This window comes from Crotalus tigris, unplaced genomic scaffold (genome assembly GCF_016545835.1).
Source record: "Crotalus tigris isolate CLP2741 ecotype Arizona unplaced genomic scaffold, ASM1654583v1 scf7180000020635.523822, whole genome shotgun sequence".
NCBI classification, from domain to species: Eukaryota; Metazoa; Chordata; class Lepidosauria; order Squamata; family Viperidae; genus Crotalus; species Crotalus tigris.
In genome coordinates, this window is record NW_024098114.1 from 374,184 (window position 1) to 446,272 (window position 72,089).

Consider the following 72,089-nt stretch of genomic DNA (forward strand, 5'->3'; position numbering starts at 1 on the left):
ACCTCTAACCATTCACCAAGAGTTAAAAACAGCATCCATAGCACTTCCTCCCCCTAATTTTCCTTATAACAGCAATTCTATGAGGTGGGTTAATCTGAGAGCCTATCGAGTAGATAGACTTAAACAGGGATATAATGAGTGAGTGGTTCAAAATCACTCAATGAGTTCTACAACCAAGTGAAGACTGAAACCTTGCTTTCCCAACTTCAAAATCAGCAACTTAACTATTTTTCTACATTGGTTTTTTTTAAAAAAAAAGATTTATTAAAAGCCCATCTATTTACTTTGATCCTTTCCCTAACATATAGAAGTTTCCTCCCATTCTCATACTTTTCCTCTAGAATTGTTTTTCAAATCTCCCCCACATTTCCTTGATGTCTTTTTTGTTGTTGTTGTTGTTATATACAGTTAACTCCAATTCAAGCTTTTCTAACTTAAAAGGTCATGTGATACGTTCTTTTCAAAGCATCACTTTCCCTTTGGGCATGCAATTTTCAGAAGCATGCATTTCTCCTAAATAAATGGGTTTAATTCTACATATGTTGGACTATATAGAATAAAATGGATGTTGAGGATATTGTTAAATTCAGCTATCCATAATTAACTTTCTGCCTGCTCATCTTCACTGGAGACTTTAGTTAAGCTATTCTTAAGTCTCATGGGCAGAATGTCTCAGTGGGTTTGACTAGAGTAGATTGCCTTAGCTCCTCTGACTTTTGCCTATACAGCAGTGCATTCCTAAGGAAGAATCTGACAGTAACACTTCTCCAACTTTTTGTGAATTCCTTTTTCTTTCTTGTTTGATTTTTGGCATTTGAAAGACTAGTTGCTGCTCCATTGTTTCAATTTTGGAATTCTTGCATGTAAAATTTCAAGCTGCCTGATAATTTTGTTTTTTAAAAAAGGAAGGCAGAGGAGTTTCCTGGGATGAAAGAGCATTGTTGTTCGGAAAGAGATATGCATCTTCACAAAAAGACAGTGATCATTCAGATGTTTGTAAATGTCCAAGCACTGTAGATGTAGGAGGAAAGAAATTGGGGCTGTCATACATCAGACAAAAATCATAATGACTGTATATTAAAGTGGTATGTCTTGACTAGTTCATGTTGCCAAGACAAGCAATCATATACTCACTTAATAACTTAGGAAGGACATTTACACTCAGGAAGCAATGAATGTTGAATATTATAGCAATGAGGCTGCCTAACAAAAAGAGAGAGAAACATCCCAGATCCGGGAGCAAGATGATCATCAAAGAGAAGGACATTTTTGCTGATATGTGACACGTTTCATTTTGTTTAATCACTAGATAATCACAAGATTTCCCAGTTTAGAAACAGATCTGTACTTCTATTAACGACATCTGTGTTCTACAAAAATTTAATTTCCTCTTTTCTTGCTGTGTCCTGTAATCCAATTGCTTTGTGAAGTTGAGCCAATATGCTGAAGGCTGTCCCTAATTTGGGAGGTGGTGGAAAAAACAGATCACAGAGGCCACTAATATAGAGGACGCTAACCATAATCTATAAAAGTATATGAAATAATTAAGATCAGTATATCAGAAATATCAGCAGTCAACAACCATACAAAACATAGACTTTTGATAAATTTTCTACAGGTTATGCAGTTGTGGAATAATTTTGTTTTGGCCCAGTTCCCACAAAATGCTAACCAATAATATGATCCATATGAAAAGCAAATCTACACTTTATGTCTAAGTTATTCAGGATTTAGAACAATGTGTGGAAAGGATTCCTAGTATTGGATTTTCTGTTTAAATTAGACCTAATGAAAGCTCTCCAATAAATTTGATACTGCTACTATTCGTTTCAGAACATGACAAAATCTATTCAATTTTTAAAAAGAGAAATTAGAATAATTTTTACATTCAACATTTTATGCTGCATAATTTCACTGGCAGATTGATGCCATTTTACAAAAGATGAAAGGGATCATTTTTAAAACCTGTTTATTCCTGCTTATTGATCATGTTCCAAAGTATAGCCATTTCCAGGCTGTAAAAATATGGATACGGTTTTCTATATCTCTCTTTCCTCCTAGTGGTTACCTGGATTTTTACAGCCAAAATAGGGCTGGCTACTAAAGACTCCATTGTTATGAAAGACCTTGGAAAATATATCTTTCCCAGCAGCTCAGTAATATTTATTTCCATTTTAAGGTCTAGGAAGCAGTAATGCTTTCTTCTACCCTTCCATAATATCACCCATATTTCAATCCACTTTCTTCTCTGCAGGCATTCCCTTTGAAAAACAAGACAATAAAAAGTACTAACTAGTAATAACTTACAGATACCAAAAAAAATTCCTTCACTTTCAGAAAATACATTTTTGTAAAGAAAATAATGCATCTAACTCATTCTTAATTTCCACACACTATAAGACAAGATATGCAGTGAAATGTCATAGATAGCATCATATTTTTGAAACAATAGACGAATGTAGATTTATTTCCTCAAGAAACTCTCTATCCTGGATCATCCTTAAAGCAGAATTGCTCATATCCTTTGAAATTGTAAAGTTAATATTATTTCTTATCCAGAGCAAAAATTACATCATAACACTCATTACTGTTCTTTGTGCCACAAAGCATATTTATAAAGAATAAACAAGTAGACTTTGAAGCAAAATCTAACCATGGAAATGTTCTTTAATAAACAAAATATTAACAAAATATGATCTGTGTGTAAGGGACATCTTTAAAAAGTGACTTTCTCTGTAATGATCCATCTCCCTTCCCCCCTCTCCATTCTTCAGTCCCATAGACATAGACAAGTCTAGCATTCCATAAACGCTGAGCATGTTTAGCACTTTTTCCTCATGTTTTAATATTTGGTAGTGGTGAGGGTAGGTGGGAGGGAAAAAGTTGTATTTAGGGTTTCTATGGTACCCTGGGAAGGGGATTGCCTTATTTTTGTTTTTGTTTGGTTTTGGTAAAGACTGTTTGTAAAAAAAAAAAAAAATGCAAACTCCGAAATTACCTCAAATCTTCTGATATCCTCCCTTTCTAGGTAGCTATTTTTATACATATGCTGCGGAACTAACCTGGAATAAAAATATAGGATAAATTAGAGAAGAAAATAGTTGGCAAAAATTATCTTAAAACATTTTTTCTATCATGCTTTTCTACTTTTAGTTTTTCATTTTATACAATATCATCTATAACATATAAACCAGATCAGAATAACAGTAACTGCTATTATCTGGGTAATAGCTGCCATGGCAGATCTATATCTTAAATAAAACATAGTATATGAAAAGGAAATCTGACTCCCTTCATCCTATATATTTATATGAGCTAGACTAATGCAGAATATTAAGCAATGTAACTGAGTTGTTGTTTTAAACTGCTATGTTGCAAAACTGTGATATTCCGTAACCTAATTCACACAGCATGTTAAGATACTGTTTCCAATATCATGTGATTCAGGTGATTTTAATTTAATGTGTTACCTGCACCAATTTAAAAATAACAATCATGCTTAGTACTGGACAATCAAAACATTACTTCGTTAAGAATTGTTTTATTTGGCTCAAAAATAGGGAGGTAAAATTTGTTCCTATTACAGTTATGTAATCACTGTGCAAGTACAAACTCTAAAGAATATTTAAAATGATGATTATGCTTGAAATATGAGTCATATCATATAACACCGACCTATGTGTTTCAGTTGTTAACCAGTCTTTTTCTTGTTATTTCCAATTCTATAGTGTATCATATATAATGATCTCTTTCAAGCACTCAAAATTTAAGTCAGTTCAGGAGGTAGGAAGGAGGCTAGCAACAAGTGCTAGTTATTCTGGAGCTTGTAAATCCATGGTTAAAGACAAAGAACTTGACAAAGAATGTCAATGCTAACTAACAGTACCAGTGTGACATCTTACATCTGAGTGTTTTGCTTCCCAAAACAACCATCTTTCAAACTAAAGTGAAGAATATGTGGATTCTTAATATTAGCCCTGGGCTGTAAAATACTCAGTTGTAAGGGCAGGCTTGAAATGTGCATCCAGGAAATTACACACTGATTAGCTTAATGTCTTTTCTCAATAATTGACTAAAGTGGCATTAAAGATAAAAGTTATCAGGCCTAAAAGGACCAAGTAAATATCCTTAGAAAAGATCAGTATGTTTTTTTGTAAGGGCATACTTTCTCTTACTTCTTTAGGTTTTTAAGGATGGGCTTGTACAATACGCACTGATGCCTAAACCTATTTTACCAGAACACAACAGCTGTGTTCTTAAAATATATTATATACAAACAAATCAAATCATAATATTATATACTGGTTCATTCATGTCACTCATAACTATCTTCCCACAGCACAATAAAAAACTCATGGCCAATATTCAAATAACCAGGACCAGATGGATTACACCCCAGGGTTTTCAAGGAACTGGCAGATGTGATCTCAGAACCATTGAACTATATTTTTCAAAGATCCTGGAGCACTGGGGAACTACCAGAGGACTAGAAAAGAGCTGATATAGTTCCTATCTTCAAAAAGGAAAAAGAATGGACCCAGGAAATTACAGCGAACACTTAGAGGCAAACAAAGTCATTACTAAAAGCCAACATGGGTTTGTCAAAAACAGATCATGCCAGACAAATCTTATTGCATTCTTTGACCAAGTGACAAAATTAGTGGATCAGAGGAATGCTGTGGATATAATTTACTTGGACTTCAGTAAGGCATTTGATAAAGTAGATCACAACCTACTACTTGATAAGATAGAAAAATGTGGGTTAGACAGCATCACCACCAGATGGCTCCGTAGCTGGCTGACCGGCCATACTCAGTGTATGGTCCTCAATGGAACCGCATCTACATGGAGGAAAGTGTGTAGTGGGTGCCCCAGGGCTCTGTTCTGGGCCCAGTGCTCTTCAACATCTTCATCAACGATTTGGACGAGGGGATAGATGGGGAAATCATCAAATTTGCAGATGACCACCAAGCTGGCAGGAATAGCCAATATAACAGAAGACAGGCTTAGGATACAGGAGGATCTGGACAGACTTGAACACTGGGCGCTATCTAACAAAATGAAATTCAGTGGTGAAAAAAGTAAGGTTCTACATTTAGGCAAGAAAAACCAAATGTACAGGTATAGTATAGGGGGTACCTTGCTCAATAGTAGAAACTGTGAGAGGGACCTCGGAGTCCTAGTGGACAATCACTTAAATATGAGCCAGCAGTGTACTGCAGCTGCCAAAAAGGCCAACACAGTGCTGGGCTGCATTAACAGAGGGATAAAATCAAGATCACGTGAAGTATTAATACCACTTTACAATGCCTTGGTAAGGCCACACTTGGAATACTGCATACAGTTTTGGTCACCACGATGTAAAAAATATGCTGAGAAAGAGTACAGAGAAGAGCAACAAAGATGATTAGGGGACTGGAGGCTAAAGCATATAAGGTATGGGTATGTCTAATTTAATGAAAAGAAGGACGAGGGGGAACATGATAACAGTATTCCAATATCTCAGGGGCTACCACAAAGAAGAGGGAGTCAAGCTATTTTCCAAAGCGCCTGAAGGCAGGACAAGAAGCAATGGATGGAAACTAATCAAAGAGAGAAGCAACCTAGAACTAAGGAGAAACTTCCTGACAGTTAGAACAATTAACCAGTGGAACAACCTGCCTCCGGAAGTGGTGAATGCTCCAACACTGGAAGTTTTTAAGAAGAGACTGGGCAGCCATTTGTCTGAAATGGTATAGGGTTTCCTGCCTGAGCAGGGGGTTGGACTAGATGACCTCCAAGGTCTCTTCCAACTTTATTATTATTATTATTATTATTATTGCCCAGCTCATGTTACATGAATCTAATTTGACCATCTCAACATTAAAATTTCAAAAGACATTTAACATAGACCCTTACTAAACTTAATAGTCATGGGATAACAGAATAGGCTTCCTTACAAACTTCACAACTGATTAAAGAAGTGGAAAAGAAAGATAGGGGGACACAATATTCTCCAAATAGAAAGATGTTAATAGTGGAAGTCCTTTAAAGTTAATACTGGGAAGAATCTTTTTTTAAGGTAAAAAATAAGGGCAACAAGGGGTGCTAATGATATATTTAAGTTGCCTTTCAGTTCAAAGTGTTTAAAACAAAAAGATATAAGACCTTCAGAAAGGATTTCTTTTCAAACTGGGCTGAACAGACTTGAAAACTGCAACATAGTTTCATGAAAACAGGTATTAAATTGTACATACATCAGCAAACACAACCACACAGTTCCTAGCTATATACAGTATATGTACTCATGACTGACACCATGTGTGTGGCTTGATCAGTCATAGTTACAATATATTTTACTAAGTTGTTCTAGATAGACAGTTCTTAGCATTACTAGTCAAAAAGAGGGTTTTTATGTCTTTCCCTTCTTAAAATATTTTTGTGATAAGAAAATATAGTAGATACACATTGGAAGGTTACCTGGGGAGATGACAATGGCTAGATTCTCTTTAAAATTTTATGAAATAGCAATTGCATCTCAAAAGTCTTGTCTGGAAGCACCCCTAGGCAAAAGAAAAGTGGAGAAATCTTGTTGCATAACAACTAGAAAGGATGAACATGTGAAAGTACAGAGGCACAAACAGACACATTCCAGAGCTGGGTGTTGTGGTGATTAAAGCTTAGTTTCATGTTTCATGGGCACAGCATGAGCACATAAAGCCACGGGACTCATTACTAGTTCATGCTCCCTGGAATACTCTCTCCTAGGAAGTAAGTTATTAGTTCACAATTAAAAATAAATCGATCTAGTTTCACAAGATTGATTGCACAGTTAATCAGCTCCCACTTGCCGTTACAGTATCACTGCAATGTAGAGCTAATAAAGCTATAGTTCTTTTAAGAGAGTGACTGCATTGCAGATCAATTTCTTCAAAATCCTCATGTATGCAGAAATCCTGGGGGATGAATATTTCATAAGAGGAACAATGCTGTTAAAATTAATAAAACTCCAACCAGCCTAGTTATAAACTACAGTCATTACTGAAGAAAATAATCCTGCTCATATTTTGCACCACCAAAGTTGGGCCCTGAAGGCATCCAAGGACAAGGGGGAAAAAAGCTTTTGAAGTGAGGTGTCACCAGGAATAATAAGAGGTTCAGAGACACGGAGTCCAGGGAGAGTAGCTTACAAGAAATGTGGGTTGTGGGAAGCTGTATCTTATTCTTGCCTGGGGAAGATTGAGAAATAGAAGTTAATTAATTGTTATCAATTTCCCTCCTTGTCAAGCCAGACATAAGCTCCATTCGCTGCTGATATGAAAATGGAGAAGCATGAGATAAGGTCATTCCATTTTAATTGCTGATAGATATGTTGAACTACTATGTCAACAAGAACAGAAAAAAACCTATGGGTATTCTGCAAAAATCAGAAAGACTTTTATTGTCTTCAGGAAACTAATATTCCTGAAGCTGAATATTTCTGGGGCTAGAGCCAGTTTGTCTAATAGTTAAGGAACCAGGCTAGAAACATGGACACTGTGAGTTTTAATCCTGCTTTAGCCTGAAAGCCAGCTGGGTGACTCTTGGTCAATCTCTCTGTCTCGGTCCATGTACTTGGCAGGATTGTTGTTGTGGGAAAAATAAGAGGAGGAAGGTGTTTTGATATGTTCGTCGCCTTAAGTTATTTGTAAAAATAATAAAGGCAGGATACAAATAAATAAATAAAATAAATAAATCCATAACCAGTATGTATTTCATCCCTGTTATCCATATTTAATCCAAAGAAAAAAAATTATCTTAAATAGTTGGGCCTAAAGACCTGCAGGGATTTTAAAGCTCAGAAACCCCCCCACCACCACCACCTTTTAAATTGTACCTGAGAAATATTGTAGATATTATAACAATAACAAGTTAGGAATTCTCTTTCTTTTTACATTTGTTGAGGTTTCCAGTCTCTTCAATCCACTATATTTCAGTAGTTTAATTATGGTGAAACCAACACTAAGATAACAGTTACCAAATCTAAAAAGCTCCTTCTTTTGTCTGATTTAATTCCAGCTTTTTAAAGATATATCAGTGGTATATATAGATCCATAGCAAATTCATAATGAGGTAAACAGAAAAGGTGAATTTTGCCAGTGTTGACATGATCCTGCCTTTTACCAGTTTTGTCATTGCTCAAGTGAGAAAGATGTTTTGTCACTGGGGTTCCAAATGTGAGGCAGAGGCTTTACAATTGTCTTTTGACTTTTTACTTTGGTTGCTGATATGTGATGTCTATGTCTGTGTGTCTATGGTATGTGCATTTAATTGTAGCTAACAGCTCAGACTCATGAATTTGAGATGGACAGCCATGTAAAATGAATGAATTAATGAATGAATGAATACATACATACATACATACACATACATACATACATACATACATACATACATACATACATACATCAAATTTGCCTTATACTTACCACAGTGGTATCTCCCTCAATTACTAATTTGACCAACATAAATCCACAGAATTGATTCAATACAGAGGGATCTAAGCAGATTAAAGGAGGTCTGCAATGTCAAGTAGAATTTCTACCACTTGATTAAAATAGCAAGATCCTATATACAGTATGACACTGAATTTGAGATACGGTATATAGGTAGAGACAGATGGATTATATGAAGAATGTAAGAGTTACAGAAAGTGGAATTTGTCATACTGAAACTGTGGGGAAACAAATACAGTACTGGTTATGTATATGCTTATGTATATGTACATGTGTATGTGTATGTACATATATGTGATGAATATGTATTATGGCCTGGACACCACTCGGTTCCAGATTGAACAGTGAGCCAACCACTATCTTCTAGTGCAGTGTTTCCCAAACTTGACAATTTTAAGGCATGTGGATTTGAACTCCCAGAATTCCACAGCCAGCATTGCTGGCTGTGGAATTCTGGGAGTTGAAGTCCTCATGCCTTAAAATTGTCAAGTTTGGGAAACACTGTTCTAGTGGATTCACCCAATGAAGACAGATCAGTCCTCATTATTCTCAAAAGCTTTCATAAAGAATGATGATTTCAAGGCCTTTCGGAAGTTTTATAAGGAGGCACTACTCCATATACTAGTCTTTGAAGAAGCAGAATAAGAGTATAGATGCTTTTGATCTTTGACATTAGAGAAGACTCCTAAGAATATCATGGAGAGTCAAGAAAACAAGTAACTGGATCACTGAACAAATCAACACAGAATTCTTAACGTGAGGCATAAATACTGAGTTTACAGTTCATTTGGGCATACTTAATTTATTATTTTTTTGAACATTAAATCATGTACTGAGAATTGCTTTCAAAGATCACTAATAACTAATATAACATGAATCTTATAAATGAATGTGTTCTTCTGCCCAAATTGTACTGGGGACAAGAATCCTTCACTGTGAGTTTATTTACTTATATATATAAAGTATTTCTTAGGCAAAGCACTTCTAGATGATGTATAACATAAAAATTAAATTAAATACATGATCAAAATATAATAAGATGTATAAAAAAACAAAGCATATAACATAGCCTGTGGCTGAGTGAATACCAATATTAATTTAAGAGATTAAAAAAAATTCAGTATGTGTTTGAATTATAAAAAGTTATACCAAGTTTAGTTAATATATCATACCTAGCTATATCATGGTTGAATTATTTTTTTGCTTAATGTGTGCAAACCCATAGCTTATAAACCATAATTGTTGTGACTTATTTCTTAAAGATAGTTAAATAAATATTGGATTATCATATTTTGTGAACTAACCAAACAGCAGGCCCTATAGTGGAAAATTTCACATTTCTGTTTGATGCCAGACAAATATACAAATAATGTGGTAGAATTGAGAGATTTTCTAATGATCACAACAGTTGAGGAAAGCTACATGGAAGAAACCACTCATATTTCTTGCCTCTGGGTGACTTAAATTTAATGTCAAAACTGTAAACTTAGTCTAATAATGAATTAGCACTCAGAACAGTTTTTTCAGTCATAGTGTAAATTATCAGCAATTGCATCTATTTTTTTCTTTCCTTGCTTTCCCTAAGAAATTAATAATTTGCATATTTTTCTGATCCTCTGCTCAGGAAATAAGCCAGCATATGTTTATTCTGATAAAATGAAAAATCTAAATGAGAAAAAATAGAAATGCTGTCCTTTTCTTGGCATCTTTTTCCTGGGAAACAATTTTACAGTCCACAGCTTACTGACCCATAGTTTGACATTATTCTCCCTATTCAAAATAAATAGCTAGAAGATGGCAGTGGGCTAAAAGGGTTATAGACATGGGATGAACAGGAAAGAAGATAAAATTAGATGTTCTGATTTTTTTTGCCCAAAATATTAACTAGATAATGTATTCAAATTGTCCTTGTTTATGACACATGCAGAATGAGTGCTTATGGCTTCCAGGGAAGAAAAGACAAACTAATGATGATTCATAACCATGACAGAATAAAGAGCCTAGAAAATAGATTGGCCTTTCAGAATTCTTCTCTGGACAAAGAGAGTAATTGAGTTAACTCATAAGTTCTCCATACAATTGCTCCTTGCAAGGAGTCCACAAGACAGCAATGTCCAGCACATTTAGAACTTAGGAAATAAGGGAATGGCTATTTTGGGCAACCCACAGCATTTTGTAGGAATTCTGTGAGAAGAGATATAGAAAAAAATGAAAAGAAATCATATTTCATAACATTATTTAAGGAGACTAAAGTTCAAAATTGTTAAAAGTAAAAGGAAGGAATGTTGGTTTATTTGATCAAGGTTAAAAAGATATGGTAAATAGATATGATAATTCTTGATGAACCAGGAGATGGATGTTGTGGTTTTTAATAATTTATAGATAAGAGATGTGTTATGGGAAGAAAGATAATTTGTTGTATTTTAAGAGAAGGTGATAAGTTATTAAAACTGTGTATACTTGTGATGAAAGGTGAAATCAGTTCTTTATATATTTATATTCTTTTTTCTTTACTGCACTTTTTATTTTTTCCCTTTAGTTTTTGTTCATTTTTTTGCCCTTGTGGTTGTAATTTTTCATAAAATTACTATTAAAAGAAAACAAAATGAATGCTCACCTATTGAACCCTTCATCTGCCAGGCAGAGATAACAGATATCTAACAACATTTTTATGCTTTTTATGCTACATTTTATGAATGAGAGAAAATATACAGAGAGGCAAAATCACATTTTTCTATAAATTTCACACGGTTCAGCAGGCACACCAGTATGCTGGTATTCATTAAATTTAGTTCAAATTATTTAAGCACCATGCTTTTTTTTCCCCATCACACTAGTAACTAGGACACTGTGGATTAGTTATTGATCAGCTACTGTTAATACTCCCTTCTCTTTCCATGCCTCTTGTTGTGTGGAGATGCTGTCTTACAAAGCTGAATCTGTTAAATTTATTAATTAAACAAATTCTCTTCAGTTTCTCTATTTTTGTAGCTGGGAAAAAAAATGAAAAGAAGAAAAAGGATTAATGCATTGCCTCAAAACCTTTATCTGTTATTCCAGCTCAGCAACTTTTATCTGCTTTTTCCAATGCACTGTGCATTTTGCAAGTTTCTAAATAATTCTTTATCCTAAGGCAATTATATACAAAATGCTTAGGAGAAGATCAGATAGGCTGAAAGATTTCTTAGAGTTATTCAAAATTCAATGCTGCTTTACTGCAGAGATGAACATGTGAAGACCAGATTTGCACATTATATAGAATGCTTTTGGTTTAGCATGTGTGCTGAAAATCCAGCTATTATATTTATAAATATGCTTGATGAATTAGGGTGCTGCAAGAATGATGCTATTTGCAGCTTATTGAACCTTAGGCATCCTCAACAATCACAATGATGAAGCAATAATGACTCATACTGAGTGGTATTACCACACCCCCTGCACTCTTACTTCTGGCATGCTAAGGTGCAGGGTCTACCATATGATACCATCATGCACATTTTATTATTTCCTCTTCCCCTCACACACATACATATTGTGTATTGAGTAACACTATTCAATTAACCACTTCTTAGCATAATGTAAATAATCTTCATTATTGGATCAGAAATAGTTCTGAAAATATGAGATAGTAGTAAATGAGGATCAGCTAGCTAAACAGGATAGCATCGTATTCATAGATTAAGACTGAGCCTCAACACAGTATCTGTCTATTTATTTTAAGCTTTTCCATAAGAGAGATATGGCTGAATCACTTATCACTCATTTTTCCTCTTGAACCTTATGACATCATTAATTAAATGTTTTGTGACAGGTCCCACACATAACATTCTTCTGGCCCCTCAATGACTCAGAGACTCAGCAATCTTACATTTGGATATCATAATCATTATTATGGGCATGGAACTTTTTCAAACAATCCCACAATTCACTGTCTCAGTTACAATCAATAAAATATAGAGCACTATCTTGATCAAATTTTTATTTGATTGTAACCTTTCTTAATTTTATTAGTTCTATTTTTGTTACCACATGTAATTTGTGAAAATGGATAAATTAGTGAGTGGGAGCCATTTACACCATACACTTTCTGCTTCCTCTCACTAATCCAACATACCTTTCAGTTGCAACTCTAACCATGTGGTAAACCTCTATTGGAGGTTCAATACTTATTTTTTCTAGCCAAAATAATTGATGTCCATAATGTAACTGTTGTTCCTTAAAGGTCAATAAAATCTGACATACTTGGTTAAACAAAAATGCCTTGCCCTGATTTATCAGAAACAAAGAACCATAATGGTAAACTTTTTAGATTCCCGAAGAGAGCAAACACATAGTAGAAGACAAAGGTTGCCACTTAGTTTCTCATTTTATATGTTTATTTTTAAGAAGCAGTAGGGAAGGAAATGAAGCTCATGAAAGAAATGAAACAATAGGTGTACCTGCTATGAGGTCCAAAAATAACTGTGGCATTCTTCAAGCACTAATTAAATAATTCAATTGCATCTTATTTCATGGCTAAAGAAATAGGTTATAATTCTCCAGTGAGAGCAGGGAATTATGAACAGGATCTCAGGATATAAAATTCAATTTATTGGAGTGCTGAAAATTATTGTAGTAGCATAGTTAACAATGGTTGTATTTGGATGTAAGATCAAGTCTAGCTGTGGCAAGTCATGAATGCAGGTACACAGCATGGTAATATGCAGAAGATTTTAATTTTTTTATTAAACCAATAATAACAACCAATCCAATTTAACTCTAAGCCACAAGCTACAATATTTGGGTTCATATATCACATTTAACTAAAACCAAACAAACATACTGTGTGATCTGGCATTATCATAGCAGCTAAGCAGGCAATCAAAGTTTATTTCTTGTTTATTTTGGGGGGGGAGCAGTAAAATGCTATAACATTTGAGTCTTGTAAAATTTAGGTAACCCAGTTCTCTTTTACAGATTATTGTTGCCTATAAAAGTAGAAAATATTTTGATGGCTGAATGTGTGACTTCTACTTGTGCATGAGAACATTTCAAGAATCTTTCTTTACACAAGAACCCTATTTTAAGGTGTTTCAGTCATCCATTGGATGAGGCCATCAGTGCAAAATCTTGCATACAGTATGATGCAAAATTAAGCAGCTGAAATATTTGTTTTATTTTCTTCTATAAAAAGAACCATTGAGGCTTCAGGTTTGCAAATCAGATATTGGAAAGATATGAGTAGTGTTTGGAGAAACCATAAAAACTGGTGGATTCTTGCAGGGATCGAGAAGCAAAGGTTAGTCATTCCTCTGTTTCCTTTATCATCCTTCCATGGATGATACATTACTTTCATTGATATTCAACAGTAAATATCTTACTCAGACATTTGATACTAAACAGGGATATGGCTTTCAATGCACATTGAAAATGTTATAATATTATACTTTTCAAGCAATAAAAATCAGGGGTTCTGTGACTGTTCTTTACTATGTGAAAATTCTGCAATTCAGCTACATCGAGCCATGTAACATTTCATCTTCTCTTGTGCAGAAAAATGCATGTAACTTTCTTTAATAATACTTTAATAACAACTTTAAGTTGTTTCTTCTAAATAGAGAAACAACTCAGGGAAGAGCTCCCTTAAAATATTTTGCTCGTCTAAAGATTATCAGAAAAACATACCTGTTGAATACACTATATACAAATTCATTATCCAAGTGCAAGGTTAGAAATAGTCCATATACTGGGTACAAAATGTCTGCTATTCTATACTCCTAAAATAGATGTTCTAACACATATAAATCAATACATCCTCCCTGAAAGCTTTTGAGAATGTAGGAATTAATAGGATTTAGGTTTATATGTGGAATTAAAAATAAGCATTGCCAGAAACATCAGACACATGGAAAGGGCATACATTCACAGCACCACTGGAATTATGTTTTGTATTGTTCCTTGGTTCTCTGAATATGATCTGGATATGACTGAATAGTTTCCAGGGCCTTGCCTGGTGCCTGAGGAAAAGGAGAACAATGGCAAAAAAAGTTTGAAGATAATAAAACAGAATCAATTGCGCTGGAGCTAAATTTTTGTAGCTGGTTTAAGTGGTTTTAAAGTCCAATTCTAAATGAATCCACAAAGATGATATAATGTCAATGATCCAGCACTAAAAACTCAGCACTGTTTTTTTATGATTCTCCATCATCATGAAACAAGGTTCATAATGATGAGCACTATAATAATGTTGAGACATGCCAGTTGATACATCTGAGGTCCTCTGAGATATGTCAATAGTTATATTATAGATGTCATTTGTCTTTGTGTGTATTTTAACAGGTGTAATTGTAAAAGAAAAATATCCAGTGTCTGCAAGAAAGAAAGTGTAAAGTAAGCATGGATTTGGCATGTGGGCAGAATGGGACATAGTAATGCAATGTCATGCAGAACAATGAAGTGTTACAGACTGAAATATTACCAAATTGATGCTTTCATTTCCTACTCACAAGGCATAAGTGTTGAGGAGAATTTTGCATGATGCTCAATGACCTTTGTAATATGGATAGGGAGGCCAAAACATGGACACTCATACAAAAATGACTGGGTTTTGACTATGATGCTGCACCTATCATCTTGCCAGTTTGGTGCCCCCTCTCTTCATGAATTAAAATGAAATCACTACTACTATTCCCGATTATACTGTCAGCAATGCTTAAATGTATTTTTGTATGTCCAAGGACTTTTACATTTTTTTCTCCATATACAGTATCTATCACTTTTACTTTTCTTTCCAAATGGTGATATGTCTCCAGTTGTGTCTGAAGACTGGAAAGTCTAGGAGCCCAAACTAGCCAGTTTCTGAAAGAAAATGTTGATGCAAGTACCTGCAGCACAGTAAAATGAAGAGAGAAAACTGCAGTCATCTGCTTCTTGACTAGATTTGAAATAGAAAGATAACTGTGTTTAAATTTGGCTGGGTAATTTGTATAAGAAAATATAGACAATATGTTGTAAAAAAATATAGACAATATGTTGTAAAAAAAAAAAAGTTCAACCTGAGAAGGCTGGGAATGAGCATAGGCCCTGCCTGCTAGTAACAGCAAAGTTAGTAGTATTTTAGGTACAAATGGGATTATCTATGATAAAGTTTTCTCCGAGCTTTCCATGACCTTTTCCAGAGGACATCCTGTCTGGCTATTTCTGTGGTTACTTCTGACCTTTTTTGGATGTATTTATTAAGTGGGTTTCATATAAAATCTGACAGGATCCTTTACCACATTTATATTCTGGACACATGCCAATAAATTGTGATAAGCCCTATGCCCTCATACTGTTTCATTTCTATGTGGCTTTATCTTATTTGATAGAGTATCTTTAAATTGATTCAGGTATCACCATAGTAGAGACTTTGCATAGATTTTGCATGCATGACGTTTCTGCACAGTTGATTCTTATTATATAGCTAAGCAGAAGTGAACAAGCAGGAGATATATAATACTGGTCATTGCATAATTCTTTTATTGTTGATGAATAGTGAAACTTTATGGATTCTGAATATATCAATCATGTTATTCTTACAATTTTTTTTCTGCTAGTTTGTGACCCAAATCAGCATGCACACAAAATATTAATGGCTGTATTTATACATTTTTTCCCCATTTAATGTTGTAAGCTGCCCAGAAACACCATGTGTGAGTTCGGCAGCCATATAAGTTTGTTTCAGATATAAATAAATAAATTTATAGCCCAAGAAACTCCCTGCCTCTTGTCCAAACATTCTCCTGGCTATGGCTGTTACCCTTCTCTCAAAAGATCATTTCCAAATGCCATTATGTGTTGTTTTTTGTTTAGACTGATTCTTAGCATGGATTTGGTGTGGCTGACAATGACAGTGGGATGTTTCAGAAGATTTCTTCGCTGCCACTCTCTTGAATTTTCCAGGGGTCCTTTGGATTTGTTTATTTATTTAAAATATTTGTATGGCCGACTATTTTAGGATACAACTTTGGGAAGCTTATAATTAGCAGTAAAACCAAAATGAATAATTAAAAAATTATTATAAAAAAGTAGTGCCTAAACATTCTCCTGGTGCGAAACCTAATGCTAAAACCATCCCCAAGCTTCTATCTCACCTGTAGCCCACCCCCCACTGCCATGCACACAAACAAAATTACGGATCTGCTATGTAGATGATACCTTTATCATAATAAAAAAGGAAGAATTAGTGAAGACATAAGATAAAATACATTCCTGGATGAGGCTATTGTTTCTTCCATGATTATTTATGTAGTGTTGTTGTGCCCACAGTAAAAAAAAATGACAATAAAGATTATCTTATCTTATCTGTTTTCTGCTTATCTGTGCATTGGTTTCTGGAAGGGATATGTTTCTTAGGCTGTTTATTTCCTTCCTAAGATTTATTGCCTCTTTTAAATGGCATGTCAATGGGGTTTATTTCTGTGTGTCTACTGATGCTGATTTTTCTGAATGCCAAGCTGCCAGCTTTAAACTGTATAAGTTTAAATATAATCTTGGTTTAGGGTTCTCCATAAGTACAAACCACAAATCCAGTTTCATGTGTATTTAGACATTAGCTAATGATGTAGTACCAATAGGACAACTATAATGTTGTTTCTCCAGTAACCGCTTCCTATCACCTAAAAAAAAGTGAAGAGTTTCTTCAGCCACCATGACCAGCCAGTCTTTATCAGTATCACCTATTGCTGCATCAGATTTAGATAAGGCTATGATGGGAAAAAGCTAAGCATGTTGAAGTGAGAATAAGTCACATTCAACTCTATTGTCCTTTCTGAATAAATCTGTGTTGGAAGTAAATCACTTTTTAACTTAGATTTAGGAGCTCTGGTTATAAGTGGCATCTGATTTTGAAGGTTAATCACCTGCTGTTTCTTTATGTGCAGTTTCTGCACCTATGGCAGTTTGTGTTATAAATTATCCCTGGACCACATCAAAAGGATTATTACTTGAAATGCTAAAAAGCTGAAGCAACATCTGCCCTTAAGAATAACAAAACATTGGCTGTGATATGGAAAGTAACCAATTCTTTCCCTGAAAGCAGCATTTATATGGGTCTAAATAAAATATAGAAGCCTCTGATGAAGAACTTTGAGGTGAAGCCAAGTGAAACCTGGAAATTAAAGCTGGACACAATTATGAACACAAAATAAATTAGCTATAATTTAGCATGCAGTAGGTATCAAGCAGATTTTTTTAAAATGAGCTGAAAAAGATACTAATTGGTGTGCAGAAAGAACATGTATTGATTAATATTTTATTATCAGAGTTGAAGATTTCTAAAATAGGTTTTAATGATTAAAATTTTTCTGGCTATACTGTAGATATAAAAGAAGAGTTATACTTGCATTTGACTATTGTTCAACTACCAGTCAATTTGGAAGATAAGTAGCAAATCACATATGGATCTTGGAGTTAAATATGAAGTCTATCATTCATCTTTGTATTCTTGTTCAGTTAGGATGCTGATTTTACTTTTGGATTTTGGACTGACTCCACATATCCATTGTTTATTAGAGCAATCAACAAACCTGTCTCTGAGAATCAGCACATTTATGATCATAGAACCTTCACAAGCTCTCTATGTTGGTTCTTAATGTCCATGCCCCACACATGGAAAAAAATGTGGTCCATTCATTCATATGATCTACAACTATCTCAGCTTATAGCTTTCAGGAAAGGCTGAAAGAAAGTAAAGCCCTCTCAATGAAAAAAATTTCTTCCAGTCTATTAATACCTTTGTTAGATGCTTTTGCTCACATTTATGTCTATCATTTTGTTGTTATATATAAAACGCAATTGTAATAGTTATTATTGTTCACAGAAGTATTATTGTTAACAGAAGTCACAAAAATATGTAAGCAAACTGTTCTACTTACAATGAAATGTTTTTCTTCACCTGTTATGCCCAGGCAAAAAGCATGCCAAAATTTTATGAGTTATCTAATAATTCATTTGTTTTTTTTTCCTGAAATTCTCAGATAGTTTGTCTGACTGCAAACATCAGATTCAGATTCATTTTCATGGTTACTCGAAGATACACAGCTCTGCTAAATATTTTGGGGAAGGTGGGATAACATCATATTTCCTAAATTTAAATCCTTGCTGTTGCTTCCTCCAATGGATAATTTTCAAAAATCTGTGGATTTTCTTCCTTCTCACTCTGCCTGAAGTCTGAAACAAATATGAGCAGTTTCGCATTGAATGTGACTATAAATGCCTAGGTCTCATTCCAAAAGAGAGCTATTTTACTTCCTGGAATCCCATGTGAAGCTCACATGTGCCACCCTTTCCAACATGATGATTAGGCAACCTATATAGCAGTGATGGCAAACCTTTGAGAGACTGAGTGCCCAAAAACTGGCCCGCCCCCTAGCCCAGCCCACCGCTCTGCCCACTCTGCCCCCTGCTCCATGGGCCCTGCCCTGCTCACCCCATGCTTCACTCCTGCCCTGCCCACCTGCAGGGCCACCCACCACCTCCAAAGCCCACCACAACAGATTGCCCAGGTGGCCCTGCAGCACCATGGTAGCCATGCCCTGTGCCCCGCAGCATCATCTGCTAGGGTGGAGTCTTGTCCCTGCTGCCCAGCTGCCATGTCCTTGGCTGCGCTGCTCTGCATGGGCTGCACCCGGGGCCAACTCTCTTCCGGGGGGCTGCTAGTGAAGAGGGGGCCATGGGGGAGGAATGACTGGGGTAACAGCACCCTGTACCAAATCTCTCTGATGACATTCCAAAACACAATCCAGTGTGGTGAAACTGGTAAAAGGGTAAACTAGCAAATGTTCAATTGTTGTGAATTAAATCAGTAGTTGATGTCTGACTTCATTTTCCCTTTCCTATTCAAAGGAGGATCTTCATACTTGATAAGACAAACTATTTATCAACATACCCCATTTAGGGATGAATTTGGATGCCAGATATGCATTTCTTAGTTGTTATCTTGGAATACTTTTAGTTACTAACCAAATTAGGATTTAGGATAAGTATTTCAACCTTGATCTTTATAAATCTTCCAGTTCTCTGTGATTAATTATTGCAAAAGCTTTTTGCTTCAAGGTGAGAATGTAAGACAACAGGATTCAAAATGAAATCAGTATTTCAGATTTCATTTTGAATAAAATAGAAAGGAAATTCCATGCATCCAGAAGGTATTAACAAAAAAATACAAACTCTACAGGTAAAATATATTGCATAAAAACACTAAATAGACAGTTTTTATATATTTTATTTGTTAATATTTCTACAGTACAATATATTGCAAGATTCTATTAACTTTGTTATTATTATAGAATTTCAGTACAATCTTTCATGTGTATATACAATTATAACCGTTACCCTTTAATTCATTTTTCATTATTAGTTTCCCTTCCAGCTCTGATAATAAGTAGCCTGCAGTTGTCAGACTATCTATCAGTTGTTCAAACTATCTTTTAAAATGTCAATTTTCACAGTAACAAAAGGAGCAGATTAAATTGGCAGGAGAGGAATAAATGACTTTAAACTCAGGAGGCACATCTCTGATTGTTATTTTTGCTAATTCTTTATTTTACTTCCTTATGAGAAATATTTACCAGTGTATACAACTACACTTACTACCCTAAAAATATAGTTATATTAATTCAAACTGCTAGAGCAGGGGTGTCAAACTCAATTTCATTGAGGGCTGCATCAGCATTGCAGTTGTCCTTGGGAGGGTGGGTAGGTGTGGCCAGGGTGGGTGTGGCCTACTGGGTGGGTGTAGCTGGAATGGATGTGGCCTACTGGGTGGGGATGGCCAGCTCTTCATCGTTCGTGTCAAGGGTGCCTGTGGGGGCCTGGGCAGGAGTGGGACAGATCTGAGGGTCTCTGGCAGAAGGGGGTAGGACCGGGGCAAACATCAAGGCATGGTCCACTGGAGGAGCCTCACTGCCCTCTCAGGCCATGTGAGGGGGGGCTGGATGGTGCCACGGGCTTCCCAGAGCCCTGGGCAGCAGAGGTCAAACGCCCAGCCTAGCCCTCAAGCACCAGCGGCACCAAGCCCAGCCCCATTTCCCCAAGGGGGTGCCCAGCTGCACTTACCTCCTCCTCAAGGCTGCTGCTGCTATGCTTGCTCTCCTTAGCCAGGTTGCTCATGATGGCTAAGAGGGCAAAGTCAGAGGGAGGCCCATTCCCTCTCCATGGGAGGAGACCCGGCTTTGTATCCAAAGCTTCCTTAGCAATAGGATGGGAGACCCCCAGGATAGGCCAGAAGGAGGGGGCAAGGGGATGGTTGAAGGGCAGCAGGGCAGGCCTAAGGCAGGACTTCCTCAGACCCTCCCTCCCTCTCCTTCCTTCCTTCCTTCCTTCCTTCCTTCCTTCCTTCCTTCCTTCCTTCCTTCCTTCCTAAGTACAGAGTGGTGGGAAAATATTTGAGATGAGGGAGGGAGAAAAACAGGCAAGAAATGCAGCTGGGGAGGTGTCACCCTTCATGAGGAATGAAGAAATGCACCATTGCCTGGAAGTGGCCAGCACATGGCCCTTGCCTACTTCACATATCTGGTTTGGTGGGCTTTTGGGGAAGGGGATGCCATGAGCAACGTAAGAGTTAATGTTACCTGTGCAATGCCGCCCAGCCCCCAGCCTGCCTGGTTTCAGCAGGCAGCGAAGCGCTCTCTTCACAGTGCCGAGAGGCTGATAAGGCAGCACGAATCCAAAAAGAAGTGTGATGCCACCCAGCCCCCAGCCTGCCTGGTTTCGGCAGGCAGTGGGGTGCTCTCCTCACAGTGCCGAGAGGCTGAGCCGGGCAGTACGAAGCTCACCAGCTTTGCACCTTGCTGCCTGCTGAAATTGGGCAGGCTGGGGGCTGAGCGATGGTGTTAGAGAATTTTAATTTCTCTATTGGTGAAAAATAAATCAGAAGCTCTCACAGTTGACTGCATTTAGCTGATTCAAAATAACTTCTTTATATTTATATCAAAATATTTACAATACCATACTTTCTTCTTTACAGCAACATAGCTCAATTGAAGACTTCTTACAGAGAGATACAGAGACAAACCAGAGACTGGAAATTCAGTTTCTAACTCAATACCCTTTTTGCACAGACTCAGTAGCACTTTCTTCCCATTGGCTGACTGAGTTACCACATAACTCTTCCTGCTCATGAATATTCCAACACTCCTCCCTTCATGACAGGAAAAGACATCACACCTATTGACTTAACACATTCTCCACAGTGAACACTACCCAATGGTTTAATCATCATGTCTGCCAAATTATCCTCAGAAGAACAATGATGTAAACTAATCAATTTTCTTTTTACAGCTTCCCTGACATTACAATATTTAATGTCTGCATGTTTACTTCTGTTCTTCATCCTGTCACCCAGTTGCCATTTTTATACAGGCAGCATTGTCTTCAAATACCTTTACAGATTCTTTTACATTAATATTTAAATCTTGCAACAACTGTACATACCATGTTACTTCAGAACACAATTCAGATAAAGCAATAAACTCTGCTTCTGCTGTTGAAATAGCAACAGTTGTTTGTTTTCTGGACTTCCATCCAATCAGAGTCCCTCCAAACAATATTATAATCCCAGAATTTGATTTCCTTGTGTTTATGAAATTTGCATAGTCACTATCGACATAACACTTTAATTTCAATTCCTCAGTAATCTGTATTTGAAGACCCAAATTTATAGTTCCCTTTAAATATCTGAGAACCTTTTTTACACCCATCCAATGTAACTTTGTAGATGCAGCAGAAAAACGACTCAAAATGCTTACTGCGCAAGCTACGTCTGGTCTGTACCACTGTGATAGATATAACAAACTCCCTATTGCTGAGTGATACATCTATTGATCACAGGTTTCACCTTTGTCCGCACTTAAACTATTATAAAAATCCGCACTCATGGGTGTGGGAGCAGTATTGCAATCTTTCATATTATATTTCTCCAATAGCTGCTCAATTTTTCTTCTTTGACTGAGAATATAACCATCTTTTTCATTTTTCTGTATCTCTACACCGAGATAATTTTTTATTTCTCCCAAATTCTTTAATTCAAATTTCTTTCCTAATTTATCAGCAAATTCTTTGACTTGGGATGCATCCTTTGCGATGAAGCAAAGATCATCCACAAATGATAACAGTAGACAATTCCCTCCTTGTAACTGTCCAGTATATATACAATTATCAGCTTTGCAAATTTTAAATCCAAGATCCTTTAAAGCAGTATCTAAACAGATATTCCAGTTTCTGGCTGACTGCTTCAGCCCATAAATAGCCTTGTTTAATTTATATACCATGTTAGGTTTTGCAATTTCATATCCTGGTGCTTGGATCATATAAATTTCTTCCTCTAACTCAGCATTGAGGAATGCGGTTGTGATATCAAAGTGCCAGATTTTAAGATTATATGCTGCTGCCAACGCCAGTGTTAATCTTATACTCTCACTTTTCACAGTTGGCGCAAATACTTCATCGTAGTGCACATTCTTTAATTGTGAAAAACCTTGTGCCACTAACCTGGCCTCATATTGTATATCATTATTTGGCAATACCTTTTTCTTATATATCCACTTACAACCCACAGCTTTGGTTCCCTGTGGCAAAGTCACTGAATTAAATACTTCATGGTCTCCCGTGGATTTCATCTCTTTATCCATGGCCTCCTTCCATCTTTCTTCTTCAGCTTTTGGTAATGCCAACATTTCTTTATAACTTCTTGGCTCATACCACACATTGCAAACCTTTACCTTGCTAGCAGAATACCTGTCAGGTGGAATTCCTTTGTTACATCTCTCTGACCTATGTGGTATTAACTGCTCCTGTGTCTCAAGTCTTTCTGGTTTCATGTCTTGTTCAGCCTCTCCTCCCTGAACATTGACATCTTCTATAATCATTTTTTATCATTAGATGAGTTATTGTCATTAAATAGATCACCGTCATTAAGTGAGACATACCCAGAATTTGCATTAATTTTGTTCTGCAAAATTAGCAGACCTTGAAATTACAATTCTTTTATTTCCATCGCTAAAGCGGTATCCTTTTGATCCTGGCTCTTAGCCCACAACCCTGAGCTTTCTTGCCTTTTGCTGTCCCTTTCTTCTGATTGCTTTCGGAATATGTACCCATGCAGTACTTCCCAAAATTCTCAAATGTGCCAGTGATGGCTTTCTCCCATATAGAATGGCATATGGAGTATTATTAATGGAGGAACTCCACAGCCTGTTAACTATATAATTGGCAGTCAATATGGCTTCTCCCCAATATGACCTGCTAATACCAGAATCTTCTAATAATGAATCTTTCATTGTTTGCAAAACACCATTCCTTCTTTCAGCTACACCGTTCTCTGCTGCTGTGTAAGGATTTGTATGTCTGTGTCTTATCCCCAACTGCCCCAACTATTGTTGGAATTTAGTTGACATAAATTCAGTACCTCTGTCAGTTTGCAACTGACACGTTTGTTGTCTGTACCTTCTCTCTACAAAACTTACCCACTGTTTGAATTGTTGTAGCACCTCTGTCTTTGCTCTAAGCAAGTAGCAAAAACTATACCTGTTATAATCATCAACAATTACCAGTGCATATTTTGCTTCTCCCAAACTGGCTTGCATAGGTCCCACCAGATCTGCATGGACCAGCTCTAGAGCTCTTTTTGTTTGTCTTGTGCTATATTTACTAACTGCGAATGCCTTTGACTTCGATGCTTTGCATACTGCACAGTCCAAATATGTTTTCCATCTCTTCAAATTTAGCCCTTCTGCAAAATCTTGCATTTGCTGCAAAACTTTAAAGCTTGCATGGCCAAGTCTTCTATGTAGAAGATGAACACATGAATCATGCTCTGCAACATTCTTAAATATGTGGGAACATTGAACCTTTTGTCCCTGCAATACATATAGATTATCTTCCTTTATTCCTTCTGCATAAATATTCCCATTCCTTTTGATGAGACACTTCCCATTTACAAAAATGATCTCAAAACCTTGTTTGTCTAAATTAGACACACTTAACAAATTATGTTCCATCTCAGGTACACAAAGCACATTGGTAAACTTTGGTAAACTTTGATTCCAAATATGGAATTTTTACATCGCCTTTTCCGATGACTTTTGCTTTCTGGCCATTTGCCAAAGCCACAGCTTCTTGTGCTACTGGAACAAACCTGCAAAATAATTCAGAGTCATTAACAATTGTTTGACTTGCCCCACTATCTATTAGCCACTTGTCTCTGCTGTTGCTATAGCAAACTTTTGCAACACCAAAATGTTCCTTTTGCAGATCAGTCCTTTTTGGTTGCACAAATGTCTTTTGCTGCAAATTGTTCCTTTGCAAACAGTTCCTTTTCAGATGGTTGTTTGCTCCACAAATGTAGCAATTCTTTTCTCACTTAGCTCTGTGCCTGAAAAATGTTTCTTCTTTGGAGACTTGCAGTCTGGACCCCTCCTCAGGAATTTCACCTCCTCGTGGCTGCTTCTAAAATGGCACTTTTCTTGTTCATTAAGCAAACATGCCTTTAAAGCCTCAAACTTTAAGTCTTGCTCTTCTTTACACTCAAACATGGCAGAAACTGTGTCCCAGGTTTTATCTAAACTGTTCAACACCAATAAAACCTTCTGGGACTCAGGGAATTTAATCCCACATTGTTCTAAGTCCAAAAATAAACTTTGCATTTTATTTAAATGCTGTTCCACAGATTCACCTGGTTGCAAACACGCCCTGTAATGCTTTCTTGACAATTGCACTATATTGCATGCAGAAACATTCACGTGCACAGCTCTCAACTTCAACCAAATCTCCTTTGCAGTCTTTAAATTTGCAACATTTAGAAATTGTTCATCATCTAAATTCAAGATGAGATAAGCCATTGCTTGACCATGACTTTTCTGATCAGCAGCTACAAACACTTGTGGTGGATTTTCTATGATATACCACAGCTCTTTAGCTTTCAGCAAACATTCCATTTTTGCAGCCCATATAATGTAATTCTTCTGGCCCAAACGAGGCACACAGCTTTCCTTAAATTCCATTGCAGCCATTCTGCTAATTCTGCCTTGTTCTTATACTTTCTAACACAGGCAATTTCTTCCAGCTTTAAATTACAATGCAGTCCTTAGTAAGCTCTGGGCACATAACCTGTTAGAGAATTTTAATTTCTCTATTAATGAAAAATAAATCAGAAGCTCTCACAGTTGACTGCATTTAGCTGATTCAAAATAACTTCCTTATATTTATATCAAAATATTTACAATACCATACATTCTTCTTTACAGCAACATAGCTCAATTGAAGACCTCTTACAGAGAGATACAGAGACAAACCAGAGACTGGAAATTCAGCTTCTAACTCAATACTCTTTTTGCACAGACTCAGTAGCACTTTCTTAACATTGGCTGACTGAGTTACCACATGACTCTTCCTGCTCATGAATATTCCAACAGGTGGCATGCTTCTTTTTGGATTTGTGCTGCCTGGCTCAGGCTTTCAGCGGTGAGGAGAGCACCCCGCTGCCTGCCAAAACCCCTCCCCTGGAGCCCATCAAGCCAGATATGTGAAGTAGGTGAGGGCCATTTGCTAGCCACTCCCAGGCGATGGTGCATTTCTTCATTCCTCACAAAAGGTGACACCTCCCCAGTATGCACCCAGGGGGAGGGGCCAATGCAGCAGGGGCCGGTCCCTTGCTGTTTCCAGATGGCCTTGTGGAGCTAAGACTGAATACGTTTCAGCATAGATGGCCACCACAAAATTGTACATTGGCTCCTGGCTGGCCTGGGCCAGGGCCAAGGCAGCGGGGGCCATTCCCTCACTGTTTCCAGGATGGCTTTGCGAGCCACATGAAACCACATTGCGGGCCGCATCTGGCCCCCAGGACTTCTGTTTGACATGTCTGTGTTAGAGGATTTGAAGTTAATATTCTATTGCTGATTAACAGACTTTGGGGTGCTTGGAAGAGGAGGAAATTTGCTTTTTAATCAGTTTATTTCAACTCTTTTTGTAATGCTATGTGTTAAAGTTTAATGTAAAATCAATAGAAACCAAGCAAATGGTATGGATTTTGAAGTTTAAGACTGAAGTGAATAATTTGCTCATAGCAACTGCAAACTCAATCAACAGAACAGAAATTTAAAAATTCCTTTTCCATAAATGCAGCCTCACAGTGCTTCCAGCAAAATCTGAGCAATGTCTATGTATACAAAAATGACACTTTAAAAAGAACACCATGTAGTATTTTATGTACACATTTAATACAAGCAAGGCTGCTGCATTTACATCTAGCCACCAACTTTAGGAGAGAGTATTAATGATACCTTCAATAATGTTTCTAATAAATTTTCTGTATATCATTTTTTATTCAAAAAGGACTAGATGTGACTAAAATGGATGACCAGAAATCATTTTATTTATTAACTTTAATTGAAGCAGCTATTTTATTTCAGTCTTGACAAGAATTTCCAATTGTTCTCTACAGGAATGTATATCGTATTTGAGTTGTGAAGAAATATGAATAGAGTAATATTTCAATTGCTTTCTCTGTGTACATTTTAATATTCATTTTATCCCAAATTTCAATTAAAATATGTTAGACTTTTGTAAGAAATTTGTAAATTGTGATTATTTAAGTCAATTGCCTCAACTGCTAGTCATAAATTAGGAGCTATAAACTCAAATAAATGAGAAATCTCTAAAGACCAATTTTTTATAACAGGTAATAGAAAGAAAACTCTTATCAACAAAAGTCTCATGTGAAGATTTCTGATGTGATGCTTCTGAAACAGAACAAACACATGAGAAACAAGGAGTTTTGAAATCATCTGAAGTGTGATTGCATACTGAAATGTTTGCATGTGTATCACCAGACATTCATATAGTCTTTGAATGCAATTATAAATCTGCTTTCTGTAGCTTGCAAATCTTGTTGTATTTTTTAAAGTATTTAGGCACAACTCTATTCCTGAATGGAAGCAAAACAAAAAAAGCAACATCAACTAAACAGAAGGGGAAAATATAATGAAAAATAATGAAATGAAACCGATAGAGGTTAATAATGGAGTCAGTCTTCGATGTGCATTCAGAATCTTAATGCCAATTCAGGTTTCCAAGAGTAGATCACAGTCTACATGCTATACTGTTAGATTCATGCTGTTCTCTGAATTTGCTTTTTCTGCAGATGCTTGTTATCAGCTTAAGTAAATCATCAGTTCATAAGGAAAATGCTTCAGGAGCTACATCATGTATTTTATTTTATGTGTAGCATACCTTGGCAATGTTACTGCTTCTAAGGAAAGGTGCTGTTTGAATCCAGATGATTGTAGTTATTCCTGTTTGCTTCATTATTTTCTCTGATTTTATGTATTTTCCTTTGTAACTCTCCAGCACTGAATATAAAATATTGGACAAGACAAAATGATGATACTGCAAATAATATGGCAATCTACTTCAAAAAGGGGGAGAAATAATAGTTTAACTTGCATTGGGTATAAGTAATATGAAGTTTGGGAGCTGCACACAATCTAGAAACAAATTTCATTCGTGGCCAACCTTCCTGTTAACTGCGTATCCATTTCTCAATCCCCTAGTTAGAGGGGGGAAAGATCTCTGGATTATGGTTTATATTTAATGTCTTCAGCTAATCACTTACCAGAAATGGCATCTAAGGATAGATGAGACCAACTCTTACTTCCCCCAGGTTCAAATAAAACTTCCTTCTTGTTCCCTTGGCAATGGCTTGTGGGAAGCCCCCCCCCCAAGAATGAAATATTTTGGGGAATATTAAAAGAGGCAGAATGTTATATTTCCCCTAAAGGAGAAGAGGAGAAACATGTTCTTAAAGGCAGAAAGCAGCCCCAGTCTTCCTGCTATAGGAAAAACAGCCTCAAAGGAGAAGCCTGAAGTCTTTAGAAATGGATATTTTGTACCCATTAAGAAAGCAAGGCCACCCCACTCATGAACAAAATGCCATCAGCCACAGCTTCCCCAGAAGACTGAAACTGATGGGATTGGAAAAACAAAGACTCTTACAATCTACATTCCCCACCCAGTTCCAAGTACAGGGCAGAACCTCCCAGCCACAATGGTAGTCAGGCAACTATAATTAGAATACTAAAAAAGCACACTCAAGCACAGGTCAAAGTACATTTCCCAATAAAAAGGCATCCCAATCACAAAGCCCCAAAGAATGTATAAAAACCCACCTACTCTCAAAACTCCATTTTGTCAACCAACCCAGAAACATGCTGCTGTCACTTTAGTTTCTGGCTATCAAATAAAGTAATGCAAGAAGGCAGTCCCAAAAATATCTATGTCCTCAGGCATGTAGGGCTTTAAAGGTAATAATAAGAATTTTGAATTAAATCCAGACACAAACTAGCAAGGAACTCTCATCGGAGTAGTGTTATTCAGGCAAACCTTAACTACTCAAACTGTGTTTGGACTTGCTATAGCTTCTGGATGATACTTCAAGTTGAGAATATTATAAACAGTGAACTGCAGTAGTCCAGCCAAAAAATGACCAATGTAGGCAGTAGTCTATAAATGAATGCAACTGATATACTAGATAGAATTGTGCAATGATCCTCGTGGCCACAAGGCACCAGGAGGATTCCCAAATGGCAAACCAGTTTAGTTCAGAAAGACCCCATTCTGAACTAAATATGAAATATCACTGGTTTAGATTTTTTTTCCTCAATATTCGTTCTCTCAATTTTTCTGGGGTTGAGGCTGAGTCTCCTCTTATTCATCCAGAACCTAACAGCTTCCAAGGATTGAAATAGCATCTTAGGTTCATCTTCTGTTCAGCCTGGATCAAGATATATAACAGATATATAACAGGCCTATATCAGACATATAACCAGACCATATGCTTCCAGATGATCTTTCTCCATGGTTTTATGTGGATGCTAAATTTGAGGGGTAAGTGAGTATAACACTGTGGCTCCCCCCACCCACAGTGTAGGACCTCAACTTCTCTCCTCTCACTTCTAGGACTGAAACCAACCCTAGAGGAAGAAAGAAAACCATTAGAAAATAGTACTTCTTAATCCTACTTTTAGAATTGATCCAGAAGAGTATTATGACGGAGGCATCAAAGACAATTTGAGATATTAAGTAGTATCAGGAAGATCACACTCTCCTAGCCCAATCACACCACAGATTATCCACAAAAGTAATTAATGTAGATGGAATAACTGCTGCTTTCAAAAGAATGTGTTTGTCACCATTCTGACCCAATCACCTATCATAACCAGGAGATTTTCGCAATGAGGAGGAGCAAGGTATCCACCGGTGGCAGCATTATTCAAAGACTGTGTTCGCTTCCTCAGAACTATTTAAGCTCAAAAACATAATAGTGTTTCTAGCACATCTATTGGATGTTAGTATCTAACTCTGAGTAAACCCAAAAGATTTTATATGCAAGATGCACTGCAATTCTTCACAGCATCCTATCAAACATTCTTATAAGTCATCTTTCCTAGTTGGGTATGATTGGATGGGCATTTTCAAGGCACCTGAGAATTCAAAAAAAGCTGGGCAATATTGCTATTTGCCATTCTTAACTGCTACAGTGTAATTTCAGTTCTGAGTACTTACCCATGTTCAAGCAGACTGTCTTTCATGAACTTCATTGCAGGCCTCTCCTTTATCACTTTGTCTCTAAGTGAAGGGATTCCCCAGATCAATGAGCAAAGAAATGCTACAAAGTTACAAATTACAAATTCCTTTATTGTCAAAGTACAATAGGTGTACAATGAGATTGGCTGAGCCTCCCTTCATGCACCCCCCCCATCACAACTCACAATGACAACAAACAAACAATCTTATTGCACCATGTGAACTTATTGCACCACGCACTGGCCCCGCAAGTCTATCATACATGGAATTATTTTCCAATCAGGAGTCTGACAGCCATGGGTAGAAACTGTTCTTCAGCCTGTTGGTGCAGCTGGCTATGCTTCTATATCTCCTACCAGATGGTAGGAGAGTAAAGAAGTGCTGACCAGGGTGTGAGTCATCCCTGAGGATTTTCCTCACTCTTCTAAGGCAGCTGGCCCTAGCGATGGCATCTAGTGGTATCAGGAGACAGCCCACGATGTTTTGTGCTGTACTCACCACCCTCTGTAGTGTCTTTCTAGACGTGGCTGTCAAGCCAGCATACCACACCATAATGCAATGTGAGAGGATGCTTTCTATAGTGGACCAGTAAAAGAAGGTCATCAGTCGTTGTTCCACTTCCACTAAGGAAGTGAAGTCTCTGTTGGGCCTTTCTGGCCACCTGGGTTGTGTTGATTTTCCAGGTGAGATTTTTGCTGAGATAGACTCCAAGGAATTTAAAGGAGGAAACTCTCTCCACATGCCCCCCCCCCCGATGTAAAGTGGGGCAGGTTCCTCTCTTTTCTTCTGGAAGTCTAACACCATCTCCTTTGTCTTGCTGGTGTTCAGGTGCAAGTTGTTTTCTAGGCACCATGAGGATAGTTTTTGAACCTCCCCCCTATACGATGTTTCGTCTCCACCTTTAATAAGACCCAATACCGTGGTATCATCTGCGAACTTAATGATCACAACGGATGGGTCAGATGATACACAATCATGTGTGTACAGTGAGTGCTGCTCAGATACAAATCTTACCAAGGCTGCTGCTGCTTCCATGTTCCAGCAGGCAATGAAGAACTTAGCAGAACTACCCAATAAAGTTTTAGAAAATATGACAAGCCTTTTGGAAGCCAAATAGATTTGTTAACTGGGAGTGCACTGATCAAATAGGAGGCATGAGTCAAGTCATAGTAATCAGAGAATGATCTGGCCATGTTAAAAGACATGCCTTAATATTCCCTTCTATTGGATCATATCCCATCTCTTCAAGAGGAAAATATATTAAATAATATATAATATGTCTATATGTGTATTATGTATGTGTATGGGTAAGTATATATTTTCTTTTGACAGTAGGCAACAGAATTATGTTTAATGTGGACACAGTAAAAAAATGACAATAAAGGTAAAGGTTATTTTATATGGCCATCCTCCTGAATCAAATCAGACCAATGACAGCGTAACATATAGAATAAAATATAATATTCTTTATATGCCCATGGTTGTTTTAGTTGCAATGAACCCTAAATTCCAAACTCAACCCAGAGAATATAGACTGAAAGAGCCTCCAACATCAAATCAGAGAGTTCTTCAAGCAGAAATATGGATGTAATCTTAGAAATGTGTCTTGCAGCTCCTGTATTTCTCTAGCAAAATTATTCATGCTTAGCCAAATAATTCTTACTCCACTAAAGGATCAGCTCATTGTGAAGCCTATTATACAGAACAGGAATGAGGAGCCAACACTGTTTGTCTCAGATAGATCTTCTCTACAGGGTTAGTAAGTCATTTTCCCACAGCTATCATAAAACAAAGCAAAGACTCTTATCTGTTGCCATTGTCCTGGATAACTGAGATTTCCATAATGTAAATGAAGGTCACAGCCTCTTCCTCAAATTTTCTGCAATTTTTCCCTCAGATCAACTTTTTCCTTAAATTCTTACATCTCTCACTAAATGCCAAGAATGGTTATTTCACAAGCCTCCACATAAGCAAGCTTTTAAACTCTATTACAAACACTAAGCCATGACATGCTGTAGCAGTATCATACTATGGTATCACTATTCCAGCATCTGAAACTTTTTCTAAGTTTTTTTCTGTGTGTGTTTGCATTTGGAGAAAAAAAGAAAGAAAAGCAATTTTTGACTAATTTAAAATTGACCAAATACAAAGGGAGATAGCTAATAAAATTTTCTCAAGTTTTCCTCAGAAACAGAAATAAGATCTGTACTGCTTAGCAAATACTGCAATTCCATTTGGGAGATGAAAGGAATGATGGAGTCTGTTTATTCAATCAACACAACAAAAACAGCTTGAATTGGGAATTTCAAACATTCCCAATAAACTGCTGTTGAATAAGGAATAGGGCAGCATTACTGCATATATACATAGAAACACAAACATATTTTTGAGTAATAATGATGTGGGAGAAAATTGTGCTTCTTGATAAAAGTCTGCAGACAGAAATAATAGTTAATGAAATAAATTGCTCTGATACATTATTATGATTAAAGTTTTTATGTACTGTAGAAGCACACCAAACTTTTTAAAAATTATTAACAACTATAAAATTTGATTTGGTTTCTTCTCTAATAGAACCAGCTGCTATAATTTAAAATAGTTGAACTGGCTAAGCTAAGATATTAGACCTTTCAATAGAATGCATCTTGGTAGGAAAGTCAAATGCATTGAAAGAAAATTATTTCAATGGCTGTGATGGGCTAAGAATGTATACCTCAGAGTTGGCATATTGCATTGCTTATTGAATTGCTAATATTTCATTACCTTATTAAGTAATATCATTGTCTGAAGAATTAAAGTTATTTTAGATGGCAGAAATTGTTTATCTTTCTGTATTGCCTGCTTTGTGCATGCTTGGATAGGATGGTCCTTTGGATATAGATGGCTGTTTTGCAAGTGACTGATGTCTTGTTGACTGTAGAATTTGGCTGAGAAGATGGTGGTTCTGTTTTATCTCTGTCTTGGTTGTTTCCTGCATGATTGGTAGTGTTGATACATACGGTGGATTGGCTGATTGAAAAGGTATCATTCTTTTTGGGATAAGTGCATTATAGTTTAAATTTGGTTGGCAGAGTGGTATAGAAATGGCTGTTATTAAACTATGTAACCAAGAGTTACATTGATTGAATTGGACAGCCTTATAAATCTTAAAAATAAATAAATAATAAAAAACATACATTGAACTATATAGAGTTAATAATAATATAATAATAATACAGTTGGAAGGGACCTTAGAGGTCATCGAGTCCAACCCCCTGCTCTGGCAGTATGTTAAGGAAGAAAGTTGTGTGTTGTGCTAATTTGCTAAAGATAGGAGAATAATTATGTAATTGTATAAATCCATAGATAGGATTTTAATCTATATGGTTATTGATTGCTCTCCACAGTGCCATTCATTTTCTTTCATTTCAAAGAAAGAATAAGCTTCTTGATTTTGTTCTTTATTTCCCTATATATTTGGGCTGCTTACCATTAGGTAACTTTTCCTGCTTTTCTTCCCCCCCTCCCCCCACAACAGTCAAGCCAAGATAACTCCAGTCCTTTGAAACCAGGTTATATCTTTCTTACTTTTGTTAGTAATTAATTAATTTTATTTTGCACTAATTAATGTTTCTCTCAGCTCTAATACAACCAACTGAGTTGCACAATTTTCTTCAAACAGAATACAATGTATTATAGTATTTCATGCCTCATATTCAATAGTTGATGTACAAAATCAACAATAATAGACAGCTGGTTCAAATATCTAAAGCATTCTCCAGCCCAATTCCCATTGTCAAATTGGTATCTTGAAAAGGTGGGCTAATATAACAATTGATCCAAGCTGTGCTTATGTTCATTTTGTCAATTCACTCTCATAGAAAGCCATATGGGTTTGCATATGATGGATTTCTACATCACTCCTAGAGGTCAAGAAATGCATTATGTCCAATTTTCCAACTCAATGAATACTTTCAAATAGCAGGGAAGAGCATTTGGTGGTATGTAGGACTTAAATCCAGTCCTGGTCTACTTCTACCACCATCCCTTTCTGAGTCCATCACTATTATCTTGTTCCAGAACAGTGGTTCTCAACCTTTTTAATGCCGCAATCCCAACCGGTCGTAAGTTGAGGACTACCCAACCGGTCGTAAGTCGAGGACTACCCAACTGGTCGTACGTCAAGGAATTTCCCTGCCCGGGAACACTGCGCATGCGTGGTGCCGCCCCCTGCGCCAGCTGAGGCGTAGCTGGCAAGCGGCAGAGACGGAGCAGGCCGACCACCGGCTGGGCCACCAGCTGGCCCAGCCCAAGGAAGGTAAGGCACCCGCTGGGCCCCACGTGCGCCAGCAACCCTCCCTGTGCCCACTGGCCTCCCACCTCCCACCCCTGGCTCTCTTTTACTTACATTTTTAGTAGTTGCTCAGGAGGGAGGGGTGGAAGCTTCCAGACAGCTCGCCTTCGCTGCAGACAACTTGCAGCACCGTTTGCAGACTGGGGCTTTTGGTGGGCTCAGCAGGGCAGAGACAGCCTGGACAATTCCTATTGGCTTTGGAAAGCCAATAGAATTAGACTCTATTCAAGAGAGTCTATTCTATTGGCTTTCGAAAGCCAATAGAATAAAAGGGAGTAGCACAGCTAAGGAAAAGGGGAGAAAATGGCAGACTGCGTTGTTTGGCGACCCCCGTGAAATGGTTGTTCGACCCCAACTGGGGTCGCGACCCACAGGTTGAGAACCGCTGTTCCAGAAGAACAACATAATGAGAAACTGCTGGGTTTCGCAAGCAGGATGGCCAATTTTACACATGTCCTTAACTACCTACATGGATTAAATTTATTAAATCCTCCTTGCGTTATATATTCAAGATGGACAGTATTTAATATTTATTTTTATGTATATGTAGGGTCTATACCAGTGGTGGCGAACCTTTTAGAGATTGAGTGCCCAAACTGCAAACCAAAACCCACTTATGTATCACCGGGTGCTGGGTAGGCATGGCCCACTTGGTGGGCATGGCTACAGCAGTCACGGCAGACTGGATGGGCATGGCCAGGGTGGGCGTGGCCATCTTGATATTGCTCCTGGAGATGGATGCCTGTGGGGGCCGGGTGGGGTTGGGGTAGATCCAGGGGGTCCCTGGCAGGTAGGGCAGTGGGCAGGAGGCTCGTCCTGCAGGGTGAGACGAGGCTAGGGAGGGGGCAGGGTGGGGATTTCTCCCCAGGACAGAGCGTTCTGCCGCAGTCCAGCGACAGCAGCAAAGCTCGTCCTCCCCACTCAAGCAGCCACCAGTGGCTCCTGGGCTCCATCCGAGTTGAAGAAAGTGAAGGCGCCACAGTGGGATTGCTCTCAATAAGGCGGGTGCACACGAGCGAGCAACGCACCCGGCTCTTATTTGTTTAGAACAATCTTGCTGTTATGCCTCTGCTTTCAACTTGGATGGAGCCAAGGTACCCAATCTGCTGCACCATCTGCCTCCCTCTCCCCCTGCCCCCTGTGCCCAGGTCGGCGCAACCAGCAGCTTGCTCAGGTCCATTAGGCTGCCGCTGCCAAGGAGAAGAGTAGTGAGGTTTTGAGCCAGCCGGCCAGGCAGGCAAAGAGTAAGTCGGGGGATGGTGGCTGGCTGGCTGGCTGGCTGGCTGGCTGGGGAGGAGGAATAATGGCTGCTTGGGGGGATTTGCCAAGCCTCAGGGCAGCAGCATTGGCAGCTCCGCCCACCCATCCCATTTCCCTGGCTCCATTACTGGCAGCAGCTCCCTCAGCAATTGCCCCACTGCCCTCACCATCAAGTTTCCATTGCACAAGCTTCCTGGAGCTAAGGAGAAGTGCAATTACTGAGCCGCCAGGGTGTGGTGGGCAGCGTTGCCTTCCACTTTTCCTGCTGCAGCATTGGTTGATGGTGTTGCCCTCCTGAGAGGAGGGCATGGTGATTGGTTGGTGGCCATGCCACAAATGGGAATTGATCATCCCCCAAACCCCACCATTGTCAAAGGAGCAGGAGGAATGGGGAGAAAAAAGGGAAATTGGCCGAGCCGGCCAGGCACCAAAGCCCTGACGAAAAAAGTGGAGTCTCTTTGCAAGCCTGCTTAGCCTGCATCAGCTTTACTCTCCACAGCGCGCTGCAGCTGATCTGAAGCATGGAGAACACGGCTGACAGGTGAGAAAATAGCATATGCGCACAGACTCTGCTGTTTTCAGTGGCGCTTCTGATCAGCTGCAGCAATCCTAACCCTATTGCTGCCAAAGGAAAAAAGCTGAGTCTGTGTGCGCTCCTGCCTTGCCCGTATCAACCAGCTGCAGCACGCCATGGAGAGCCTGATTGCAGCTGATCAGAAGTGAGGGAAACGCCGGCAGCAGCAAGCAATCCATGCGGGGGGGGGGGAATGCTGGCAGCAGTGAGGTGATCCGTGCAGGGAGGGAAACGCCAGCAGCAGCAAGCAATCCATGCAGGGGTGGGGGGAAAACGCCGGCATCAGCGAAGCAATCCATGTGGGGAGGGAAACACCAGCGGCAGCAAGCAATCTGTGCAGGGGGTGGGAGGAAACGCTGGCATCAGTGAAGCAATCCATGCGGGGAGGGAAACACCAGCAGCAGCAAGCAATCCATGCGGGGAAAACGCCGGCATCAGTGAAGCAATCCATGTGGGGAGGGAAACACTGGCAGCAGCAGGTGATCCAAGAAGGGGATGGGGGAAAACGCCGGCGGCAGCGAGGCAATCTGTATGGGGACGGAAACACCGGCGGCAGCAAACAATCCATGCAGGAGGTGGGAGGGAAAACGCCGGCATCAAGCAATCCATGCAGAGGGGGAAATGCCAGCGGCAGCAAGTGATCTGTGCAGTGGCCAGCAGAAGGAAGATCATGGTAAGAGCGATCTTTTTCTCCATTCTCTCCCTGGCCCTTGAGCTCAACAACTCTTTCTTTGTGCCACAAGTGAAAGCGCTGGCGCAGGTGGAGAGGGGGGGAACAACCCGGCCCCGCCTCCCTCTGTGGCGATGGCGCACGTGCCCACAGGGATGGCTCTGCATGCCACCTGTGACACGCGTGCCATAGGTTCGCCACCACTGGTCTATACATATGTTGTATATAGTACAGTAGTGGCCAAAATTGTGGAAAACTTTTGGGAAAAGTGTACAGTAGAAATTCCACCTTTGGTTAAGTTTCCACCAATTTTCCTTCTAATATCTTTATAACTGTAGCCTTATTCACAATAATACTATTTTATGTCACTTTCTGGGCAACCAGTCAACTCTTTGTACCATTACTTTAATTTTATTATGTTTTACAAGCTCACTAAAGGAAAAAAAAATCAAACTAATTTGATAGCAATCACATAACACACTGACAAATGTCCTCATCTAAGCTTCAATACATGACATCAATAACTGAATCCTACTGTGATCTGATTGGTTCATTGCCAAAACAAGATGACACCTGATTGGTTCTCTAAACACTCATGCTCATTGGCTACAATCAGATGAAAGAAAGCTACCTGATATCAACCTAAGCAAGTTGTGCTTCCTTTTTCTGGTTATTTGGCTGTAACTTTTCATAGAATACAGTACAGATAATTGAACAAATTATGTTGCATTACATTCCTGATTAAATTATCTTTCCATTGATATATAATGTTATGGTACTACTCCCCCCAAAAATGTTATTAGCCATCAAACCTCAAAAATACATTTTCCCAAAAGGTTTCCACAATTTTGGCCACTACTATATGTTTAGGTGTGTGTCATGTATGTGTTTCACTTTGAGGGCAGGCAACTAAATTTCATTTTTGATGTGTGCTGTTGTGCCCACAGTAAGAAAAAAATGACAATAAAGGTTATCTTATCATTTCTGAAGGAAAAACTAGAGAATAGGGCTAGAGTTTGCATATTTCCCTCCTCTTTGTCTGTCTGCAAATCCAAAGAAGCGAACAGAAATATCAAGTTATGTGTGTATTAGTGTGCTTGTATTCTGCTTCTTTTCACTTAGGGAGTAACAGTTTGTGGTTTACTTCTAAAACAATAAATCTGAAATATTTATGACAGTGCTATTTTTCTACTCCAATCTGCTCCAAGTTTGGAAACTTTATAAGACGAGAAAAGCAAAACATCTTCATTATGGAGTCACATAATCCATTTGTAGTCTAAATGAACCAATATTGAAAAGCAAAAGGAGAGATTTGGATGCCTTAGAAGTCATTTTTTCCTATTGTTGTTTTTCAAGAAATAAATATAATCTTTCTAAAGGGAGGAACTGTTCAAATTTATACAACAGGTCAGAGCCAACTTTTCAGTTTCTAAAATATTCATGGAGTAAACATTACTTACTTAGTGAAAATGAGAAGCATATTCTGTAATATTTCTTTCAGTTCTTAAAAAAACACATGTGTCTTCTTTATCTTTCATCTTTGGTCTTTTATATCTTATATGTTTTGTTAGGGTACTTTTAGACTCAGACTCAGATAGAGAGTGGGGAGAAGGCAATTTATAAAGAGACCCAACTGTTTTCCATCTGAAAGTTTGAGAGAAGCAGGTTGTTCCAGCTCATTTTAGAAGCTAATTGTAATAAATGAAGTTTCATATCTGATGGTGAATTAACCAGGGTACAATGAGTCTGGATAGCTCTTCAACCCCTGGCAACATGACATTTGCATAATAGAGAGACTAAAGCAACAAATAAGGAAATTATATCAAATATGAGAAGGATAGACAAAGGGAGACAGAGAATAAAGGTCAGATATTTGTTTAAAATCTGCTTTGGCTGACTGGTACCATAATGCTACCCACTATGATGGAAAACATAGAACATAGAATAAGGTTGAAATGACCTTGGAGGTCTTGTAGTCCAACCCTCTGCTCAAGCAGAAGACCCTTACCATTCCAGACTAATGGTTTTCCAATCTCTTCTTAAAAACCTCCAGGGATGGAGAACCCACAATTTCTGGAGGCAAGTCATTCCACTGATTAATTGCTCTCAATGTCAGGAAATTCCTTTTTATTTCTAGGTTGGATTTCTCTTTGATAATCCTCGGCCTATTACTTCTTTTCCTGCCCTCAGGTGCCTTGGAGAATAGGAGAACAGCTCTTTAAGTATTAGAAGACTGCAGTCAAATCACCTCTCATTCTTTCCTTAGTTAGGTTTGACATGTTTAGTTTTTACAACTATTCATTGTATGCTTGAATAGTATGGTTGATGGAGAAACTGTAGCAGAGAACCAATTAATCCAACCCTATGCTAATATGACATGATTAGCTTTCCTTTTTTATTAACATGGAGAGATATCATGCATGTAGAAGTTGTATGCATATAAATGTTACATAATAATTCAACTGTGTACATGGAAGAGAGAGGTTGAAGCCAATGACCAGTTCATCTACTCATTAATCATCTACTCACTATTTACTCTGTCTGGTTTGTATGATAAAAGCTTCCAATTTCCATTATTTTTGTATCATTCAATAGGCTTACTGTAGGATTTCATTACACCATGTCCACAAACTTTGAGCCATGGGGGATGCATTTAAATTCTGAGAACCTGTCATGGGCATACATATATTCTCTCATGAATAAAAGAAGAGAAACCGGGAAGATGTTTCCTATCAACCTTTCTAATGCCATTCCTGATTCTCTCTATCACATTATTAATTTTGTTTCTATGTCCACTTTTTGTTGCAGTTGCTGTTGTTCATCATGTAAAACATTGGGCTCCAGTCATATGCCATATTTTTTTAAGATGACAATGATGTGCTCTTAAAAAATAATATACCAATATACTGTCTATGGAGATTCTCTGTCATCCAGGTCATAGTTATCCCAAAGGTGCTTTTTCACTAGGCAACTGGACTTTCTTGTTTTTTTTTTTTTTGAAGACATTTTGATTCTCATCCAAGAAGCTTCTTCAGCTCTGACTGGATGGTGGGGAATGGAAGGTTTTATACTCCTTGCAGACAGCTGGTCATTTGCATTCTTTCAGAGAGTCATTGAGGCCACCTAGAGATTTATCTGTGTCGTCAGGGTCACCTGAGTAGTGCAAATGGGTGTGGAGCCTTCTTGGAACTGCTGAAAGCACTGTATTGTAACCTGGAGATGCTCCATTCCTCCCTCTCTGTTGAGAGAGGGCTGTTCAGTTTTGACATGGATGGCCTCTTTGACCCCTCTTTCAAACCAGTGGTCCTCTTTGTCCAAAATGTGGACTTTGCTGTCTTCAAAAGAGTGGCCTTTGTCTTTCAAATGCAGCTAGACTATTGAATCTTGTTATCCTATGTTGTGCCATGTGCTTATGAAATGGTTGTTTTGTTTCACCAGTGTAAATGGGAGTGTAAGCCTAGCAAAATATTATGGAAATTATTTTGATTTCTTTCAAAATAACAACAGCTATCTAGATAGCATAAATTTCACCAATATTCTTTAAAATTTCATTTTATTTAAGAGTTAACTCACCCATCAATTTATTGATTCTGCCATAATTTATAACACAATATTGCTTAGAGTTGTATTTATGAAATAAAATACTTTAAGTTTCTGTAATAATTATCATTACAATGGTTAATTAGATGAACTGTGTGTATGGATTTTCTAAATCAAATTATGTGTGTGAATTTTGTGGAGAGCTAATAAACATCCATTCAGTCCCATTTTAAAGATTTATAAAATAGATTTTTCTGAATGAAAGCTTTTGGTATTTTACCCTAAAGAATAATATTAGAAAGAATTAGAGAAAATGAAAGTCAGAAATATAGATATTCTCCATCCAGCATAACTTCTGCATCTTTTGTCAGCACCACTATATTTCATTATCCTTTACATTATTCTGTTTTAGGTTTCTTACTCCTCAGTTGTGGAATTGTTAGACTTTGTTTATTTTTTAAGGGGACATCTACATGCTAGACTTACCAAACATTGTTTATCAGTGATCCTTTATTCATTTTTAAACTTAAAAGTATTTGACTGACTTACAAAAGAAAGGATAATAACACAATTTCTGCAGCATTATTTCCTTCCCGGTTGTTGCTATATTAGAAATGAATAATTTAAAAAAATATAATAAAAATATAATATTATTTACACTCAGTGACAACTGCAGGATCCTTCACTTCCAATGTGAATGAATCAGAGCAAAATATATAGGTACACTAAGTGTTAAACACACCCTTCCCTTAAAGGTAGAAACTCAAGAGTGTATGAGTTTTCTTACTGCCAGCTTCCTGCCAACAGCATTCTGTACTAGATGGGCTTCATGGCTAACCTAGCAGAGCATTTCTATGTTCTTACTAATCACAGATGTAATGTGAATAGGTGGAACACTTTTTTCACTGAAATTTTATGCTTCCTAGTTACATGAAAATTCATACACTATTTTCAACAATAAAAATCTTTAATAGAAGGTACAGTGCTGTATGGAACAACACAGCAAAAATAATCTTTGATCTTCAACTTATTGTTTAGAACATATGATATAAATATATATACCACAAGGCACTTTCAGCTGGTCATAAATCTCCAGGCAGTGTGTACATGTAGAAGAATCGATTTGTGTTTCTCTGTGTATGGAAGTTTCAGCAAAGTCATATATAAATTTCTAATTTTATAATTAGAAATCAGTAAGAGTATTAACAGTGACTTAATGGCCTTACTATTTAGTTAATAAAGACAATAGTTAGTAGAAGATAACACTGAATACATGACATCAAGGACTATAAACACAAATTGGCAAAAGTAAGATAGTGAATCAAATGCAATTACTCTAAGAAACTAAATTGTTCAAAAACAGTATTTACATTACTGGATTTTAAAGTAGAATTTTATAAGAAGTCTAGTGTCTAGAGATGAGGTATGAATTGCTTTACTGAAGACTAGCTTTCACCATCTGATATCCTCCATATGTTCTGGGATTAGAATTCTGTTTGGGAATCTGGGAATTGTAGTCCTAATACATCTGAAAGGTTGCTATGAACTGGGTAATGGGCCAATTGCCTGATCCAATAGATGTCACAGTTTCATCTCCTTCTCTTCTTTTGTCTATTGTCTAAATGCATCAGAGCTTAAAATATGGTAAAGCTCAGTGACTTGAGAGTGCAGGAAATAATATAGGAAGCTGTAGATGAATTGGTCTGGCATCAGATAAAAATGATGCTAATAATACTCTAGTTTAAGCAATGTGAACTCAGTGCAGTAGAAACAAAAATGCAACTCAATGAATCCCATCTGGATGGCCTTATCATCAAAAGCCTTTATTTCACATCCCATTTGCTATGACCATAATTATAGCACAGTTGTTACTTTGCAACTCACATCCCTTGAAGCTCTGACACAGGCTATCAGAATGGAGGACCAGCATTTTTGCCAAGACAAAAAGCAAAATATGCATGGAAACAAAGCCTCATCATCAGTTTGCAATAGTTGCAGCCTCATTGATCTTCTCATTTGGAAGCTTTTTAGTTATGTTCATCTGCCAGGCTGTTCATACAAAGCATATGCAATCACTCAGTGTTGTCTTTTGTGAGCCCCCCAGAAAAGATGACTTAGGCCAGCCTGATTTTATTCATATCAGATTATTCATTTCATTCATCGTTTAAAAAGAAAAAAAAACCAATCATGTCAAGTTCATTGCCTTAAAAAATATTTCATGTAAATTGAAGCAAGCCAGCCATCCTTCAGCCATGGGCTCAGATTACTTTAAAAAAAAAAAAAACCTGTTCTTAGGAAAATGTTCTGTGGCATATACCTTCACATTTTTTTCTATTTGAATCATAGAATGGTGGCTGAATTAATTCAGAAAATTTAAAAGGTTCAAAGCCATTAGTTGTAAAATTAATTTTGTACTCCCATACTTATAAGTAAAGTTTGAGTGCAACCATTTATTCTATTACTCTATGTCTACAAAGGGCGCGGTGACTCTATAGTTAGAATGGAGGCTTGACAAGCCTGAAACCCGGGTACTGCATAGCAGGGTGAACTCCCACCACTTGCTCCAGGTTCTGCCCACCTAGCAGTTCAAAACATGTAAAAATGTGAATAGATAAATAGGTACTACTCTACCAATGCAGAGACGAAAGAGGGGAGCCCTCACTGGGCGTTTCCTGGGCAACAGTGACATTATCGGCTTATACTTCTCAACCCGAAAGTGCTTTGGTGGCTGTTTTTGGGTCCCATCAGCTGCCAAACATCTCCAGTATTTGTTGCAGTAGACTCTGTTTTCTGTACATCACCATATGATAAATAAATTATCTGTGTCTACAGCCTCTTTTGTAATCAACAATGTTTGAAAACACCAGTAAAATTCAGTAAAACTTATATGTTCGTAAAGTAGTAAAACTACATACTAGATAGTAACACTAAGTGAGACAACATTACTTATTTATGCTATAACTCGGGATGACATGTTTTATTTTATTATGCAGTAAGGCAAACAAATGTGAACCTGATGCAGAATGAGCAGCCTGAAATCATGTTTAACTCATCTGAAACAGGATTTATCATGTCCCAAATTCAAACTTCTCCTCAACATTTTACCTGTGGTACATAGTTTTTGAGTTTGGTCATATTGCAAACAACACAATACTATGTAACAAAATAAACAAACAAATAATAAAATATTTTGGCATTTTCTTATGTAACCTACATTAAAAGGCAAAAATAAGAAATACTGGATTTGGTGATCAGGCCACGATCACCAGAGCCTTTGGGGTGGGTAAATCATGGGGGAAAGAGACAGAGATGTCTATATGCTTTCACTTACAATCAGCCCAAAAACATCAAGGATGGGACAAATATGTGCTGGTCTCATTCAAACTGTGCTTTGTAAAGATTCCTGGGAATTCTGAAAATGCTGAAGAAATGGTACCGTAAATGCCGGCGTATAAGGCGACTTCCGCGAGCGCTGAAATCGGCGCCAAAGACGGGGGTCGTCTTATACGCCGAGTCGGCTTATACGCCAGAAATCTGGTAGTTTCCGGCGTATAAGATGACGTTCTAGGAATGCGGCCCGGCTATAAAGACGGGGGTCGTCTTATACACCGGGTCGCCTTGTACGCCGGCATTTATGGTATATGTGGATCTTAGGCTCAGATTGCAAAATATGAGACATGTTACTAAGAGGAAAGAATGTGAGGACTAGTTTAGAAGACAATGGGTTCACTGTTGCCTGAAGAGGCAGTCAGTAGAGCATCCAGCTACAGTTGAAGGAGAAGAATCTCACTCTTTCCTCCCTCTTTCTACAACTAGTAGCCTGTTTCACCTCTCTTTAGAAACTCTGGAGGCAGCTTGTGGAAATATCATGGACTGAGCCTCAGCAGTTGGCTACCGAGAAAGGGAGTAAAAAAGATGTGCTGATGGCTGGACCACACTACTTCATTAGTAAAATAAAAAATAGGAAAAAGGGAGAAAACCACTCCTGAGCGAGAGAGGTGGTTTTGGTTTCCTTTTGCTTTTAATGTTAAAACTGGATTTCCTTAACAAGGGATGAGTCCAAACATATTACAAGTTCTGGCCAGGTCAGACAATCTTACATAGATCTAATTAATGGAGGAGAATACATCATGCCATTAATCAGGCATATCAAAGAGCTGGGTTTTTGTTTTGTTTTTTTGTTTTTTACCATTATCCTTTGCTAACAGTGGCTGCTGTCACTGAGCAATGAACTGTTCCTCCTCTATAATTGGGCTGCAATTCACTTCAGATGAAAGTACCACTTTAAAGATCTGTACAAATAGCAGGTGGTTTTTATTTATCCTTTGAAATTAGAAATTAATTTTCTTGAGATCATGATGCTTGATGATGATGATGATGATGATATGATGATGATGATGATGATGATGATGAAGATAATTTCTATGCAAAACTTTAAGAGATTCTTGGAGCCATTTGAAGTCCTTCTATGAAACAATGTGGAGTTTGGTTTTAAAAAGCAAAGCAATCAGTCATGCTGCTTTGCTTGGTAACAGAAGCTCTGGGACAGTTCTTAACTGAAAATGAAACAGTACACCTCCATGTGGCAAAGAATGTCAAAGAAGATTGCTATTATTCTACACTTTCCTAATTATTGTGCCATACTTTCATTTACATTTCAATTCTCCTTAGGCATTCATCTAAATATGTGAAGGGATTGAATGGGGTATGGAATGGGATTATATTTGTAGCCTGAAGTCTAGATGAATTGTACTAATGCTGGCTTGAATTTAAATGCAGCTATCTACAAGATTTAGAGTTTGAATAAAATAAATTTGTAGGTCACATAGACAAATGTGTTGTCACTGAGGGGTTGGAAGGTGGGGGGGGGAGATTATTTTATTACAATTTTTTATGATGATGATGATGATGATTGATGATGATGATGATGGATCATCGCACAGTCAGCCAGATGTTCAGACTGGATTTGGCATTTTGTCTACCTATCGAGTCCTTACCCAGGACCTGGGATAGGCAAATGTGGATGTTTGATGGTATTACAGATATCATCGCAGGATGGAAGCAGTTCCTAGTAAGGCCGCCTTTTGCAATTGACTAATAGGGAATTTGTCAGTGCCAATGGTGTTCAAGTGGTGCTCCAGTCGTTTTGAGATTGCACCCAAGGAGCCTATGACTATTGGTACTACCCTTGCTTGCTTTCGCCACAGTCTTTCTATTTCTATTTGTAGGTCTTCGTATTTTGTTATCTTCTCCAGTTCTTTCTCATCTATTCTGCTGTCTCCAGGCACTGCCACGTCCACTATCCAGACTTCTTTGTCTTTCTTATCGACAATTGTTAAGTCTGGGGTGTTATGTTGCAGGTGCTTGTCTGTTTGAATTCTGAAGTCCCAGAGCAGTTTAATTTTATCATTTTCTATGACTTTCTCTATTTTATGATCCCACCAGTTTTTGCTTACAGGCAAATGATATTTTTTGCAGATCTTCCAATGCACCATTGTTGCTACTTTGTCATGCCGCTGCTTGTAGTCAGTCTGTGCAATCTTCTTGCAACAGCTTACCAGGTGGTCCACTGCTTCTTCAGCTTCTTTGCATAGGCGGCACTTACTGTCTGTTGCTGTCTTCTCAATTTTGACTTTATATGCATTTGTCCTTAAGGCTTGGTCTTGTGCAGCCAGAATTAATCCCTCGGTCTCTTTCTTCAATTTTCCTGCTCATAGCCATATCCAGGTCTTGTTATTATCTGCTTTCCCAGCTATTTTTTTTAATGTATTGGCCATGTAGTGCTTTGTCTTCCCATGCCTCTATTCTGTTCTTCATTTGGTCTTTCTTGTAAGCCAGTTTGGTCTCTCCAGTAGTCAGTAAGCCTTCCTGATATACTAATTTCAGTGCATCTTCATCATTGTTCTTCAGATATTCTTCCAAAGCCATTTTTTCTTCTTCAACCATCTGATGTACTTGTAGCATTCCACGCCCACCTATTTGCCTTGGTAGATAAAGTCTATCAATGTCACTGCGTGGATGAAGGGCATGATTCATTGTCATTATTTTTCTGGTCTGCCTATCCATTGCTTTTAGTTCTGCTTGAGTCCAGTCCACTATTCCAGCTGTGTACCTAATGACTGGGATTGCCCAGGTGTTGATTGCCTTTATGGTATTTCCTCCATTGAGTTTGGACTTTAAGATCTTCTTCACTCTCTTGATGTATTCACCTCTAATCTTTTTCTTGACTTCAGTGTGCTTGATGTTGTCAGCTTGAAGGATACCCAAGTATTTGTAGTAATCTTCCTCATCTAGACTCTTAATGTTATTTTCGTGGGGCATCTTGATTCCTTCAGTTTTCACTATTTTTCCTTGTTTGATAGTAAGTGTGGCACATTTGTCCAAGCCAAACTCCATTACAATATCTTGGCTATATATACGGACAGTGTTGAGCAGCGATTCTATTTCAGATGATGTTTTTCCATACAGCTTCAGATCATCCATATAAAGGAGGTGGGATAGTCTGGCAGATGTTTTTGATGTTTGATAGCCATGTCCTGAGTTATTCAGTATTGTTGACAGAGGAAACAGTGCAATAACAAATAGTAATGGTGATAATGAATCTCCTTGAAATATTCCTCTCTTGATATTAACCTCTCCCAGCTTCTCACCATTGATCTGCAACTGTGTCTTCCATTGTGCCATCGATCTTTGCACAAATTTTCTGATGTTTCTACTGACTCCTATTATTTCTAGGCACTTGATTATCCAATCATGTGGCAGAGAGTCAAATGCCTTTTTGTAGTCAATCCATGCCACATTCAGGTTGGTCTTCCTTTTCTTGCAGTTTTCCAAGATCATTTTGTCTATTAGGAGTTGATCTTTTGTTCCTCTGCTATTGGGGCAGTTTCCTTTCTGTCAGGTGGAAAGAGATTGTTTTTAACTAGATGCTGTTGTACTGCATCAATAATAATAATTATTATTATTATTATTATTATTTATTTATTTTCTTTCGTTTATATTGTGCTTTTATTTCCTGTAAACCGCCTTGAGTTGCAGTGAGCAAGTAGGCAGCAATATAAATTTTGCAAATAATAATAACTATAATCACAATCATGCAAATACACAAACAGTTTACCTTTTTTCTTGTAGATGGATTTATGGAGATTAAAGAAAATGGGGGATGGACTAAAAGTTCAGTCTCATTTTCTAAGTATCTGAAAAAGGTTATAAAATGTGGCATGCACAAGCTATCACAAGAAAAATCCTGTTAAAATTGCTAAGTCAGCTATTAACTGTACAGTGCATTCAGAAAATATTCAGATCCCTTTCACTTTTGTCAATTTTGTTACACTGCAACCTGATTCTACAGTTGTTGAAATTCATTTTTTTCTCATTAACCTACACTCAGTACCTTATAATGACAAAGTAAATACAGAATTTTATAAATGTCTGTAAATTTATTAAAAAGAAAAAACTGAAATATCACATTGGCATAAGTATTTAGACCCTTCATTCCGTACTTTGTTGAAGCACCTTTGGCAGCAATTACTGACTTGAGTCATTTTGGGTGTGACATGACAAGCTTTGCACATCTGGATTGAGGTGGTTTCTGCCATTCCTTTTTCCAAATCCAGTCATGCTCAGTCAGGTTATACTTTGCTCCATTCAGCTTTCTTTCAACCCTGACCAGTCTCCCAGTCCTTGCTTCTGAAAAACACCTACACAGCATGATGCCGCCATCTGTCTGTATCCCATTCTCCTTACGCTGGTCTATGATTGTAATAAATATTTGATTTGATATGATTTGATTTGATTATTATAATCATCTATGTATTAATCTCATTTTTAAAACTGAGCATCTTGCTGCCAGAAACACATTCACAAACTTTATGACCAGAGTTTGAAATAATCCTGAAAGAATTTAAGTCTGATTATTTTCAAGAGAAGAGTAAGCCAAAGATTATTAAGAGAAAAGAGATCTACATCATCAAAAACTAATCTCCAGTTGATTCTCAAGACTTTTTTTGTGTATGAAGACAAAATTTGCATCTCTTTAGTGTACAGAATCATTTGTTTTTTACATACATTTCTTTATACAAAGTTTCCCATTAGGAAAACTCTGAAGGTTGAGGTGGGGGAGGTGATTATATGTTAATCACTGTGAAGTTTCATAATCTCTAGTCTTGGAAACTGTGACTGGCACAGTTCTTTTGCTCACAGTGACAGAAAATCCTATGAAGAAATACTGGAGCAAAAGCAGAAAATTGCTAATCAATAAGAAAGTGATTACATTCCGAGTTATAGGCATAACACAGAAATTAAGCTTAAGAGAGAACATATCTATGAATAAAACAAATTTACTCTTCTGCCATAACTTAGCTGCCTCTCAAGCGAGTTATTAGCTTTATCACACTATGCATTATCACATATCAGGTCTGAAAGAAATCAGTTCAGTGGTTTTAAATTTATGAGCACTGAGATAGCCAATTTCATGGCTGTGTAGTAAATGAGTTTTCCTTTGTTGTTTATGTGTTCTGTTTGCTGCATAATTTTCTCCATGCTCCAAAAAGCAATAAAAATAAAATAATCTGTGCCCACCCCACCTCAAGTTTATATATCTAGAACAGTATCATAAGAATATGATAGTTTATTCTGATATTTTAATAACAAAGGTTGGATTTAGGATTCACAGGCAACCAAAAAGGATATTTCATCTATTCAATTAAAAACAGCAATTAAAAGATTACATGTGCAATTTCAAAGCAGAGATTGAAATTCCAGGCTGTCTTTCAAGATATTAAGTCTGTTTTAACTGGATTCTAATGTTTTTGTGTTCTCCAACTATAAAATTAGAATACTAAAGGTTTTGCCTCATAAGTGCTATAGAAATGAATAATTCAATGAATGTAAAGCACCTTGCATTAAATCAAAAAGTCTAAATCTCCGATTATAAATTTTGAGCTAAAATATGCTTGTAATTTCAGTGATGAAAATTTTGGTATTTACTTTGTCCTTCTGGTTTAATCCCAATGTGTCTGTAAACCTAAATACATCCAGTCAGTCCCTTATTCATATTGTCTGGGAGAAAAACTATCTCTCAGAGAAAGAATTTTTTTTTCATGGGCATTTTGTTAGTTAGTTGATCTTTTTTTTTCCTCCTAGTGTACAATTATAGAAATATGCAAAATGGACTTGGACCTGTTAATTGACTTTAGTATATTAGAAATAAACATTTTTGTGATTTATTGTGAAAGAAAATTCAAAAAGAACCATGTAAGAAGGTAACTGAAAACTTCATGAAATAGGTACAGTATGCAAATAAGAAGCAACTTTTTAAAAAGGCTCTGCATTTTAAGCAAAAAATGTTGCACTGTTGCACATATCATTGAAAAAAAGATACATCACAAATCCACTTCCATTAGAATACCCATTGGGCTTCTTTTTAAAAAATACAAAAAGACATAAAGATTATTCATGACTTTTCTATTCAATTACAGAAAACAAAGTGAAAAGAAAAATATTTTTAAAAGATTCTAAAACAATAGCAAAACTTAACTGGTGAAAGTTCTTTTGTTGCTATTGGGAGTTTAATAAATAAACAAACAAACAAACAAACAAATGTTAACTGTTGCTCATGAAAAAAGAAAAAAATAGTGAATTTACAAAAAAAGGAAATAAATGTAACATGAGATTCACTGAATAACTAAAAGTACAAAAAGATAGATTAAACTAAAGCAGGGGTGTCAAACTGCTGGCCCGTGGGCTGGACACATCATGCGGAAGCCGCGCCCACCCCATTGCCGGCAATGGCAAAACTCTCCCAATACGTTGCACAACGTCACATGACGTTGCAAGTTTGACATGTGTGAACTAAAGCCTTGAGGATATACTGCTACTACAGAAAATACTTACACACCACATCTCAGTATAGATGGGCATTCAGAGCAAGCCATCCAAAGACGACTTTAGGGTATGAATAGGAGACATGGAGAATTAAATGTTCCTTCAGATACTATTGTCCCAAGTCATAGAGGCATATGGCTCATTTTCCTTCTTACTTGGAATGTTAATCCCCTAATGCCATATTTACCCTAATTGGGCCACTCTCATCCATCCGAATAATATTATTGCAAAACTGCCTCATGAAAATAAAGTGGCCCTTATTCCACTCCCACCAAAATGGGGCTCCCAAGCAGTGACTCTTTCAAAGTTGATTCCATAGGGGCTGGCCAGCTCCAGGTCTAGGTGAGATAGGCCCTCTTATCCGTTCAAAAGACCAGGGGTAAAGAATATCCAAGGGTGGGGTCATTCTCACCCAGGCTATGAGGCAATTTAGATTACTAAAAATAGTGGAACTAGACTAGGGTTGTTGCTAATAAATTGCTGCACAGCTGGTTGGAGACTTTGAAGGAATCATTTGAAGTTTCTAAGCCTGTAACCACTTTTTATCAGGAATTGAAAGGAGTTGATAAATTTGGCACTGATCATTTATGTGCTTTTTGGAATAAAGGGCTTAATGTCACATTCGAGAAAGCCAAGAGAGCTAGTGTGATATGGCAATTAAGAAATTAGACTGGCACCAGGGAGACATGGTTTTCTAGTCTAGCCTCAACCATAGAAGCTCACTGATGACTTTGGGCCAGTCAGTCTCTCTCCACTCAACTTTCCTCAAAGAGTTGCTGTTGTAGCAAAATATGAGAGGCAAGGGCATTATCTATGCTTCCTTTTGTTCCTGCATGAAAGCCAGAATATACATATAACAAAAAGATAAAAAGCCAATGGCAGGATGCTTAAATAACTTAAAATTTGTTTCCTCTAATCTTAAAATAAGTTTTTTACAATAAACTAAATGCTTAATCAAAGAATATTTCATAAAGACTGGTTGCAGTTGCCTTGCTGTTGGAGATGCTATCCAGGAACTGGAATATTAACTCAAACAGTTTGGACTTGTCTTATTATTGCCACATTTTGAATTGAAGCAAACAACAATATTAATAAGACTCTGAATTAATTGCTGAGTGTTAAAGATGCACACATTTCCTTGGCTGTATCACTAATATCTCAAATATATCAAGAACTGTGAACTATTCAGGCCTTGGGTCTTCCTAAAATAATTTATATATCACACTTGATTTGCTGATTGGGTGTTGATTGCTGATATGTGTTGATTATTATTAGTTCCTGTAGATTCACTTATATCTTATTTGTTTATATATGCACACATGGACAAATACTACTTAGTGCAGTTAGGCAGTTTGGTATATTCTACATTCTTACAGATTCAGAAGACTGCTATTAGTTATTATCATTTCATTTACCGTATATGCTGGCGTATTAGGCGACCCGGTGTATAAGACGACTCCCGTCTTTATCGCCGAGCCGCATTCCTAGAATGTCGTCTTATACACTGGAAACTACCAGTATTTCCGGCATATAAGACGACTCGGCGTATAAGACGACCCCCATCTTTGGCGCCGAGTTTAGCGCTTCCGGAAGTCGTCTTATACGCCGGCATATATGGTAATAGTAATTTCACTGTAAACACCCATTGGATGAAATTACTTATATTTTTCAGACATAAATATTGGGGTGTTTTGCTACAATTCACCAGATACCTACACCTTAAATCCATACTGATTTATCAGATAGAAATACTACTGATTTAATTTATCCATTTGTCCAACTAATTGGGGTAAATCAAATCCACTGTGTGAAGCATATTAAGAGCCTGGTTTTGTTCAAAGTCTATGAAATGAGAGAAAGAAATATAATGAGTTATAATTTAAGGAGATGTTATCATTCTTTTAGAACTAGATGTGCCTGAATCAAGCATAATAAAGGTCTTCCCTGCATGTGACTATGAAAATAAGCTATATAGTAGTGGACTAGGAAAAAGGAGAAGCAAAATGGTATAAAATTCATAGTTCATTTTGTTTTTATTTCAACCTAAGATTAAGTTATTTACATAGATTCTCAGGAGTTCATAAGCACCTTTATTTGCTGTTTTCCATTTGACTTTGTTTAGACCAGAGGTTGCAAATGTGTTTTTGTTCAGTAACTGCTGATATTGCTACTTCCCTACAAGAAATGAGCTGTCTTCTCATGAGTGCCTCATAAAACAGGGATTAAGAGCACTTTCTTAGTGCTTTCTTAAATGTAGTTTTTGAAATAGCCCAATCTAATCCCTTTCAATCAAGCAAACTTCAGTGAAACTGGACAGGCTAAACTGCCATTCTGTAACCCACAGGACAAGTAGCATCGCTTGTGCAGATAGTCTGTCAGCAGGTAAGGAAAATTCATACTGCTTGCTAATTGCCCCTGGCAACATTCCATGTCCAAAATGCTTCAGCCTGGCCAGAGTCATTCCCCTTCACCTGTCTTTTCAAAATTGATTCTTATCCATTTTAATGACTTGGGAAAAGCACAGTGTATGAAGAAAGGAAACATCTAAGAAATTCACAGGTAGATCACGTGTCAGTTCTTGGTAGATTCAGGCAGGTAGGTAAACTGGTAGGACTCCTTGCAACTGTTAGTAGCCTAAGCACACTGCCTTTTTGGTGGGCTATGTGTGAAATGAAAATAATTTCTGGGAATTTTTTTATGCCATTTATGAAAGGAGACCTATAGTGTACCATCTCCTGAATTTTGGAAAAGGGCAGTCCAGATTAAGGTGAGATATTTACAGACCGCAGTTCTGTCTATAGTTCATCATAAACTTGGTAACCAGCTCTTTTCCAAACTTCAAGATATGGTGAATTATATCTCCTCTCTCACAAGTGGCATCAGAGAACTCCATAAATTATTGTCATGTATACAAGAACCATAAATTCATGCTAAAAAAATTAACAATGTTTGGAAAATGTATGCATTTGGAGCACCCATTTCATGATCATGACTTTTCTCCTTTGCTTCAAGGACAAAGAGTGTTATATTTGTTCAATAACCATGTGCATATGTCAAATTGATTTTTTATATCAAAGAGAATGTTATGCAAAATTCTTGATAGAAAGGTTATGTCTTCCTATTTAAAATTTCATGATTGCTATGATCAATGTAAGTCCAAGAACACATACCTGCTGCTGCAAAGAATTAGGAATAAATACAGCATCCATTTCACCTTTGTCTTGATTTTCATGTACTTTTAAACTTTGGGGCTTTTCATCTTCATGCAAATAAAACATGTTGGTGTGAACCAATTAATTATGAGAAGTGGATTGGAGGCAATAATTTAAAAATCCTGCTCATAGGTATAAGGACAGTTAATATAAAGAACCAGTGATCCAGAGTGCAGTAAAGTAACTGGATAATAATCCTAGTAACCCCTTGCCATTGGCTGATGGAAAGGATAAGATTTTTCCATCCCCAAACTACTATAAATCAAAACTATATCCAGCTTGTCACTATGCAATCAATGACCAGCATGTGGAGTGTATTACAGTGATACTAACATATATCTTATATATATAGACATTATTTCCTCCATGTCTTAAGAAACTCAGTCAAGTTTTAATGTTTTTTAAAATAATTTTTCATTGAATTTTTTTTTTCATTCCCAGAATATTTCTGTGACTGAAATTAAGAAAAGTTTCTAAGATAGAAGGAAGGTTTATGCCTACTGAACAAGGTTTTTTTTAAAGTAGGGACTCTCAATTTCATATCAAATTTGTTTTCCTTTCTTTTATGCCTTCCTTAAGAAATGTTAACAAGTAGTCTATCACTAAGAAGCTACTGATATCATAACTTGTGGAGCTGTGCTCAGAATGTCAATATTCTTCCTGTCCTCCTTCTTCAGGGTCCAGCTTTCATTTCCATAGAATGTTACAGGAATGCCATTTCTTGGACTCTTCTGATCTTTGTAGGAAACCAAAAGTATGCTTAATAGTAATCAGTGCATTGAGCATCTTTCTGTCATAGTCAGCCCCCAAACTATAGTGACTTATATTTTATTCTGGAAAAACAAATACAGCCATAAGATATAATAAGTAAAGGAAACTGAAGGTATAAGATAGTTACTTTATATCATATATCAAACTATAAGATATTTAGTTTTATAATAAAACTCTCCATATCTTTCTATTCTTACAAACTGTTTTTATTCCCATTACATCATACATCATGTTCAAATTTGATATATACAAGAACATTTTTTAAACTGCTTACCTCTTTCTTTCAAAAGCCCTACAGATTCATAAAACCATGAGGAGGAATGCTTCGCTTGCTTCTTGAGCCATTCACTCTTCTTTCATTCTTGTTTGTTTTGCTATTAAATTTTAATTCATTTTCTCCATATAACTAAACCAACATATATCATTCACATATGCATTAAATCCTCATTCAGATCCCATTCATTGTTTATTCAATCTCTTCTTATTTTAGTGCATGCACACTTTTTAACTTACTCATTCCCATTACATTCAGCTTACTTTTATGTTTCTCATGACATATCTAATTCCCATTTCCAAATGGGTAGAAGCATCCTTCTGTTCAGAACTATTTATCTTTATTGAATTTCTTGCAGCAGACTACTTAATGCCCACTCTCCTTTTACCAACATATCTTACAATTTCTTCATACACTTTTCCATTTATAACAAGCAGTCTACCAAGGTACACCAACACACCTACTTAAATACCTGCATGGATAAAGGGGCCCGTGATGGCCATAGCCTATACTAAGCATCAGCCTGGCCTCATTGTTAATCCATTTGAAGATTTATAAGTACAGAACATTTTTCTTTCTTTTATTAATTCAACTTTCCAACTCACAGTCTTCTATATGGGCTTAAAGATATTGATTTTTTTCCCATCCATCATCAGTAATACCTTTAGTAAAACAAATAAGGTATAGATAATTTTACCAGAATTTAATCAGTCCCATACCACATGCAGCACTTGTTAATAATACTGGCCTGTCTGGCACAAACATAACAAGGCCAATTTTGCCCCAAATAAGTTAGAACAAAATAACTTGCACAGTAACATATGGGGTTTTTTTTGCTTCTGACCAAGTAGGAATGTATTTGTTGTGTCCTTATACTCAGTGGTTGGATTCAAATATGTGAACAACCAGTTCTCTGTGTGGATGCCGCTTCTGGAAGTCCATTCTGGGCCTGGGCAACAAAAAATTACCTACCAGTTCTGCCAAAGTGGTGCAAACCAACTGATTCCCACCACTGCTTATACTTTAAGGATGCTCAAATGTGGAAGAAATAGGTTACAATAGAAAGAAATCTTAAATGAGTATTTGCAGTTCCTGAATGCACATGACCTAAAAAAGGAAAATACTGCACATTTTCTGATACCACAAGCAAGAAATATACAGTATATGAATCATGTACTGCAAGGATCCGAAGTCTTGCTAGAGATGAAAGGAAAACTGCTATAATTTGTGCGCGCGCGCACACACACACACACACACACACACACACACACACACACACAAAGAGTCATTTTGCACTCCACATGATTGCCTCTTTGCAGAAAAAGCTGTTCCAGGAATGACAGTAAAGACTAGATGAATGCATAGATGAGTGGGTAACTTAGCTACACACTTAATAGCAAGAGATTGTGCTTTTCATTAGGCTGATGTTATGATGGACAGAATTCTGATTGGATCAAATTCTAAAAAAAATACTGGAGAAACTGTTGCAGGAAGTCAATTTGCCTTCAGACATTGGCATAAAGATAGCAAGAGTTCATGAAAAAGCAAGAGCACAAATGCAAATTGGATATAACAAAGGAATACATGAAATTTGATTTGATTTGCCTCTGTTTAATAATGAGCCTCAGGCTATTGTCTAAGATCCAGCCTGTTGTGTCCTGAGCCTGTTGAAGTATTCAGCAGGCTCAGAAATGTTGCAAATGGTCTCAGGCAGACCAAAAGCTGCCCGGGACTAGACTGGCTGTCACCAGCCTTGTGCGCATGCACAAGGGGCGAAAACAGCCAGCTTCTTATTGGCTGACACTGTCCGGGTTCAGAACTCTATAAAAGGCCTGCATGCCTTTTGGCTCTTGCTTGGTTGTAAGGAGAAGATCAATAAAGAGATTACTTGTTCATTATGTGTCTTCATCTAATGCAGGGTTTTTTCAACCAGTGGTACGGGTACCACCTGTGGTACATTGGCACCTGGCAGGTGGTACGCGACCATCCTAGAAAAGCGGTAGCGGGAGAGGGGAATAAGCTGAACCAGTGGCAGCACCGCACAAGCCTTAGCGAGAGATGGCTGGAGCTGCAGGGCTGTCAGGGCTCAGTGAAAGCGCCAGGATCAGCGCCAGGCTCCAGCTAGAGCTCGGCGCTGATCCTGGTGCTTCTGTTGAGTCCTGAAGAAGCACCTATCAGCTGGAATGTTGCAGCATCTCCAGGGTCTTGTGATTTACATTCAGATGCTTGGCAACTGATTCATATTTATGATGGTCACAGTGTCCTAGGGTCATGTGATGTGACTAAAACCTGCTGCAACCACCCAGCAGATGGGGTGAATAAAAACCAAACACCCCCCCCACCCCACCCCCACTGCCAATCCTCAACAGAAATGTTCACAACAATGAAAACCTCGGACAGGAGGAAAAGCACAGCCGAGCGGGCAGCAGATGTCTTGCTCAGCTGTGGCTTGGGGGGCACTTTTTTCAGTGCCATTGTAACTTCAAACAGTCACTAAGCAAACTGTTGTAAGTCAAGGACTACCTGTACTTTATCACTTTTTTCCTTTTTTTTTGGTCATCAAGTTTTTGACACCTTGCTAGGCGACTGGTGGTACTCGGATATTGCCATATCCTAAAAGTGGTACAGTGGGTGAAAAGGTTGAAAGCCCTGGTCTAATGCCTAAGAACCAAATACATAAAACTGGCGATGAAGGTGGGATCCCTGCAAGCAAGAGAAACAAATAGGACTCACCAAGAAAGTCCTGAAGACTGGGAAGATGGTGTCCTGCATTCACGACTCAGCCTGCCAGTACAGCATCGCTGGAGGTGAGCTTGGCAAAAGGACCCTTTCCCCCAAATACTAGCTTACAGAGGAGGCAATTAGCGAAGGCAGTAAAAGTTTACGATGTCGAAAATTGGCTGCTTGATGGACTTTGATGTCTCCCACCCAGAGAGATGGAATTCATATGTAGCAAGGGTGGAGAACTACTTTAGAGTGAATCAAATCAGGGAAGACGGCCTGAAAGTGGCAACTCTTCTGTGCACCTGTGGCCAGGAAGCATTCAACATTGCTGAAAATCTGGTGGCCCCTGCACTTCTGGAGTCAGTAACATACGCTGACTTGAAGAAGATGCTGAAGGAACATTTCCAGCCTAAATTGTCTGTCATTGCTTAGAGGCAGGTGTTCAAGCAGAGAGACCAGAGGCTGGGTGAATCTGCTGCGGACTTCACCGCTGCCTTAAGACAAGCGGCCAGGCCTTGTGAGTTCAAGGACCTGGAAAAGAGGCTGCGAGATCATTTTGTGTGTTGCCTACAAAGTAGAGAACTGCAACAGAAGATCTTCGCAAAAGAAGAAGTATCATTTTAAGATGCCTTAAAAGAGGTTGCAGCTGAAGAAGCAGCAGGCGGCACTGTGAAGGCTTTGCGGCTTGCCAGGAACCCTCCAGCCACTGTGACTGTCCATCAAGAGGATGCTCGAGAAGATCCAGAAGCGGATTCTGAAGAGGAGGTGGACAGACTTTACCAGCCAGCAGAAAGAAGGCCGAAGGGGCATCCAGACAACGCCCCAGCATCTCCTCAGTGCTTCAGGTATGGAGGACGCCACAAGCGAGCTGACTGCGGATTCTGCTCCACCATTTGCCGGGCATGTGGCAGGCAAGGCCACATTGCCTCCATCTGTTTCGGTCGCCAGAAGGTCCAACCTCAGGAAGAATTGCTTCAGAAAGGTACCAGGGTCCCCAGCCAACACAGAGTGGGTTTCTGAGCATCGCACAGGAGTATTCTGAGGACAAGGACACACAAGCCCCTTAAGAAAAAACTTTGCATTGATGTGAAGTTGCAAGGGGTTCCCTTATCAATGGAGTTGGACACAGGGTCTGCTCTATCAATCATTTCAATTGACACCTTCAAAAGGATTTGCAGCAGTAGTGGCCTTTGAGTCAAACTCAGGCCATCGAATTTAATCCTCACTGACTTCCAGAATTCCAGAGTCAGTGTGGAAGGGGAGGCTATGCTCAAAGTGCAGCGTAAGGCTTTTGAGGGCCTCCTAGATGTGGTGGTAGTTGGGGGTGAATGCACAAGTCTTATTGGACTCAATCAGTTTGAGGCCCTTGGAATCCAAGTGACTGGACTTCACAGCCTGCAAACATTAGACTGCCCGGGACCAGACTGGCTGTTGCCAGCCTTGTGTGCATGCACAAGGCGCGAAAACAGCCAGCTTCTTATTGGCTGACACTGTCCGGGTCAGGACTCTATAAAATGCCTGCGTGCCTTTTGGCTCTTGCTTGGTTGTAAGGAGAAGATCAATAAAGAGATTACTTGTTCATCATGTGTCTTCGTCAATTGCCTAAGAACTGAATACATAAAACAGCCTGTGACCAACAATCCTGGCCACTGATATAGTGTTTTCACAGGCTACCCAACAATAACAACAGGAAAGTAACTACTCCTTTCTTTTGGGTACATTTTCACTACAACTTGGACGTGGTGATTACAGGAATTATATAAATGCCTAATCCAAACATCTGATACCTTTAACTTTTGTTTCAAAATTCAGATTTTCCCTTCCTTGTTTTGCATTCCACTGCATTCATAGTTACTAATCAATCTTAATTGGGCCTGCCCTATACCCAAGAGTTTAAAGTTCTTCCCCCTGTCCTCAGCTATTTCATTCACTCATTCATTTTTATTCATATATGCATCTTCTTCAGAGTTTTCTTTTTTTTTAACTTCTACAAATCTTAGTATTGCCACAAGCTGATTGATTCTTTCCTTTTATTTATTACAAGTGACATTTTGGCTAAATCAAGATTCACATTCAGTAAGAATGAATTTGCTATAAATATATAAGATGTCCTGGATTCTGCATGAATAATTATACTGCTGGATGGGAATCAAGAGCTGCCAATTGCCATATCTATGGTCATCTGTGTTACTAACATCCAACAGCCACTTGTATCATTGCTTATTGGCATCATATTAAACTCTGGATGAAACAAACAACCTAAACAACGTCTCTGTGTCCTTTCTCCCATCTTCCATAATTACTAAGTATTACAGTGGATAATGTTATTTATTTATCACACTGGCAATGACAAATTATAATGTGCCTCCATCTGAGAAGGAAGGGTGCCTCAGTATGAGACTAGTTTGAGTTCATTATAAACCAGTCCTGCATGGGTGAAGTATATCCACTAAGATTACCAAAGCAGTGACCTTCATACAAAATATATCGCATCACATGTCCTATGAAAATAATAATAAACACAGTAAGCAGTAAACAAAACAATCAGAATGTGTCTTGGAAATAAATGAAGAGAGTGGATGATAGATGGTGAGCAATTAAATGTACATTATGAGATTGGATGCGTGCAACCAAGGACATTATTTTTCCTTCCAAATGATGTTTCTCAAACTAGTCACAGAAAGATCAACAACAATTGCAAGTTAATTTTGCAACTATTATTCATCTAAACACAAATCTATAGGGTTGCAGCATCAAGTGCTAAATATTTTGGGTACAAATCCAATGAGAACTGCAGAAAAACATATCTATACTAGAGGATGATGTGTTTATAAAAGGTTAGATAGTATATAGAAAGACATTTCCCCATAACTACTGAATGTGGTTAAGAGTAGATCCAGGATTAACAAAAGAAATAATTTACAGTACTTATGCAACAGAAAATTAAATGCATAGAATGCAAAAACATAGTTTATCCCACCATCTGCCTTCTGGTACAATGTGCTGTATATTATTATTATTGCAATAGAATTCATGTCTGACCACAATTCTGACTGGGTCTATAATTCCAAATAATTCCACAGCATAACCAGTGGTCATAACAACAGGGAATAGTGGAAGGTGGGATCACAGTGTGTTTGGACAATTACCTGAAATGCTAAATTTAATTGCTCTAAATGTTTTATAAATGGTTTTCAGAACTTGTGAGATAATAAATTGGCAGCATGATTGGACAGTTTCCATATTCTCATTATTAACCTAGAACAGATGACATCAGACTGGAAAGTATATGTATGTATATGCATGTGAGTCTTGTGTGTGTGTAATTAAAGTTTATTTATCATTGGTTCAGGTGCCCAAACTAGTGCAGATGCAATTTAAATATACAACTTGATTTGCTTCAAGGATTCAGATTAATAAAAATATGTATATGCACATATGGAAAAATCCGTGGCATCTTCAAATTTTCAAAAGCATCTGCTTTAATCAGAATATTAGATTCAAGTGGATTATTCAATTTAAATTTTCTAATCAAATCTTCAGATCAATGCTGTGTACAATCTTATTAATTAGTATCTAAACCATCTGGAAAACTTTGGGAAAAAGTTAAAGTTACATGCTATAAGGTTTTTCTTTTACTTTTTTCCAAATGTGGAAAACAATCCACTCAGAAACTTTTACTGCTAAGGTTGTTCTCAGTTATTATTTCTCCTGAACAATCACTTAGCATTAACTAAGCTGTCTGATACTTACACTTGAACAAAGAAGGAACTAAAAGATTAAGTGTTTTAAGACTTTCTTCAACTGTCACTATTCCATTATCCAGTCACGCTACAATAACTGCTTGCTTGTGATACCTCATCTTGTTTTCTTTCTCATTCTCTCTCTCACACACACACATACACACAGAATACACTCTTTCTCTCATACATACACATACATACATCTTTTTCATTGTGTAATTTAGAACATAATCTGAGAGCAGGAGCTGTCATATCACTGACCTTTGCAAGCTGCTCTTATATAATGAGTGGAACAATGGACACGCAACATTTAAGTAACTTCTGTACTAATCTTATGAAGCATTCTGGAATCTAGAATTTGAATTTTATCTTGGCATCTTTTTCAGTGACTTCAGCATATAATTTCTTACCTACTAGACAATTGAGGAATAAAGACCTGAGGCTGAAAAGAAGAGCTGATAAGACAAAGGGACATGGAAAGATAACTTATAATGACAATATTGTCTCAGTGGTCCTTGATGCTCTCTGAACTTGATTGTTTTCTTCCAGATGTTTCATTACCCAAATTAGGTAGCATCATCAATGCTAGTAAGGAGTGGGATTTACTTTCAATTTAAATACTAGTAACTTGCCCTATCAGTGTTGGTGGGAGAGGTCTTGGAGGTTCTTGGTTGCGCTGTTTGGCAGTTCTTTGATGGGGGAATTGTTTACTTCTTGTTTGTTGGTCTGATGTTAATCTTGATGTTAATCTATGCTCATCTGGTGTTGATTGCTGTGTCTATGGAGATTCTTGTGTCTATAGAGATTCTCAATCATCCAGGTCATGGTTGTCCCAAAGGTCCTTTTCCAAAAGGCAACTGGACTCTCTTGTATGTGTTTTTTCTTGAAAGCATTTCACTTCTCATCCAAAAAGCTTCTTTAGTTCAGTTCTTTTGGTCAGTGACTTGGACTAGGATGTTACAGTTTCCCAGTTAAAACTATGGTTAAGTCTGTCCATATGTTGTGAAATTAAAGAATTTTTATTATGTCTTCTGACTGCTAGTTGGTGTTCATAGATGCATTCCTCTCATCTTCTGCCTGTTTATCCTATGTAGTGGCTGTTGCAGTCTTTACTGTGTGTTGTAGATCAGGGCTTTTCAACCTTTTCACTCATTGTACCATTTTTAGGATATGGCAACATCTGAGTCTCACCAGTTGCCTAGCAAGGTGTCAAAAACTTGATGACCAAAAAAAAGAGAAAAAAAGTGATAAAGTACTGGTAGTCCTCGACTTACAACAGTTCGCTTAGTGACTGTTCAAAGTTACAATTGCACTGAAAAAAGTGCCCCACAAGCCACAGCCGAGCAAGACAGCACCCAGCAGTGCTCTTCCTCCTGTCCAAGGTTTCATTGTTGTGAACATTTCTGTTGAGGATTGGCAGTGGGGGTGGGTGGGGGTGTTTGGTTTTTATTCCCCCCATCTGCTGGGTGGTTCCAGCAGGTTTTGGTCACTTCACATGACCTGGGACACTGTGACCATCATAAATGTGAATCAGTTGCCAAGCATCTGAATGTAAATCACAAGACCCTGGAGATGCTGCAACATTCCAGCTGATTGGTGCTCAGCAGAAGCATCAGGATCAGTGCTGTTTTCCAGTTGATTGGTGCTTCTTCAGGGCTCAGCAGAAACACCAGGATCAGCGCCGAGCTCCAGCTGGAGCCTGGCGCTGATCCTGGCGCTTCCACTGAGCCCTGACAGCCTTGAAGAAATGCCGATCAGCTGGAAAGCGGCACTGATCTTGGAGCTTCCGCTCAGGCTTGTGCGGTGCTGCCACCGGTTCAACTCATTCCCCTTCCCCGCTACTTTCCTAGGATTGTCATGTACCACCTGCCAGGTGCCAATGTACCACAGGTGATACCCGTATCACTGGTTGAAAAGCCCTGTTGTAGATAACTCCTATTTTTTCTTCTGGGCTTGCTGGATCTTCTGGTTTACTTAGGAAATTTTTGAGTTGCTTTGTGTGCTATGCTGATTCCATGTGGTTATAATAGTCTGTTGGTGGTTTCTGAGATGTTTTGATGTATGACAGTGTTATCCTTTTTACAGTTTGTGTTAGTTGTGCTATATTGGGTTGAGGGGTCAGGCTCATTTTGATGAAGTTGCATGGATATCCATTTTGTTGGAATATGTTGTATAGATCAGCGGTTCTCAACCTATGGGTCGCAACCCCATTTGGGGTCGAACGACCATTTTACGGGGGTCGCCAAACAACGCGATCTGCCATTTTTCCCCCAGGGGGCAGCACTTTGCATGGGGCGGGGCGCGCATGTGCGCCGCGCCACACATGCGCGGCGCGTCCGTGTGACCAGGGGTCGCCGTATAAAAAAGTTGAGAACCGCTGGTATAGATGATCTGCTTCCTTCTGCTGTTCAGGGTTGTTGCAGAATGTTTGTGTTTGTATAAACAGAGTTATTACATATCGTCTCTTGTGGTTAAGTTATTACTTTGGTTGTGGAGCACTTGATTGGTGTGGGTGATCTTTTGATACATTTGTGTTTCTAATTTGCCATTGTGGTCACTGCTGATCAGGATACCCAGGAAGAGTAGAATAATATCCTCCCTAAAAATTTTTGAAAACCTTACTGTTCTCTCAAGCCTTCCTAGTGGTTGCTAAACCTATAGGCTGTTTGTTTGTTGTATATATGGCTTCTCTTCTGGATGATAGTGATTTTTTTCCTTAATTTTTTTTCCTTTTTGATTTTTAAGTGAAAGCCACCCTGAATTTGCCATGAAATTATATAAAACAAATTGGAATATTAATAACATATAATAGATGCTTTTACATTTGCATAGTATTATGATTATAGAAGGTGGCAAAAATTTATTTATTCTGTTTTATTTTATTCAATTTTTTTGGCTGACCATCTTACCATAGGATATCAAAGAAATGCAAAATCTTAACAGAAGGTGGAAGGAGGCATAAATATTCTATTTAATTAGATAGGAGAGAGAGGAGATTTTAAATGAAATATCAGCCCTGAAAAAGAAGTGAAAAACAGGACTCAAATAACCTGCTTTAGTGCTGTGTGGTACAAGAAAATATAGGCAGTGTAGAATATAGGCAATGGGTTGACAAAAGTTATTTATTTAACAGGTGGTGAATTAAGTTCCCAAGGTACCTTCTATCGTGCCAATGGGACTATGTGGGCTCCAAAACTATTTTAAATAAATAGCATGCAGGTGAGCGATGCTCTATTTTACAGGTTAGCGTCATATTTAATTTGTAATTAAAATATATATTTTTAAAAAGTTAGGAGGGGCACAACCTAATAGGCCCAAAGAAAAAAAATACATGTGGATGTTGTGTTGCTTATAAGTTACAGACTAACATTTTCTCCCTTTTGAATGGCTTTCACATCTTGAGACATTAGATTTTCAATATGGCAAAAAAACCTCTAAGATAATCAATATAATCATTTCTTTCCAGTTGGAAGAATATATCTGCGGACTGCTTGGGGATGATGTTATTGAATAGAGGAGAATTATTCTAAGATTCTTTGGGCAGTTTGGTTCTCCATCTTTCATTTGTCTAAAGAAATCAGATTATATTTCAAAGTTTCCGCTGTTACACAGCATAAAATGCTTAAAGATGCAAACAGAGGGAGAAGTTGCTCTGGTGACTTCATTGAGGCTAATGTATTCTACAGTAATTACTGGATTGGAAGATTTCCTGCTGAGTGCTCACACATACACACACACATCATCATCATCATCATCAGTGAATACAAACATTGTGTTGGAACAGGCTATCTTTTTTCTATCCTGAGACAAAAATGTTATGCTATAATAGAGTTTTAGAAACCAAACCAAACAGGGATCTTCCCAATTGTTCAGTAAGGTCAGATAAGACTTAATTAGAACAATTTCCAACCTTTCTTTGTAGTCAACAGTTTAAATAATATAGCTCCAGACTTGGATTTCTAACATAAAGGCTAGATATTTGGGGCATGTGCTAGTCATACCTTTTTGAGGGAGAAAAACAGATGGAAAATACAAATCAATAAGCATTTACAAGAAGGCAGTTTATCATTTGGAGAATAATAAGATGAGAATTTCCTTTGTGGATCAGACCAAGGTAACCCATCCTTTTATTTATAACAGCAGTGAGTTAGATGCCAGGCAACACTTGTTAGTGGGGCATGAAAATGCTGGGGGGGGGGGGTGGAGTTGCTATGGTTTGCCTCCAGGATCTAGACTGAGGCTGTGCTGCCTCATTTCATTTAGCTGTCACCCCAGTTGAGTGCTAACAAATGGTCACATTAAGCATTTGGAAAGTTATTGCTTCCCTTCTCCCTAACATAAAACTCAGAAAGCAACCATGCTTTAAGTGAAGGCAGTGTTGGCAGAGATTATTTTGGTTTTGCCAGTACCCCTTTTCTGCTGCCAGAATCTCATCACTGTTCTGGCAGAATGTTCTGTTTATGGCTAGAAGCAAAACATGAACAGACAAGGAAAATCAGTACACATGGAATGGAATTTGTGTCAAGATCACCAAATGTGTGTTTTCTCACTTGCCTTTCCATGCAAATGCCCATCCTTAGATGAAGAATTCTTCCAGAGTCAAATGAAACCAGATTGAAATCTAGGGAGCGGGAAAACCATGACGCTAATTAATTGTGCACAGAAGATCCAGAAACAAGGTTACAGGAAACAATTCAGAGGAACAGGCTGCTGATAATGTTTACATGTGTCTGTCTAAAAAAAACCTGCAGTTGCAGACAGTTTGAAGAGCAGTGAGAGACAAACTTAAATGACACTGTTAGGGTGATTCCCTGGGGCTCCCAGGTGTTGTGAATTGCCTGAAAGTCTGGAAGAGTTCCTCATTGCTTGACCAAAGTCCATTCCTTGTGTACTTACATCATAATATCTCACACAAATATATAAGGGATGAAGTTTCCCTCATGATATCATAATACGGATTTTATCATTCAGACAAAACTGTATTCGCTGTGGATGCCTATGCCTATATGGCTTCTGTTTTAGATTTTCAGCCTTTCTTACATCATGCCCTTCCATTTTTCAGTGTTTATTGTAATCCAAAGGAGGAGGATAGGAAAAATCTAGCATTTCTTCCTTCCTCTAAGTTACATTTTCAATTACACTACTCCATTTAAGTTTGTTCTTGCTTGTTAGCTGTTGTCTGTAATTGTTCTATTTTCTTATCTGAGAATTGTCTTAGGTGCATGTAACACAGAAATTATGCATGGAGTGTTACACTCCCCTGGATATTCAAGAATTTTTATGGCAGAGGAAAAAAGATACACCAGTGTTTTCAGAGTTACCCAATATCCTAACCCTCCATCTCTTATTTATTTTTGAAATCTATTTCTAGATCTTCTGGCAAGACAGAAGAGACATATAACATGCCTAAAGTTAGCATAGCCCTATCAGTCATGTTCTGCTCAGCCAAAGTGTGTCTCAAGCATTTTTGCTTCCTTAGGTGGCAGCTTTCATTTACATTTTCCCAAGATCCCTATTCTGAGCTAATTCATCACACTCTGCTGTAAAGGTAGACCACAAAATATATGTTAAGAGTTCCATGCACCAGGAGCAGCCTCTGGATACATGATGTGACATCATACTGTCAGAAAATGCTATGCTAGTCCAGTGAAAAAGCTTGGTGTCATAAATCATTTTCAGTGAAATAATTATTCTGAGTCTAAATAGCAAGCAATTGAACAGGCTACTGCACATGCTGGAAGGCGAGCTCCATCTTCCGCATTCAGTTTCATTCATTGTTACTCCCAATTTCTCCATACACAGTGAGAATTGTGAAGAGTTTTTTTTCCCCTGAACTCAAAAGAGATCATGATTATATATATATTAGAGGGAGATCTATTTGATGATTTAAAAGTGTTGACATGGAAAGCTAGTTGGCAAAGAAAGAAAGCAGAATAAGGCTGAAGAAAATTGGGATTTTGATTTACTAATTAGAGGGTCAAAGGGAGAAGTTGAGATAAGGGAAATTTTGGTCATTAAATTTAAAACATTTGGAAACTAGTTGAAAATAAGGATGCTATTTGTTTAATACTTAAAAATTAGATCCCCCCCAAAAAATATGAATATGTTTGATTTATTGATTAACTCAGATAATATATATATAATGGGCTTTGATTTATTAAAGAGGATACTGTATTATTAATTAGATGATGTAAGATGGGGGAAAATAAATAACTTTTAGGAAGTAGAACAAGATTATACCCAAATAAATAAGATGTGTATTTTGAATATTAGATTCTGTTATGAATTGAGATAAAGGAAACTTTGGTTACCTAAAACCTGGAAATTATAAATATCAAATGTTAAATTTGAATATTGATAGGAAACTAAAAATTGAGAAAAAACAATAACAGGACATTGATTGAATGTAAAAATTGAATGTAAAAGTAATTAAGATATGTATAAGCTAAAAATTATTGTTAAATGTAATAATGATGTTTTTATTTAATTGATATAATAAGAAATGTATTAGCTTAAATATGAGATAGTACATATTAAGGGAAAAAGAGAGGAAATATTTGAGGTTGTAGTTTGAGATTTGTACTAAAGATTTTTGTATATTACTGAACTATTGATTAACCCAGCCACCACATTGCTTTTTAAATACCTAAATATAAAATTAGAAAATTAATAAAAATATTATTTAAAAAAGAATTTCACTACTCAAGCTAGTTAAATTCTTTCCATTAAATGCTAATTAGGGACAATCTCAGTAGTTGCATGTTCACTAGAGTAAGATGCTACTAGGTAAATTATTTCCCACATTTCTACACTGCCTTTATGACAATAAGGCTTCCAAATAATAACCAAAGCCTTCTGGGCATTTCTGCATTACACGCTGTTCTGTGGTTATTATGATCCAATTGTAATGATCTGATCATATACTCTGGCTGTTCAAAGAAGAACACTTTCATTATTTATTTTTAGTCTCACTGTTCAGTCATTCAGTGCTGTGCCTCATTTGTTGCAACTCATCGAAATTGTGAAATAACTTTTTTTGATTGAATATTATCAGGCAGTAGCCATATGTGATTTCCCTTTTCTTAATGTTAATGAATCTAATAACATGGTATCATCAGGATTCCTGCATAATGTACATCTTGTGGGTTTGCTGTTGGGCAAATGTTTGTTAATGAAAATGAGGAGATAGGTATGAGAGATATACCGAGCTATGATCTTCAGTAGCTTAATGTAGCCTTTAATTGTTGGCCAGTAATTACACAGGTCTAATGGAATGGAATGGTTAGGCAGAATAAAATGAGACAGATAAATGAGAAAGCTTCCTGTTTCTGATATAGACTGTGGAAAATAATAATTGGGGGAGAATTCTTTCTTTCCTTGCATATCCTTATGCAGCTCTGAGTTAAAACAAAGGTGGTACTTATCTTCATATTTTAAAATCAAAGCTTCTATTTCAAAGATGAAATCAAAGCTTCTATGACAAAAGCTATGCAGGCTTTGCTTTTTTTTTGGTCCTATACATGTAGTTTTGCAATTACTGAAAAATGTTGCAGGCGCTAAAATGGTCCATAAAGCCTATGTAAATCTAGCTTACAGTAATACATAAAGGTTGTGTGATCATCTGGGTCCAGAAGAAAATGCTTATATGGTATATATACTTGGTGCCAGGGGATATTATACCATTCAGCCAGGCACTGTTTTATAATCCTGATCTCTTTTGAGTTCACGGGAAAAAAACTCTTCACAATTCTCACTGTGTATGGAGAAATTGGGAGTAACAGATAGGGACTCACCACAGCTTGTTACACTGAACATAGTTCTTTAATGTCAGATTCTAGTATTAGATGTGCTGATACTCACTGGCAATGCCTTTGACTATTTCTGGAGTCATGGAGTGTGCAAATCCTAAGACTCCTTGAGATAAATTTATCAACACAAATCCAGGACTTTTAGATGGGTCCAGAAAAGAATACTGAATAAAAAAATATAATAATAGTAATACATTTTCCCCAAGTAAACTATAACAGTATAAAATATCAGTTTGTTCATCACATTTATAGACTACCACAATGGCAAAAGACTCTTGATGGTTCATAAGATAAAATATACAAATACAGATTTAAGAATTCTAATTAATAAATAAGGAATACAATCTATAACCCAACCAAATTTTTCCCCATTTCTTCAAGGGCTTTGTTTGGGCTGCTTTTGGAAAGTAGGAGCCAACTAGATGTCCACTATTTAAAAGGATTAATACTGCTATTGGAAGGCACCTGGGTACCTTAAATATGGAGCCGCTAATAGCTTTTTTCAAGTAGACTGAATTAGTCAGTTCAGTTCCAATAGGAGAATGTGGTTCTGAAGATAACATGATGCCAGGCTATGTAGGGTTTATAGGTTAGTATCAACACTTTAAATTATACTTAAATATCTATTGCTAACCAATATGGGGCCCTGGTATAATGTGATCCTATCTTGGTGAGTACTGCTAGCACACCAGCCACAGTAACCTGAACCAACTGCATCTTCCAAGTGATCTTTAAATTCACCCCCATGTAGAGCATGCAGCAGTAGTCTCAGCAGGTGGTGACAAGGACAGGAGTAACTGCAGCAAGCTTCTCCTGCCCTGTGTAGGGCCACAAATGCAACATCAGCCAAAGCTTGGAATACCACTCACTACAGCCATAGCCTCCACCTGCTGCTACAGCAGGAGCATGAATCTAGGAGAATGCTCAAATCATGAACCTGCTCCTTTATGAATAGTGCCATCCATCAAGGGATGTCACTGGGGGAGACAGAAAATCCAAATGTATAAATAGTATCTCTCTTTCCAAGACCCATTTATACATATTGTCACCCATCCAGACTCTCCTTGACTCCAGTCACCAGAACAGGACCTCAGTAACATCATCAGTCTGGCCTGGGTAGTGATGGAAAAGCCTACTGACAGTAATTGACATCGGGTTGCAGGATGATCTCTCCCAGTGACTTTATATGAATGTTAAAAAGAAGGTGGGGAAAGACTGATCCCTTTGGGCACCCAACAAGGTTCCCTTTCATTTCCCAACCTTCTCACATCTATAGGACTAGGGTGGACTTCTTAAGGCGAGAGCATACCACCGGTTTCTGCCATGAGACATTTTCAGATTCCCAGATCCAAAAAAATTATCCCCTCCTCAAACTGCCCCCAAAAGTCAGGATGGGCAGGGATCCAGCCTGCAAGCTTTCAATTATTTATGTATTAAATCTATTTCTCATCTTTTTATCAGAAGCTAAAGGCAGCCCACATACCATAGCTCTCCCACTCTCCTCCCATTTTCCCTAGAATGGCCACTCTGTGAAATAAGTTAAGCTGGGTAAGAATGGCTGGTTAAAAGAAGATGTCAGTATCAGTCTTTCTTCACCCAAAAAGTTGTTCAAAATCGTGTGTTTGAGAAAACTATATCTTCCCCTCCCAAAAAAAGCATGCATGTGGGAAAGATCTACAAATATATCTTTAAACAAAATTCATGCATTTATGATCTCATACACCTTTAAATTGTCAAAGAGAAATATACAGTATACAGATGTAATATTGTGACAGGTCATCCCAAAGGTGCTTTTTCCAAAAGGCAACTGGATTTTCTTGGTTTTTTGTTTTGTTTGAAAACATTTCACTTGTCATCCAAGAAGCTTCTTCAGTTCTCATGTACATAGTTTTATCTGACTTCCACATTCCCTCTCCGGTGGTGATGGTGAAATTTCTCATTTATTAGACAATTTTCCTGTGTGGTGTTTCCAGTTATATTGACCATTAGGAGACAGGACATGATTAGTTTCATCCTTACTGAGAACTGTCAAGTGAATGTAGCCAGATTATGTTCTACAGGATTCAAAGCCTCTACTGGGAATTGAAGACATGGACCATTGCACTTGAGATGACTATATAAAAGTGCAGTAATTTTAGGGGCTATCCAAGTCTTGGTGCTGAGCCACAGAATAAGATATGGGTATGAACATCAAACCAGTCAGTCCTAGAAGAGATCAACCCCGACCGCTCTTTAGAAGGCCAGATCCTGAAGATGAAACTCAAATACTTTGGCCACCTAACGAGAAGGAAGGACTCACTGGAGAAGGGCCTAATGCTGGAAAAGATTGAGGGCAATAGAAGAAGGGGACGACAGAGAATGAGATGGCTGGATGGAGTCACTGAAGCAGTAGACATGAGCTTAAATGGACTCCAAAAGATGGTAGAGGACAGGAAGGCCTGGAGGAACGTTGAACATGGGGTCGCGATGGGTCGGACACGACTTCACAATTAACAACAACAAATGAACATCTGACAGTCCCAGTAAGGATGAAATTAATGGTTTATATATGTGGGAAATGAGCAAAACTGTGACAAAGAACAAATACAGATTTTCTAGCTTTTTAAAATGCTTTTCATTTCCAAAAATTTGTTGGAATTGAGTATGACACTGATACAGGCTAGAATTGAACTCACCTCATTTCTCATAAGATCTTTAAAAGGCCTTTTTCATCTCTATTATTATATTCTCCGCATTTCAGTTTTTTTTATACTGCCTTATTTCTGATAGAATAATTTGGAAGTGCTTTTAAGTACCCTCCAGAGAGTAACCCCTGCATTCAACTGAATGCTTTTTCAAGATGTTTTGTGTAAGATTGCATATACCTTCATCTCATTGTGTTAGGGTCCATTGTCCATCCTACACAGAATCATTCAATCTCTCTCTTTCATTGGACTTTTAATATTAGTGTAAATTTTCTTATATTATTGATCTTTGATCACATCTGGAGATGTCCTGGTTATATCATCACTAATCAATATGAGAATGATTGTCTTAGCATCTAAACATCTCCCTGCATTTAGAACTGTGAGAAAAAGTTTGTCTCCTTTCCCTAGCATTAAATTGGAACCAAAGATTTCCTTGTTTCCAAACTTTTACAATGAACTGTATGATTGTTTTGAGGCCAAATATATATGTATTTAAAGGCTGAAATAGCTGTAATGATGCACCTTGGTCTCCCCTAT